Raw genomic sequence first — 72,089 nt, 5'->3', positions numbered from 1 at the left:
ACTATATATAAAATAGATAACCAACATGTACCTATTATATAGCACAGGAAAATCTACTCAATATTCTGTAATGACATATATAGGAATAGAATCTAAAAAGGAGTGGATATATATATATATATATATATGTACAACTGATTCACTTTGCTGTACAGCAGAAACTAACACAACATTGTAAGTCAACTATACTCCAATAAAAGTTAATTAAAAAAAATGTCCCAGTCCACCTGTATCTCACAGGTTGAAAGCAGGCAGAGAGCAGACTGGCCATTATCATACAGTGGAAGGAGTGATATATTGGAAAATACTCCCTCGTGGGGAAGGGATTCCTTCTTGGAGGGACTTGACCTGTATTTTGAATAAACAGAGCAGATATTTGTAAACAGGGCCTTCTTGACAGAGGGACAGTTTATGAAAAGAGGAGTTTTATAGTTTACTAATCAAATTGTGCAATTACTCTCTACATTTTATCATCTAAAGGAGCCTTATGTATTTATCAAAACCCAAACTTTGAGGAACATTAGAGAATGAACACAAGGTGAAATGGAATTATCTGAGATTGGAGGAAGGCTCCAATATTCTATGACTTCAGGTAATTTATTTGTTCTGGTCCTGAAACATCAAGACCAGCCAAAACTGGGTGAACTTCTCCTCCCCTAAAGGCTGATGCCTTTAGACACAGTCATGACCACAGTTTTCAGAACTGTCAAGGCCAAGAAAGGAATGGGACCTCCCTGTCTGAACTGGGGCCACACTGTACCATCAAGACTGTATCCATTGTTTTTAATCTCCAGCTCATTTTTTTTACCTGCTTGTTTATTTAAGTCTTTCCTCTCCTAACTCAGCTATACTGTGGACCCCTGAGCTATTTGAATTCTCTACTCTTGACCCCAAGAGAGATAAAAGACAGGATGGAAAAGAGAGCTCTGGATCCTGAGTAGTCTGAGAGAGCAGAGGATATGGACGTGCCCTCCATGCTTCCAAAGCATCCTGTGTTTACAGTTGGCCTGTTGTGTAGCGCCCTCAGTAGATTGTGAACAGCTTATAGAAAAAGATCATGTTTTGGAGTTGTGTGAGCCTAGTGACTGACTCACGCTGGTGATTCCTATGTGTTAACTGAATCAGCTGATTTAAAAATTGACACAATTAAAATAAGACCTTGGTCCTGAATCCTATGTAGGTTTCCGAAGCCCATGGGTGGGATGTGCCTGTTTTGTTTGTTTGTTTGCTTGTTTGGGGTTTTTTTGTGTGTGTGTGTAAGAATAATTGGAAGGGGAGAATAAAGGGAGAGAAGAAGGAAGAAAAATACTTACTGGAGAATGAAGAGAAGGCAATGAGGAAAGAGGGGAGATATAATCAGTGATAGAAAGAAAAACAGGAAGCTGCAGAAAGTACAATAGAGAGAGGAAAACTTGCATGTTACATTGTTTACATTGATTGTGATCATTGTGATTGGGGATGTTCACAGTGGCCCTTGGAGGAGAGAAATGAGTGCACAATGAAAGGAAAACAGGAAAGTGACAAAGCATTAGAGGAAATAGCAGTCAAGATGGGTCAGTCAATGGGATTTCTCTGGTGGTCCAGGGGTTAGAACTCTGCTTTTTCACTGCCAAGGGCATGGGTTTGATCCCTGGTTGGGGAGCTAAGATCCCGCAAGCCACAAGCCATTCGGCCAAAAAAGAAAGGATGCATCAGTCAAGACATTTGCTGACTCATCCACTCACATGCTTTGGGATAAAGAGGAGAAATATTAAATAATAAGCTGTTCTAATTTAAAGGTGATCATTGTATCTTAGAGGAAAAATCAAGATGGGATGACCCTTAAAAAAGAGTTGTCAACTGAAAATGGTTGTGTTTAAGTAATAGCTATAATTAGCATTAAATGAGCCATTACTATGTGCCAAGTGTAAAGAGAGTCCTTAAACTGATTTTGTCTTTAGGTAAAACTCTGTAATAAAGTTTCTTATTGTTTTTTAGACTACAGAAAACTTCATAACAGACTGGCATTTTTTCTCAGACGTGAGTTTGTAACCACTGAAGTAGGGGGAAATATCTAATATTGGTGTGGAATTCCATAAAGCTCTTGAATACAATGATATTATTGACTCTTCACAATAGTTCTCTGCTAATTCATTCCTATTCTCTAGATAAAGTCAAGAAGGCTGAAAGAAGTACAATCAGTGAAGTCTCTTTCGATTTGCAAGGAGTGGAGCCATTTCTGGAACACAAAATTTGATGCTATATCTTCAGCTCTTTCCATTCTACCACAAGTACCGTTGCTTCTCACCACGGCTTACATTGGAATCACCTGGGAAGCTGTAAAAATATGTGTTGGTCACACTCTCAGATTTTGTTTTGATCGATCCAGACTGAGGCTAGGGAGATGCATATTTAACAAATTCCCCTGTGCTTGATATGCAATTTAAATTGTGAAAACTCATTTGCCCTGTGGGTGACCACCTGCTTGCACAAACTAATGCTTACAGAGCTGTTACCCTGTGTGGACACTCTGCTCTGCCACCTTGATTGCCCATGTAGAACTGAAGGACTTAATACCCCAATGTCTGCAAAGATGGGCAGCTGATAGCCCTTTGTGGACAGCTCTCCTGGGGAATTGCCTCCTTCTGAGGGCAGCCCCAAACATTAACTGATCAATGCATGGGGTGCAAATGGCCACTCCCATGCCCCATCTTGGGTAATTTGGAAGGGTCTACCCAACTTCAGAAATATCCATGGGTCCTTGTTGCAAATGCTCCAAAGCCCAAACTCTCCTTCTGTTCAGTTCTGTGCCCCTTCCTCTGCCAGTGTTGATTCCGGGAGCACTCCTGATAAACTCTGCAGGTAAGTCCCAGCCTCAGAGACTGCTCCCTGCGGCCTCCACGTACAGTTTTCATTCCCTTTGTACAAGCTCCTCTCCAACAACCACAGGGTCTTGAGTTTCAACGTTAAGAGTCATTTCTTTGATTCAAACAGACTCCTCTTGAGTTCCCTATGAATCTGCATCTCTGTAGTGCAACTGACAGGAGAAGGTAAACCACACCTTGAGGCCGTTCATACACCCCGGACACATCTGAAATATAGAACTTGCTTAGAGAGGGCCTGGTTCTACTGTTGTCATCTCTGAGCCAGAGGTCTTTATCAAGCATCTCCTGTGCATGAATTCCAAAAACCAATAGATGGATTCACAACCAATTAGAACTTTAAGGCATCTTACAGCATCTCAGACAATGCTTTCCTTCTGCAGTTGAGGAAACTGACACCCATAGCAGGAAAGGAAATTAATTGCATAAGGTCAAGGCCAGAGCCAAGTTCAGAACCAGAGTTCCTAACTCTCAGTCCTGTATCGTCTTTCCCCCCTTGTGGAACTCACCCGGGCTCCTGTTAGGGCCTTTCCTTGTACAATTCAATTAGCCTTCGTTTTTCTCCTGCCTCCAATTTTCTGTCCATCCAGCTTCAAGGTGTCTAAGAAAATTTCATCCAGTTTCATATGGATTCAGTGAGAAATATCTGTATAACCTTTATCCTGTCTTGGAATCCCAACAATTGTTGTGTTACAGCAAAGAAAGGTAAGCCCATTGGACTCAGGAGCCCAAGATTCTTTCCCAATAGGCTGCCTAGGGATGTGGGAAAGCAGTGTGCACGCAGATGGTCCCAGTCTGGCTTGCTTCACTCCAGACCTCCTTAAGAAACAACAACAATGAAAACACACCCAAGAACGTGGAAGTCATGTTGGAACAGGATCCGGGATAGATCACCCAGACCTGCCATTTACCCAGGAAGCCAAGCTCTACTGGGAGCTGAAAATGTATAGGCGGAAGGGTAACCTTGGCCCTCAGCCATACCGTGCTGATGCTAAGAGTCCTGGGAACAGCCTGTAATCTAATTTTGAGAGCAGCGTGTCTCTTCTGGATGCCCCCTCCACCTCCCCAAGTCCAGAAGGAGACTTGGAGAGTACCCAGGCTGTGATCTCCTTGCTTTCAATTGCTGGATTCCTGTCTAGGGCTCAGCATTAGGGCATTTCTCCAAAGCCTTATGTGCTTACAAGTCTTTCTTCCCCCTCTTAATTTGCCTGGAGCCAGGCTTTCATCTCGACTTTTAGCCAAGAGGCACCTGCTGAAATATTCATCAGCAGAAATTGTGCCATGGGTGCTTTTATCTATTGGTCCATTTGTATGTCATTAGAACAAGGGTGAGGTGAGTGGAAATGGAGTTTGACACCAGAGACTGGAATTCACTCAGAACTCCAGGTAAGAGGCAAGTAACCCTTTGAAGCATAGGAAGCTAAGTACTCAAAACAGACCTTTGCCGACATTATCTACTCATCCACGGATCAGTTATTCCTGGCATCTGTTTATTCTTTCAAGACGCTTTATCGAGCATCTCCTGTGCATGAATTCCAATGCTGGACGCTGGCTGTACCCAGATGAATATGATTTAGTCCCTGCTCACCAAGTCTCACAGTCTAATGAGGGAAAGCAGACAAGGATACAGATAAAAGGGCAAGTGTCGTTATGAAGTTAGGTACAAAGGAGCATAGAGCAGAACTCAGATTTAGAAAAGATGAGTACCCGTTCCTGGAAGCAAAGAGCTCCAAGCTGATTCTTGAAAGCTAACGTGAGTTCTTCAGTTGATGAGAAAGTGGGTGGCAGGGTGGAAGTTTGGAGGATGCCAAGAGGAAAAAATGGACCTCCAGATAGAATCAACCACAGACGCAAAGCAAGATGCAATGAGACATGACATTACGGATGCAGCTATGAGCAGTCAAGGGATGATGAAGAATAAGGTGGGGGGGGGTGCAGAGAGAGATCTGGCAAAAGAAGTGGTCAGTGGCAGGTCAGGGGCCTTGTCTGCATGCTCAGGAGCTTGAACTCTGTTCTTTATTTGTTGATGGGAGAAGAGGTCAGAGTTGAAGAGTTCTAAACAGAGAAATAGGATGGTGAGATTTATGCTTTGGAAATGTTATTCAGACTTCAATGGGAGCATAAATTGGCAACAGAAGATAAGTGGGGAGACCATTAAAATAAGCAGGAGATAACATGGTTGCGAATTATGGTAGAGGTAGTAGGGGTGGAATGCAAGACAGAATTTCGATACCAATAAACAGAGCTTTCTCAATTGAGTGCAATGGCCATTTCCTGAGCATCTATTATTGGCAACAAACTAGTCCATGTACGAATGGGAGAATTCCAAATCAGTGTCAGAGACCATTTTATTTTGCACAATCTAACATGTCAAGTGAATTCAGGGATCTTAACCTAGCTTTGCAGAAGAACCAGATGATTACCACTGGATTTAAAAAAAAAAAAAATTAAGGAACAATATTGACCATTCACCAAAGACAAGAAGGTTAGGGAGCAGAGAATTGATCCTCTTCAGTTTCCTAGAGTGGGCTCCGTGTTTCTGAAAGAGGATTCAGTCTGCACCCAGACCTCTAATCTCATGTCTGCTTTGGCTTGGGCTGGTGAAAATTGCACAGGCTTTTCAAATCTCCAGTGATGAAGGCATGACTGATGAACTCAGACCACAGCAAAGGCTCAGTGGATCCAAGGCAGAGCTGATTGTCTTTTTTCATCTCCATGGCACCATTGAAAAACACCAGCTAACATTTCAGGCAACATTCTAACAAAGCACATCACTGGTTGCTATCAGCTCCACGATGTTGGTATTTATAGAGGAGTCATGATTTTTTTTTTTAACATTTTGTCTCTAACATGGAATGATATAGGGCCCTGTTGCCAGTGTGCCCCATAGGCAGTCTCAATTTTTGTGCTTGTGCCACATAGATATAAAAGCACATCTGAATTTCACTTGGAGTTAAATCACTGTGAATGTTCCTGGCTGGATGCAGTGGGATAGAAATATTGTACTGGGGAAAACCTGGCATGGTAAACAAGAGTTTGGAAGTTACTTCTGCAAAATGGAACTATATGGATATGCCTATGTGTATGTGTATGTACGCATGCATGGGATCCGTACATGCACGTAATGATAACTGAAAAGGGAGACTAAGTCACTTGCATTTTGAGGCAAGTCTTGCTTCTGTTGCTGTTATTAATTCACATTGTTCACATTTCTGTGACCCAGTTTCCTCATCTGTAAAATGAGGATAATTATATTTATGAATAAAACACTAGGAGCTCGTTGGGTGAAACAGAATACATGATTGAGAGGAAGCAATTTTATGACAAGCTACAAACACTGTGCATCCACAGGGCACCCAAGCACATGCTCTTGCTGGAGCCACAAAATCTCATTGGTAGCTGATGGGTGAAAAGTACTGATGTACTTTTTTTTTTTTAACATCTTTATTGGAGTATACTTGCTTTACAATGGTGTGTTAGTTTCTGCTGTATAACAAAGTGAATCAGCTCTATGTATACATATATCCCCATATTCCCCACCGTCTTGCATCTCCCACCCACCCTCCCTATCTAGGTGGTTACTCAGCCATAAAAAGAAATGAAATTGAGTTATTTGTAGTGAGGTGGATGGACCTAGGGTCTGTCATACAGAGTGAAGTAAGTCAGAAAGAGAAAAACAAATACTGTATGCTAACACATATATATGGAATCTAAAAAAAATATATAGTTCTGATGAACCTAGGGGCAGGACAGGATTGATGTACACTTTAAAGGGCTATGGACATGCAAGTTGAAGTTGCCATTTGTGTGAAAAGATAGATATGAAGGTACATTGACATGGCTGGTTGCTTGTGGAATTCTTCCCATCCCAAACCTAATCAAAAATCTCATTATATGACACAGATGATTGAAAAATTGTTGTTGAACTGTGCCACTCACGTTGCATCCTATAATCTCTGACTGTCTGTTGTGTTCAGTAGGGTATGAACTATATTGGTGTCCTACCAACCACTTCTCCCCCAGGTAGAGGTGACACATTTTCCTTTTTTTTTTTTTTTCAGCTGTGATGAAGTTTATTTTATCAATGTTTTTTTTCTTTTTTAACGTCTTTATTGGAGTATAATTGCTTTACAACGGTGTGTTAGTTTCTGCTTTATAACAAAGTGAATCAGTTATACATATACATATATCCCCATATCTCTTCCCTCTTGCGTCTCCCTGCCTCCCACCCTCCCTATCCCAGCCCTCTAGGTGGTCACAAAGCACCGAGCTGATATCCCTGTGCTATGCGACTGCTTCCCACTATCTATTTGACATTTGGTAGTGTATATATGTCCATGCCACTCTCTCACTTTGTCCCAGCTTACCCTTCCCCCTCCCCATATCCTCAAGTCCATTCTCTAGTAGGTCTATGTCGTTATTCCTGTCTTGCCCCTAGGTTCTTCATGACCATTTTTGTTTTTGTTTTTAGATTCCATATATATGTGTTAGCATACAGTATTTGTTTTTATCTTTCTGATTTACTTCACGCTGTATGACAGACTCTAGATACATCCACCTCACTACAAATGACTCAATTTCATTTCTTTTTATGGCTGAGTAATATTCCATTGTATATATGTGCCACACCTTCTTTATCCATTCATCTGTTGATGGGCACTTAGGTTGCTTCCATGTCCTGGCTATTGTAAATAGAGCTGCAATGCACACTGTGGTACATGACTCTTTTTGAATTATGGTTTTCTCAGGGTATGCCAAGTAGTGGGATTGCTCGGTTGTATGGTAGCTCTAGTTTTAGTTTTTTAAGGAACCTCCATACTGTTCTCCATAATGGCTGAATCAATTTACATTTCCACCAACAGTGCAAGAGGGTTCCCTTTTCTCCACACCCTCTCCAGCATTTATTGTTTGTAGATTTTTGGATGATGGCCATTCTGACTGGTGTGAGATGATATCTGATTGTAGTTTTGATTTGCATTTCTCTAATGATTAATGATGTTGAGCATTCTTTCATGTGTTTGTTGGCAATCTGTATTTCTTCTTTGGAGAAATGTCTATTTAGGTCTTCTGCTCATTTTTGCATTGGGTTGTTTGTTTTTTTGATATTGAGCTGCATGAGTTGCTTGTATGTTTTGGAGATTAATCCTTTGTCAGTTGCTTCATTTGCAAATATTTTCTCCCATCCTAAGGGTTATCATTTCACCTTGTTTATGGTTTCCTTTGCTGTGCAAAAGCTTTTAAATTTCATTAGCTCCCATTTGTTTATTCTTATTTTTATTTACATTTTCTAGGAGGTGGGTCAAAAATGATATTGCTGTGATTTATGTCGTAGAGTGTTCTGCCTATGTTATCCTCTAAGAGTTTGATGGTGTCTGGCCTTACATTTAGGTCTTTAATCCAGTTTGAGTTTATTTTTGTGTATGGCGTTAGGGAGTGTTCTAATTTCATTCTTTTCCTTGTAGATGTCCAATTTTCCTAGCACCACTTATTGAAGAGGCTGTCTTTTCTCCACTGTATATTCTTGACTCCTTTATCAAAGATAAGGTGATCATATGTGCATGGGTTTATCTATGGGCTTTCTATCCTGTTCCATTGATCTATATTTCTGTTTTTGTGCCAGTACCATACTGTCTTGTTTACTGTAGTTTTGTAGTATGGTCTGAAATCAGGGAGCCCCATTCCTCCAGCTCTGTTTTTCTTTCTCAAGATTGCTTTGGCTATTCGGGGTCTTTTGTGTTTCTATACAAATTGTGAAATTTTTTGTTCTAGTTCTGTGAAAAATGCCATTGGTAGTTTGATAGGAATTCCATTGAATCTGTAGATTGCTTTGTGTAGTATAGTCATTTTCACAATGTTGATTCTTCCAATCCAAGAACATGATATGTCTCTCTGCCTGTTTGTATCATCTTTAATTTCTTTCATCAGTGTCTTAAAATTTTCTGCATATGGGTCTTTTGTCTCCTTAGGTAGGTTTATTCCTAAATATTTTATTCTTTATGTTGCAATGGTAAATGCGAGTGTTTTCTTAATTTCACTTTCAGACTTTTCATCACTAGTGTATAGGAATGCAAGAGATTTCTGTGCATTAATTTTGTTTCCTGCTACTTTACCAAATTCATTGATTAGCTCTAGTCATTTTCTGGTAGCATCTTTAGGATTCCCTATGTAGAGTATCATATCATCTGCAAACAGTGACATCTTTACCTCTTCTTTTAAGATTTGGATTCCTTTTCTTTCTTTTTCTTCTCTGATTGCTGTGGCTAAAAATTCCACAACTATGTTGAATAATAGTGGTGAGAGTGGGCAAACTTTTCTTTTTTTTTTTTTTTCCAGGAGGCAGCCAGATGATTGAGGTTTATTTATTATTATTAACATCTTTATTGGAGTATAATTGCTTTACACTGGTTGTTAGTTTCTGCTTTATAACAAAGTGAATCAGTTATACATATACATATGCCCCCAAATCTCTTCCCTCTTGCATCTCCCTCCCTCCCACCATCCCTATCCCACCCTTCTAGGTGGTCACAAAGCACCAAGCTGATCTCCCTGCACTATGCAGCTGCCTCACACTAGCTATCTATTTTACATTTGGTAGTGTGTATATGTCCATGCCACTGGCAACCTTGTCTTGTTCCTGATCTTAGTGGAAATGGTTTCAGTTTTTCACCATTGAGAACGATGTTGGCTGTGGGTTTGTCATATATGGCCTTTATTATGTTGAGGTAAGTTCCCTCTACGCTTACTTTCTGGAAGGTTTTTATCATAAATGGGTGTTGAATTTTGTCAAAAGCTTTCTCTGCATCTATTGAGATGATCATATGGTTTTTCTCCTGCAATTTGTTAATATGGTGTATCACATTGATTGATTTGCATATATTGAAGAATCCTTGCATTCCTGGGTTAAACCCCACTTGATCATGGTGTATGATCCTTTTAATGTGCTGTTGGATTCTGTTTGCTAGTATTTTTTTGAGGATTTTTGCATCTATGTTCATCAGTGATATTGGCCTGTAGTTTTCTTTCTTTGTGACATCTTTTTCTGGTTTTGGTATCAGGGTGATGGTGGTCTCGTAGAATGAGTTTTGGAGTGTTCCTCTCCCTGCTATGTTTTGGAAGAGCTTGAGAAGGATAGGTGTTAGCTCTTCTCTAAATGTTTGATAGAATTCGCCTGTGAAGCCATCTGGTCTTGGGCTTTTGTTTGTTGGAAGATTTTTAATCACACTTTCAATTTCAGTGCTTGTGATTGGTCTGTTCATATATTCTATTTCTTCCTGGTTCAGTCTTGGAAAGTTGTGCATTTCTAAGCATTTGTCCATTTCTTCTTGGTTGTCCAGTTTATTGGCATATAGTTGCTTGTAGTAATCTCTCATGATCCTTTGTATTTCTGCAGTGTCAGTTGTTATTTCTCCTTTTTCATTTCTAATTCTATTTATTTGAGTTCTCCCTTTTTTTCTTGATGAGTCTGGCTAATGGTTTATCAATTTTGTTTATCTTCTCAAAGAACCACCTTTTAGTTTTATTGATCTTTTCTATTGCTTCCTTCATTTCTTTTTCATTTATTTCTGATCTGATCTTATGATTTCTTTCCTTCTGCTAACCTTGGGTTTTTTTTTGTTCTTCCTTCTCTAATTGCTTTAGGTGTAAGTTTAGGTTGTTTATTTGAGATGTTTCTTGTTTCTTAAGGTAGGATTGTATTGCTATAAACTTCCCTCTTAGAACTGCTTTTGCTGCATCCCATAGATTTTGGGTTGTCGTGTTTTCACTGTCATTTGTTTCTAGGTATTTTTTGATTTCCTCTTTGATTTCTTCAGTCATCTCTTGGTTATTAAGTAGTGTATTGTTTAGCCTCCATGTGTTGTATTTTTTACAGGTTTTTTCCTGTAATTGATATCTAGTCTCATAGCATGGTGACACATTTTCCATAAAAAGGTTTCATGACCAGGGCTCTGGATTTCAGAAATCTCTGAAGTCTCTCCTCTGTATCTTCAGTATTTTTCCCCCTTGTTGTGTTGTTGCATAGCCAATTATCACAAATTTATTGGCTTAAAAGAACTCAAATATACAATCTCACAGTTTCTGTGGGTGAGGATTTTGGACACAGCTTTGCTGGGTCCACTGCTCAGACAATCAGCAGGTGGAAATGAAGATGTAATCCAGCAGTAGAATCTATCTCTTTTGTCATATAATGTCACCTAATCAAGGGGCCATCAATCATCTGCACTGGCCCCACCCACACTCACAGGGAGGGGATTTCAGCCGGCAGGATACTTGGGGGCCATATGGGAATTTTTCCCACCACCTTTGTTTTTCCCAGTGTCTACTCTGGGCACATTCGGAGACAACAGTCGTCATCTGTCAGGTCAGGGGTCTGAACACATTTTAGAGCAGAGATTATTTTAACTCCAGTTTTGAAGGATGAACAGAAGTTAGATTTAATACAGAAAGCCCATCCTAGACACAGTGAGGGATAGGAAATAATTTAGGTTTAATAATCCTAACTCCTGCTGTTCTGTTATTGGATCCACTACTTCTGCTGTGGACACATAAAGTGGTTATGATATTATTTACTTTTTCATATTCATGTATATGGGGCTAATTGCTCTAAAATACCTGAATTTTACAATGTAGATAGGAAGAGTTAATTGAAAGAAAAAGTAAATCACCTTCTTCCACTACTCTGACACAATAAGAATAAACACATATTTAGAGCTGCATTTCCTGTGCTTTAATATATATGAAAATTACCTAATATTATTGGGAAAAAAAAAGAGGATTCCTGTGTCCTATCTCCAGAAATTCTTATTTAGTGGAACAGATGTGATGTCCTGGAATCTGAATTTTAACAACCTACAGGGAAATTTTCAAAGCAGGTGGTCCAAGGGCAATGCTTTGAGAAATTTGTTTAGTGCTTTACCAAGATCTTTCACAGACAGTTTCACTTTCCCCCCTCAATGGTATACTCAGTGCAACATGATGTTCATTTTATGAGTCAACCTAAGCTTAGAAAGTCATTTGCCAAAATCATTACACCAGTATATAAGAAGAACTGGGGACAAATTCAGATGTTCCTTTTCAAAGCTCCAGATCATTTTTGCCTCATAGTCTCGTAAGGCATAGTTTATAGGTGAGGGTGTTAATTGGATCTATGTCCAACTGGTGTTTGGGATTTTTCTTTTTTGTTACTCCATCTCCATAATATCTATGCATCTTGGACCAAAAGGTCTGCCTTTGCTTCAATTCCTATAAGAAGCCCTGCGGAATTCACATTAGCACTTCCATAAAAGTCATCAATGCTCGGCAAACTACTCAGAATTTAAATATGGAAGTTGAAACCCTAATCACAATTTAATATAACTAAATATGTACATACTTTATGGTCAATCATCCAGACCATTTACAGGGTCTCTTGGCTTTGAAATTACTAAAACTCAATCGGTGCCGTAGAAGAGACTTGCTTGACATGACATATATTGAAACAGACTGTAGAGCAATCACGTAGGGATGAAAACCTCACTTCAGCCTTAGTGAACCAAAGCTAAGAGGCAAATTATTCAATTACAGTAAATTTACAGTAGCTTAATATTTGATAAAAGTGGTTCTTCCATCATCAGAGCATCTTACTGAAAACACTTGAGTGGCAAAATAGTGCCGGAAACTTAAGATGTTTTAACCACTTATTAAGAATATTCATCTAGCTTGATCTTCTATGAGGAGCTAGTTTGAATATCTGTTTTTTGGGGTTTTTTTCTGGTAATTGCCAGGCACTTTGTGCATGCGCCAGTGACCTCAAAATTAACCTGCTAATTGTCCTACTGCAAGCAGTAGTAGGGTTGTTAGGGGCACACAGAGACATCCACTGGAGAAAAGCTGCTTGGGGTTGAGAGCCTGGCCTTGCGAGAGGGATACTGTGTCTGTCCTTGGGATTTTGAGGTGCAGATAGATTCCCAAGTGCTAGCCCTACAGAGGTGTGAGATGTGCCTGGCAAGGGGTCAGACTGCTCTCTGAGAAGATTAGTTGTGAGTCATATGACAAGTTCAAGGAGAAGCCGGTTGTCTGCCCAAGAAAGTTCTAAAGCAGGGCTTCTCAAATTTTAATAGAGATGAATCATGAGGGATCAAGTTAAAATGCAGCTTCTAATTCAGCCTGAGATTCTGCATTTTTAACAAGCTCTGGAGTGATGGCTGCCCCTGCCCCTAGCCTATGGACCACTCTGCGAGTCCAGGAGATGGAGGATACTCCTGGCCCCGCCTGGATCAGGCATATTTATAATGCCGCAGTCTCTGGTGTGACGTCTGAGTTGCAAGACCACAGATGATAGTGGACACAGCCCTGTTGGGGTTTGAATCTACACTCTAACAACTTCTAGCTGTGGGGTTTGGGATAAGCTGTTTATCCCATTTGAGAAAATTCCATGGCACTGGATTTGAGGCAGGATAAGGAGGGGTGCTACCTTTGGCATGCTAGACTGAGGGACACTTGGGGAAATTCAACTTGGCTTTTAGCTTCCTCCAGTGGGTGCCCTTACATGCAAATGTCTGTGCTGTAGCTAGCTTTGGAGTTACTGCCATAGAAATAAATATTCGTTCTGCCTAAACCCCTTCCTTGTCAAGCAGCACCTGCTGGGAATGTTGATTTTTCTAACTTCCAGAACCAGAGTACGACTTCTTAATCTGGGTTTAGTTAAACTTCCCCTACTGCTCAGGCACTGTCGTCAAATATAAAAGAGGTGAAGAGAGGGGGTGGAAATGCTAATTAGACCCTGTCACAATTCCAGCTACTGTTGTGAGAATTCACAGTATGCAAATCAGATTAAACCTACCCTCAGCTTCTCAGGGATGTGAGGGCATGGGTGGGGGATTGGATTGACAATCCCAGGGTGAAAAGGTAAGAACTGATTCCCATTTGTTCATCTCTCTGTGGTGTCTCCAAAGCACCCAAGCTGAGAGACACCCATGGGGAGAAGTAGAGTCAGATGACTCTACTTCTGTGTGTGTGTGTTTAAATAAAACATTTTCTGCGCCCCAATATTGCAGCTGTATTCAGAGTAAAAGTGAGCTAAATGGCTTTAAACACACACACACACACACACACACACACACACACACAGCCACCATTCAGCTCAGTATAAATGTCACAGCGTCAAATACTAAATACAGAGAATTATTAACGTAAGTGGCCTCCTATAATAAAGCTCATTATTAATAGGCCTATTAGCTCAGCATTCATTTGAACTGACAGCAACTTCTTTCTATGGCAGCTGTTTGCTCCCTTTTTACTTCCAAGACCCCTTCTGACATCTCAATGTATATTAAGAGGCAGAGAATGGGGTGGAGGGTGGCAGGGAGGCTGTGATGGAAGTAATGCAGATTCTTCTAAAACGGGAAAGAGAGACTGGGAGTTACTATTTATTGAGCACACGGTATAAAATAACAGTGAACATTATTGAGCCTATATCACACGCAAGCATATTACACATATTATTTTATCTACTTGGCAGAAAACTTAGGACACCAGTTAAGTATGAATTTCAGATAAATAACACATATTTTTAGTAGTAGTATGCTCTGAATATCGCATGGGACATAGTTTTATTAAAAATGATTTGTTGTGTATCTCAGATTCAGATTTAACTGGGAGTCCTGTGTCTTTATTTGGTAAATGTAGAGCAAGTTCTGTTATTATCCACATTTTACAAGTCAGGGCACTGAAGCTTAAAGGGGTAAAGTCTGAGGGCAAACCCCAAATTGGGTTAGAATCTCTGACTTTGAAATCGATTTATTCTAGAGCTCTTTCTCCTATCACTATTCACAGGAGGCTTTCTACCAGCGCATCAGTCATGACACACACAGTCCCGCCCACAGCTTCTCTGGTTCATTTCCCCAGAGTTTCCTGAAGTTGCTTTTATTGTACCCATTTTGCAGATGAAACTCCGAGCTGTTCAGTTACAGCCGAGCATTATTTTGATACTTTCTTGAGCACTTCTTAAGCATCTACTCTCTGTTAGATATTCTGCTGAACACAGGGGGTAAAATTCAGACCCGTGTTCAGTCTCCAAACCCTAAGCGTATAGTAAATGGAATAAGGCATGCACACATATCAGCTAAGTGAAATGCACGATGGGACCGGTGTTATAATTACTCCCCCAAACAGTTAAACCGGCATGTCCGTTTCCCTTTTGAAAAAAGTTTCACCCAGTGAAGACCTTTTAGGGGGCCTCTATTGCAGCCTGATTATTAAATACAATCTTAAAGGAAACCCTGGATTGCCATATGAGAAAACAATGTCATATTTTCAGCTTAAAAATATTGTAAAAGTCCTGAGGGAATGAATCATAAGTGAAAAATATGAGAAATTTAATAAATGGGAATTTGCAGAAACCAGTTTAATATCACACAGAAAATGACATGAAAGGATGGTTGCTCCTTCCTTCTTCAATTGCAGCTCAGGATCAAGTGATGGAGATCAAATTATGTGACATTTGTTTAATCAGTATTTATAAACACCTACTATGTGCCAAGCACTATAGAGAAAAATCATATATCTGCTCTCAGGGAGGTCACAGTGGTTACACACTCTCTCTGATTCTCATTTTTCTCACCTGCGAAATGGGAATAATATTTGTATCATAGGCTGTTGTGAATATTAAATAAGTTAATAAACCTAAGCTCCTAAAACTGGCACATACTAGATACTCATTAAATATTAGCTCTCACGGTTATTTGCTGAGAACCAAGAAAATTGTAGGGGGGCATAATTACTTTGTAGTGTGATAAGGAAGAATTGGGGCAGAGGCATGGGAATGTGATGCCACAGAAATCACCCCCGCAAAAGACCTTAGAGACTTAAAGAAGGCTTCACATTCAGCAAAATGAGCCTTTCCCCAAAAGGCAGGAGGAAAGGGTATTCCACCTTAAAATGAGTTAACATTTATTGAGGTAGGTACTGTTTCCACACACAAAGAAACAGACTGCAGATGGCAGGTCTGGGCTATGGACCAGATAGTATGGTCTTTACTCCTGATCAGTTTCTTGTGACTAGAATGGCAGGTGGTCTGGGGCAGCTGGTGTCCAGTGAGAGCGGAAGAGAGATGGAGGTTGGGTGGACCAAGGGGCCAGCCCAGGAATTGCCTCAAAACTCACATCAGCTGATGACTGTCCTACAGGGGCTGAGGGACCACTAAAGGGTAGATAAAAGAACGAGAATGTTCCGATCAGAGTTAAGTTGTAAAAAGGTGACTCTAGTAAAAATGGTAAAAAAAAAATGGTGTGGAGAGGGACAGATTGAGATGGAGATTGAGAAAGAGACACAGAGAGAGATGGAGAGAGATGGAGAGAGATGGAGAGAGAGAGAGAGAGAGAGAGAGAGAGAGAGAGAGGTGTATTTTTCAAGTAAAGTCCTTTTGTGCAGTGTTGGTCTCCAATATTTTGCCAAATATCTCTGAATTTTGTTAATAGAATATTTGTGGGCTTATGGTTCAAAGGGAGACAGATTTCCAAACAATTTCTCTATCTTCTAAAAGTGGTTGAAGTTCTGTAAGCCCTCTCTTTTTGGTTAATTGCTGAGTTATCTGCTTTCTACCACTAAATTAAATATGTAGTAGCTTTGCTTTTTCACCAACGAGATACTCTGTGGAGATGAAGAGTCCAGGAGTGATAAGCTGAAAATCCTAAGCTCATGCATTTATTAATCATTTATTTTATTATTTATCCATTAAACCAACATCTCAGCCATTGAACTTTCCATCTTTCTGTCTGTCCAATCATTCACTTTTATGTCTATGCACGTTTCCATTTATCCATCCGTCCATCCATTCATTTCCTTTCCTTTCATTTCATTTACCAAATGCTCACTGAGCATCAGTTATATGCAAGCACATTAATAAGATTAACTAAGCACAGTTCGTTTGCTATAGGGATCCCGCAGCTCATTAAAGGAAATATGCAAGTAGACAGCCATATCACAGTATCTTTTTTTAAAAAGAAATATTTTATTTTTTAATATTTTATTTTATTTATTTTTTAAAGTTTTTTGGCTGTGCCAGGTCTTTGTTGTTGTGCACGGGCTTTCCGAGCAGGGGCTACTGTTTGTTGCTGTGTGCAGGCTTCTCATTGTGGTGGCTTCTATGTGCACGAGCTTTAGTAGTTGTAATACGTGGGCTCAGTAGTTGTGGCTCACGGACTTAGTTGCTCTGTGGCATGTGGGATCTTCCCGGACCAGGGATCGAACTCGTGTCTCCTGCATTGACAGGAGGATTCTTAACCACTGCACCACCAGGGAAGTCCCATGTTACAGTTTCTTAAAAGGATTCATCCACAAAGATATTTCCAAAGTCCAGAGATAGAACAAGGCAAGGGGTGATAAACTAGAAGACTTTAGCCTGCTTTAGGAAGTGACTTGGTTGCCTGACAAGTTCTAGAACTCTATCAGCAAATGAAAAATGGCTGAAGGTATGTTTGTTTTACTTGAGATCTATCTCTACTTTTCAGATTTCAGGTGTTTTCAGAGGGCAAATGTCTTTACTCCACAAAACTACTACAAAGAGTTACCAATAACAGCATGTTCTTATTAAAAAGAAGTCATTTCCCCCACTCTTCTTGCTTTACCAGTTTAGAAAATAACTTATTCCCCCAGGGCTCTATTCACCACCACTCTGCCTATTCAGCAGTGATGTGTTAAAGAAACAGTTGACTTGAGACTTTTCTTTAGACTTGGAAGAGAAGAGAGTTGCAGAAAGGACCTAGAGAACTGGGCTTTTCCTAGCCCAGTTTCTGTGCCTTCATAGATGATTTATTGTTCAGTCAGCACATTCTAACTGGCAGTAAGGGGGCCATTTCATTTAGCTTTTTGGTGAAAAATGCAGCTAGGACTGCAAACTTTGAAACTTTGAGCTGGAGCCAAAATAACTAGAAATTATTGCTGGTGAGAATTTAAAAAAAACTTAAAATTATCAATAATAAAAATTAACCCTATTTGTATCTGGCTATTTTTCTTTTAATAAGTTTAATAAATTAACACTCCAGGCAAATGGCAGAACCCAGGTAGTTTGTCTTTTGGAGACAGCAAAAGTCCCAGATCCCTGGATCCTTCTCGTGCTTAAAAAGACATCAAGACTCCCTCTCTACTTGTTTTCTCCTGTAGACTTGGAGAACGTCTCAGATTTCCTGGACAGTGAGAGAAACATTCCTGCGACTTGAGGGCATCTCCATAATATATGTGTACAGTGATTTGTACACTGTGTTGGTTTCCACTGATTAAAGAGCTAGTTTTTTAAGTGGGAGGTGGGCATGGTGCACTTGCTAATAAATGTGGATGCTTTGGATTTATTTGGGAGCCTGGAGGATATCCACCCCAGACTCTAGGGTGGATATATGCAGAGCACTTCAAATCAAGTCTGAAGATGAAGTCAAAGGACAAGAGAAGGAGAGGATGAGGAAAGAAGCAAGAAGGGAAACAACAGAAACTTTAGAAACCCTCCTTAAGTGGCCCTCCCTCTGGCATGATACCCAAACTGTTGCCAGGCTACACTGCTGCCCCTGTGCCCTGATCCATATCCCCCAATCTCCTTCCGTCCATTTGACCATGAACTCCTTGAGGATAATGATAGTATTTTAACTGTATTTGAAATCCTGGCACCTAACAGTGCCTGGCACGGAGTAGGCAGTCCATAAACATTTGTTACGTAAAATAAATGAGAAGATTCTAAGTGACTGATAATCAAAGATTGTCATAAAGATCAAAATTATATAAACAGAAAAGAAAAAAGAAGTGAAGGTGAGAATATGTGATTCAGTAAAGTTTAAGAGTTATCATAAAAGGAATCAGTAAACCCATGTATCACCTACTCAAAGTGGGCTCGGGACCAGCGAGAGTAGCATCTGGATCCTGAGAACCTGTTGGAAATGTAAATTCTCAATGCCCATACTAGGTCTACAGAGCAAGAATCTGTGGAAATGGGGCTCAGAAGTCTTTGTTCTAACAACCCCTCCAGCAGGTTTTTATGAACTCTCAAGTTTGAGAAGCAAGTGAGTAAAATATATTGCCTTTCACCAGTGAAGTATTGAGTTAAGTGAAACACATGGAAAATACCTTTCCTTCTCGTCTTCCAGAATTGGCGCTGTCCCGTTTCTCTGATAAACATTTGGCAGTTTTCACAAAGAAAAGAAGGAAGGGGAGGAAGGGAAAGCCTAGAAGGAGGGGTCTTATTATGTGAATCAACTATGCCATTTGCTGTGATGGTCACTTTTCATATGTGAGAGTTGAAATGTCCATGGAAGCATCTCTGTTCTGGATCCTACAGACAAGGGCTTCTCTGAACCAGGGGAGCCTGGAGGATTTTGCCTTAGATCACGTAGATGAATGTATTCAAGGTGGGGTTTGCTTTGATGGCCTAGCTGAGGCACAGAATAGATGGCCTCTCACGGTGGTGCAATCTGATTACCTTAATGGCCTTATATATAGTGCCTGAGCCCTCTGCATCCTAGCTATGAGACATGGGTAACTTAATATTTCTCAAGTTCGGTCTCCTCACCTTTAAAAATGGAATAAGACCCATTTGATAAAGTTGTTGTTAGGATCAAATGAGTCAAGGATTATGAAAGCCCCTAGAATTATGCCCAACATTTAATAGAAACTTAATGATGACTGAATATGAACAAATTGTGGACTGAATCTATAATATCTAGCACATTCACCAGGGTAATTAATGTCAGTTGCCACAACAGACCAGCCCTGAAATCTCAGTGGCTTAACACCAAGGTTTTTATTCCCATTCACACTACAAGTTCAACAGCAATTGAGGGAGATTGGGGATGGAGGAGATTGTTGCACAGTCATTCAGTTGTCCAGGCTGGTGAATTCATCATCACACGGTTGATCCATCTGAAACATGTGGCTGGGTGGGCACCATGGTAAAGGGAGAGAAGAGGTGGTGAAAGCAGGCCATGCCACTTCTCTCATGGTCATTTGGGCAGAACGTGGCACATCGTTCCCCGTATTGGTGTCTTCCCCCTCTCTCTCCTTGGCATTCATCTCTACTCTCTCAGTGCAGCTTGCTGTACCAACCTCTGCTCTGCCATGAAAGCAAACCTTTGAGAACAGCCCCAGCCACTGATAGAAATAGAAGTGGTAGATAAATACCCCAGCTTCCTCACTCCTCTGTCTGGGACATTCTGAGGCTCCTTCTACACTGATTTCCAGAGTTCTTCAGTAGCATTAAGCTCCAGGTGACCACCATGGAAGCTGGCTCAATACCACACTCTATGTTGTCTTCACTTCCTTCCACTTATCTGAAGATAGTCTATTAATCCTTGTCTTGGTGTCTACTTCTGGGGGAATCCACATCACAAAACCCTCCAACTACAAAGGAGACAGGAAATACAGAGGGGCACATGGGATATTTGAGATCCACTGTCTCTGTAACAACCTGCCTGTGCAACAAAGTGTTCCTACTCGAAAGCATAGGAAGAGTACTCCTTCCTCAGCGATTTTTTGGAACAGTTTCAGAAAGATTGGTGTTAATTCTTCTGAAATGTTTGATAGAATTCACCTGTGAACATCGCTAATTATTAGAGAAGTGCAAATCAAAACTACAATGAGATATCACCTCATACTAGTCAGACTGACCATCAACAAAAAATCTACAACAATAAATGATAGAGAGGGTATGGAGAAAAGGGAACCCTCCTACACTGTTTGTGGGAATGTAAATTGGTACAGCTACTATGGAGAACAGTATGGAAGTTCCTTAAAAAACTAAAAATAGAGCTTCCATATGATCTAGCAATGCCACTCCTGGGCATATATCCAGAGAGAAACATGGTTCAAAAGGATATATCCACCCCAATGTTCATTGCAGCACTATTTACAATAGCCAAGACACGGAAGCCACCTAAATGACCAATGACAGATGAATGGATAAACAAGATGTGGTATATTTACACAATGGAATATTACTCAGCCATAAAAAAGAATGAAATAATGCCACTTGCAGCAACATGGATGGACCTAGAGATTATCATACTCAGTGAAGTAAGTCAGACAAAGAAAGACAAATACCATATGATATTGCTTACATGAGGTATCTAAAAAAATGATACAAATGAACTCTTTGCAAAACAGGAACAGACTCACAGACTTAGAGAACAAACATGGTTACCAGGGGGGAAGGCAGGGGGATAGATTGAGAGTTTGGGATTGACATGTATACTCTGCTATATTTAAAATAGACAACCAACAAGGACCTACTATATAGCACAGGGAACTCTGCTCAGTATTCTGTAATAAGCTGAATGGGAAAATAATTTGAAAAAGAATAGATACATGTATGTGTATATACATATATACATATATATATATGTAAAACAATCACTTTTCTGTACACCTGAATTTAACACAACATTGTTAATCAACTATACTCCAATATAAAATAAAAATTATTTTTAAAGCATAGGAAGAGATGCCTGCCTATTATTTGTAATCTATTTCTAAGTTTCCAGAGTTTAAAAGCCTGTGGTTTTCAATGAATTGCTTCTTAGCATTGCGTGTCTGAACCGACCACATAATGAGGCTTTGTGATCACACCCATCCTCTTTACACTAATGCTGAGCTTTGATTAATGAAGTGCTACCCATTGTACGGATAGGAAAAATGATTCAGGGCTAGTCACTTCCCCTAAATTAAATACAGTTAGTGTGATACTTGATATAACATTCCAACCATTTCCTGTTCAGAGTCCAGTCCCCCACTTTTTTTTTTCTTGTCTCTTCACATTACACCTATGTCCAAAGTTATTCATCCTAGTTTTAGGCTCTTAATTCCTGTGTCCGCATAAAAGAGAAGGAAGAGTTACACTGCTCAAGGATTTAAGCTGTTACTTAACCTTGAATCTTCTTGGCTCTTGATTTAAAGCCTTTCAAACCTTTTTTAAGAGAGAGAGACGTTTCTCATTCTAATATTAATATCCTCACATTCCATTCCCACCTGAAGGAAGTAACATGAGGCTCAGAGAATGTGTATGGGTCAGAATCTCCAAGAAAGAACTCAGCTCCCTTCATCCATCTATTTATTTATTTATCTCCCATTCATTGAGCACCTACCATGTGCTAGAGACTGATGCTGATGGTGATTCTCTTATCCATGAGAATTGTGCAGCCTAAGAAAGGTGATACCAAATGCATACATGTAGCTCATGATAAATACGAGTGCTAAGTTACCCCAAAAACGTACACTTATGAGAGCTCAGAGGAAGAAAAGACCCCAGCTCATTGGTTATGCAAGTGCATACATAATCCACTGGGTATTTATTTATTCATTCATTCATTCATTTAAAACAATGTTGGTCATTTACCATGTGTTAGGAAATGTGCTAGCTCTATGGATAGAATGCGTGAATAAAAACGACCCAGCCCCTGCTTCCTGTGGTGTCCAGAGTTTAGTGGGTCAGAAGCATGGGTTATCTCTGGATATGATGAAATGGGTCAGATGGCTGGGATCTGGGGAGATGAGTGTTTTCCAGGCAGAGGGATCACTGTGAACACAAGACACAAAGTGGCTACAGGCAGAATACTGAAAAGAAGGCAGTCCATTCGGTGGAGAAGAAAGCTCTGGGATCATGCAGGAAAGGATGTCAGACTGAATCTGGGCTTTTGGTCAGGCTTTGGAGGAACTTGACTGCCTCTCCCAAAGTCCTGGCAAATGTGTGATAGACACATAGGAGACTCTGAAGTTGTTCCAGAAAAAAAGGCATGAGATGACAGATTTGACCTAGCAGGAAAAAGAGAGATGGAGACTGGAGGTGTGAATGCAGAGAGAATGCAGTTCAAAAAACAGAAGTGAAACACACACAGATCTGAACCTGGGTAGTGGCAACATAGTGAGTGGTATGGGAAGGTGCTGGGAGGTACTACGGTGATAGAAACTATGGGAGTCCTGATCCCTAGATATAGATGTTGAAATCAAGAGAGACAAGGGAGCAGAAACTGTGGGTGCTCACAGATAGTGATTCTCCTTCTATCTGGACACAAAGATAATACCCTTTTCTAGCATCCCTGAGAGATCAGCGTGGCCGCGTGACTGAGTTTTGGCCAATAGAATATGAGTGGAAGCCCTGTACAGGACCTCTATGCCTAACCTGTTAAAAAAAATCTCCTACAAGTGACCTCCACTCTCTCTTACCACCTGCCTGCAAAATGGAGAGACTTCCAGAACTCAGAGAAGGGAGACACAAGACAGAAGGAGATGGCATCCCTGAATACCTGCCTAGAACAAGGGTCAGCTGGTTTTCAGACACCATACCAATGAATGGGCATGGCTGCGTTCCAATAAAACTTTATTTCTGAAAAGATGTGTCAGGCTGACTGTAGTTTACCAACCCCTGGCCCAGAGTAAAGCACTCCCGCCCACAGACCTCACTGGACAAGAGATGCAAGATGTTAATTTTTACTTGTTAAACTTCTGAGACCTGGGATTTGTTTGTTATGCTAGTTAATTTTGGCATATGGGAGAGGAAGGAAAAAAGCCTGTAAAATCTCCCCATGTTCCTCTGAAAATGTGAGAATCTATGGGATGTAAGATATGAAATCCCACCACAGGTTTTAAACAATTCCTTAAAAATGAGTGTGACTGGGGAAAAAAGCCCCCAAATTGCTAGAAACTTCTGGGGAGACGCAACCTATGAATATCCCAAGGATTCAGTATTTCACTGCTTAGAAATGGAGTGAAATGACGGCTAAGGGCCCCTTCTCCTGACACGGCATGATAATTGGGGTTTAGACACATTCGTTTACTGATGGAAAATTCTGCTGTCTGCATTCCAGAATTCAAAAGAAAGAAGGGAGAAAAGAAGCCTTGGATTTGCGCCAGGTGGAGGAGAAACTGAAGAAGTCTGTCAGCAAGCCCTCAGGTAACAATATCATAATTTAATTTTTTTTCTAACAATGGGGGAGTAATTAATGATACAGTGTTCCCTTTTCCTGTTTCCATTTCAGCCTAGCAGAATTCACAGAGTGTAGGTGTGGTGTGGGGTGTGTGTGGTAAGTACGGTGTGTGTGTGTATATGTGTAGTATGTATGTAATGTGATGTTTGCATGTGTGTGGTGTGATGTGGTGTGTGTGTGTGTGTGCGTGCGTGCACCCACTCAGAGCAATCAGAGACAGGAACAGCAGGAGCTTGTCTCTGTAGGGTTAACCGTGGATTTATTTACTTGGGAGCCCCATCAAACAAGGGCCACATTTTTGCCTCTGTAGCAACTTGCAGGTTCCTCAAGGTGTTTTAATTGGCCTGTTAGCTGTGAGACAGGTTGATAGACCACCCCGAACCATTCAGTGCGGCATTCTTAAAAGGCAGATGTGAAGGCCTTCCTGATTTATTTGCATTTGAAAGGAGAGAGGACAAAATATCATTCTGGCTGGCTACCCCATTGCCTTCTCTTAGAGAGACTTCTTGTGCCTAAGTGACAGAGGAATTTCAAGTCACCCCAAATGACCAGTGGTGAACATTCCAGGGCAAGGTCACCTGAAATGGCTTACTTTCTCTCTAAGGCACTCTAAGTTTCTCTCCGAGGCACTTGAAGATCTGTAATTTATGCACTGGGTCATTTATGCTGTGGATTTAAAATGATTTCAAAATTGGAAATTATTTTCCAAATTATAGAAAATATGCCTAAGAAATGTGAGAGCAAGGGGTCCATTTTCAGGTTACTTGGGCCAAAGTTCAGATCTACAACTAAACAGCTGTGACCACTGACAAATCACCTCCCTTCCCTGGGATTTGGTTTTCTTCAGCAGTTATAGGTATTGAAGATTGAGTCAAATCCATGCTTTCCAAAATGTGTTCTAAAAGATATCAATAGTAAGTTATGTGCAAAATTGTTCCAATGATTAATTTAACAAGAAGTTGTGTTCCAGTGCCATTAAAAAAAGACATGTACACGCTGCTATATTTAAAATGAATGACCAACAAGGACCTATGTATAACACAGGGAAACTGCTCGATACTATGTAACAACCTAAATGGGAAAGTAATTTATAAGGAATAGATACATGTATATGTATAATTGAATCACTTTGTTGTATACCTGAAACTAACACAACATTGTTATCACTTTGTTGTATACCTGAAACTAACACAACATTGTTAATCAACTATACTCCAATATAAAATAAAAAGTTACAATGAAAACGAGATGGACATTTATTTTTCTTGCAAGTGAAATAAGTCCAGAGGTAAGCAGTCCTGGCAGATCCTTGTATCTTCCTTCTCCACAGTCCTCAGCAATGACTTCCATCTTCAGTCACCATGTAGTTCAAGATGGTTGCCAGAGCTCGCCATTGCATCTGCATTCCAAGTAACAGAAATGAAGAAGTATAAAGCATGGCAGACAGAATGGTCTTCTCCTAGCTAAATCAATTTCCTCTAAATAGATTTTCCTGAAGTCCCTTGTGACACTCTGTTTTTACCTCATGGGCCAGAATATGTAGTCACATGACCATACCCCGTTGCAAGAGATACTGTGAAATGTAGTATTTTAAGTCCAGGGTATTGCCAATGTGAATAAAATCAGAGTTCCATTACCAAGGAAATTGAAGAGAATGGACATTCAATGGAAATAAACTGTCTCTGCCATAATGGCTAAGTAAGTGTGCAATATACTGGATTACAGCTGAGTAGATTTCTTTTCTGTACATTTCAGAGATTTTTGTATGCAAATGTACATTGTGACACTTCCTGTATGAGATGTGTCCCATAATTATTTGATTATAGATTCCTTTCATTTCAGAACATCACATGCAAATTAGTTTTTAAGAAATAACTTTGAGGAAAACTGCATGTGATGATCTCAAGTGTCCTTGGTTATTGATGAGGTGTCAGATGATCTAGATCACGGGTTCCCCTCTCCCTCACCAGATCTCTGGCAGTCAACCCTGATTCTCATTAACTTTTTCCTCCTGCCGACCTTCTGGGCTCTCCTGACAAGCTCGGGATGACTCTGGAGCCCTCTGTGGGCACTGAAGGGGACACCTGACAATCTCTTTTTCTTCTTGGTCAGATTTAGTCACCCATTGATGGGTTTTTACTGAAGTAGCATCATGGGGGTGTTGGGCACCAAAGTCAAGTGAGGGTGTAATTGGAACCAATCAGAATGAAGTGTTGCGCTTTAGGAAATGCTTTTTACACAGCAAAACTTAGAAACAGCACAGTTATAATTTAAAGGGCCAGTTGTGAATTTAAAAAAACAGACAAAAGTAAAGAAAATAAGAAAATGGCTCTGCCATGTGTACCCTTCATGCAAGGCTCTGTATTTGTTCCATGATACATGATGATGCCAACATACAATTCTAAGTCAAAGTTTTCAAGGGCATAATTGTCCCTTTAATAGAGAAAAAATGATTTCCTACTGTGTGTGAAGCCCTCTGTCTTTGTCCTTCAGAAGCTCAGAGTCAAGCAGAGAGAAAAATGTTAAACAAAAGTCAGAGGAGTTCCGGAGGCCTTCATAGAGTAGCGGATGGCTGATAGAGAAAAATATCTGCTGGAAGAACAGCTGAGCTCTCGAATACGAAGTGCATGTAACTGAGCCTTGGCTACCTCACTTTTTAGACTTTGGGAAAGTTATTTAACTCCTCTGTGCCTCAATTTCCTAATCTGTAAGATAGAATAGAGAAGATTTCCATTCTTGAAAGTAATTTTGGCTATTAAATGAAATAGCACACTTATTACTTTCCCTGTCATGTATGCATTCAACAATGGCTTTACTGCTGTTATTGCTATTATTATGAATATTAATATATTTACTCTTCTTCATATTTTCATGGCAATATACCAATGGGGATACACAAAGGATAAAAAGATAGTTCTATCTTGGGGAAAGGGGTGGGGTGAAGAATAATTTTATATGATAGCAACTTTGGACTGAGTTACAGAAGAAAGAATGTTCTAGGAGATGAAGGTGTCTCAATGGTCATCTAGACCAGCCTGTCAATCAAGACATATGACCTCATTTGTGGTCCATGTTGATTTTCAAATGAGCTTCATGCAGCCAGTTCCAACCAGCAGACCTGTTGTTTTAGCCAGAATGGTCTATATATTTGAATTTGAATGATTCTCTCCTATTTTATGACTGTCCAGTCCTTATAGGATTTTTACCTGGCATATTAATGTGTTTATGTAGGGGTCCTCTTCTAGGGGAAGATGTTGCTAAAAAGAGGGACAGTGGCCAAACCCTATAGAAGGAGTGAGGTCTGGGCTGTAATAAGACTCGCAGTGAGGTCAGAAGTCAGGAAAGTAGAGAATAGAATAGAATGTGGATAAGGTGGTCAGACCAGGCAAGACATGTGGAGCGAGGGTGTGCGAGCTCACAGGACCATTCAGAGCTGATCACAACTGTTCTTAACCATGGGATGACCTGGGGAAAGTGACCCCCCACCTCCAGCAGCCTCCAATTTCCTCATTTTTAAAACAGTGTGGGTTAATGGAGTCAAGATGATCACATCCAGATTTCTGATTCCAATTACACAGTTCTCTAGAGGCAGAGTGGAAGGACTTCATCAGAAGGGTATTTCTTCATCCATATGCTATCCAGAAGTTTCTGGGTTTTTTTGAAATTTCTTGTAAGAAGTCCCACTATCTAAAGAATAATTCCCAACACCACAGTTTCTTTTAATAAGCAGTTACATCATCCTTCTAGACACTACCAACTACAGCCTCGAAACAAATGGGTCGTTGGTTAAAATGGAGTCTTTGGATGTCAAGGTCACCCAGAGTAATAAGGTATATTTACATTAGGTTGGAGCCTTCTGTCTCTCAGTCCCCTTCCTTCTGCTCATGGGGCAGAGCAGCAGGGCAAGATGTGCTTTCAGTTTCTACAGGAGATGTTCCATACCTCTCATCTTCAGCCCTGTGTTCACTGAAGTGTACTTAGCCATGTTTCACAACATTCCTGTTCATACAGCATATAAAAGCAAAGCTAACATAGAGCTTTTGTGATGAACATATTTTGTTTTTAACTTTTAAGGCTTCTTGAGGATACGGAACCTTTTTCCTTATGTCTTATGCCTTCTTTCTTCCCACGTATACAATAGGAGTATTAGATGGTAACATATTTCCGTGAGGCTTGGCAACCATCGAAAGAGGAGGCATCCAGAATGTACATAAGCTATCAAGTTCCCCTCTTACCAGTGGCACACAAGACATAAAGTTACACATTGAAGAGCGTCCTTCTCAAAGCAGCCTATTCAAAGGTCTTGAAAGCAAATGTCATCTGTGTTTTGTCTTCATGTGTGGAAGCCACCACTGTGGCTGGGAAGGGTTTCTCTGCATTGGCTAGACTCCTAGCACCACCCTCAGTAGCCACACAACTTTGCCAGTCTGGACTGAAGTCTCAAATCTGTAACTTGAGTATTATCATGTTTTTTATAGGATTGCTATGTGGATTAAATGAAACAGCAGTTGCCTGTCATATAGTAAAGATCAAAAAACTGTTGATGTCTTCCTTCTCTCCTATTTGCAGAATGGTTTCATTTATTCAAGGCTTTTTCCAAAATGTACTTAGTTCATTTATTTGGGGCCTGAAAAACTTAATACCAGTGATAAACTGAATTTTTTAATTAACAAATCATTATCGAACATCTATTAAGTTTATAAAATTGTGCTATGTACCATGGGAAATATAGAGTCAGTCCCTTATTTTAAAGGAGCTGAGTTGGAATGAAATTGCAGAAACGCTTTCATAATTGAATGGCTGTGAAAGTCTGAAATGCAATATTAGGAGGGTTGCTCTATGGTTGTTTGGGATTCAGGAATCAGTAGGAGAATCATTGGCATGTCTGTGAGCTCCTCACGGTAGGCCCCCTGCACATGCCTGTAGTCTATGGCACACAGTGGACATCAGTGAACGTGACTTAGGTGATGGATGAAGAAGTGGATGAATGAATAAATGGTGCGCTATTTTTAATTGCTATGACCAGCATTAGGCTTACAGATTTTGGAGATCAGCTGTATGAACTAGGCAAAGTGAGTACAGTAAGTCCCCTACATACGAATGGGTTCTGATCCGAGAGCGCGTTCGTAAGTCCAATTTGTTCATACGTCCAACAAAGTTAGCCTAGGTACCCAACTAACACAATTGGCTATATAGTACTGTATTATAATAGTTTTATAATACTTTTCACACAAATAATACATAAAAAACAAACACAAAAATTAAAGAAAACATTTTTAATCTTACAGTACAGTACAGTAGTCCAGTACAACAGCTGGCATACAAGGGCTGGCATCTAGTGAACAAGCAAGAAGAGTTACTGACTGGTGGAGGGAGAGGAGGTGGGAGATGGTAGAGCTGAAGGGTCATCAGCAATAGGAGACAGAGGGCAAACTGCAATTTCACTCACGCCTGACGTTGATGGAATACACGTTCACATCTTTGAAAGTTCACAACTTGAAGGTTTGTATGTAGGGGACTTACTGTAGTTGTCTCTGCTCCAGCATGTCTGAGACCTCAGCTGGAATACTTCAGTGAGGAGTGACTCAGTGGTTAGAAGCTACTGAAGGCTCATTCATTCATGTGCCTTGCACTTGGTATTGACTATAGGCTGTCAGTGATGGGAACACCTACATGCTGCCTCTTCACGTGGCCTGGGCTTCTTAAAAACATGGAGGTTTTAAGGGTGACACCTCAAGAAAGAGATCCAGGCGAGGACAGTACCCCCTTTACTCACCATCATCAGACGTCATTCACTGTCACCTCCACTCTCCATTACTCAAGGCAGCAGCTGCAGATGCCACCCAGGTTCAAGGAGAGGGGACAAAGGCTCCACCTCTTGTTGAGGAGGGAAAAGGTTTTGGAAGAGCAATCAGAACTAGAAATACTGTAACCATTTTTAGAAAATCCTCCACAGATATAACAAATATGAATAAATGAATGAATGAAAGAATGCTCCTGAGATCAGACTCACTCAAGTTTGTGCAGAGGCGGGGATATTGAAACACAGTTGTTTTTGGAGAGTTGGGGCAGGGAGACCTAGGGAATAGAATTTGATTGGTATGTTGAAGACTTAGTAGAATTTTATAAGTCAGGGGTGAAGGGTCTCTTGGAAACTTACGGTCTAAAGGAATGATTCAGGGCAGCACAAGTGCAAACAAGTTAAGCTGATTTGACAGGAGAGCTGAAATCATGTGTAAAAAAATATGGGAGGGAGAAAATCCTGAAAAACTCTCACTGCTGATGATTGTGGCCTTGGAAACTCCATGCAAAGCTCACCTTACCATCAACATGCCTTGGAGATGGTGGAGGGACACATGGGCCATATTTCAGGTCAACCATCAGTGAATCAGAAAAATGCACTTGAGAGAAGACAGGAGAAAAGGAACAGGCATAGAGGGCTGGTTCTTATGACTCTGGGGGATGTAAGAGAATCTACAAAACAGACAATTACTCAACTGCTTTCATTTAAAACAACACTTAAACCTTTTCTTTCCTGAAGGAAACTGAAAAGGAAAAGAATGAACTATCCATTTTCTGTAACATCGGAGGCCAACACAGAGATGGAGAGTGCTCTCTGAGGAGAGCAATGTAAGGTCACTGCATTTACACAACTTTGTCCCCGAGCTTGGAAAGCAGGCTGACATGTGAGGAACTTTTATTTTTCCCTCCGATGCTAATTGAATGTGCAGATAGAGGGGTACCAAAGTGACTATATTAAAATGAAATATGTCTCCCGAGTACCTGTTTCCATCCATCCTCTTGCCAACTGACCTCCACCCCAGCAGGATGATAACTTTTTCCGGCCAATAAAGCCCATTTTCAGTTATTATTTCTTTTTGTCTCTTTTCATATCTCCATGGAAACATTCCAGTAGCTGCTGGCTAGAAAATTAGCCATCTGAACTCTGTTTCTCCCTCTCTCTCATTTTCTTTCTTTCCATGCCTCTCTCTTCTCATCAGATTAGTGAGAAAATTCAGCATTGAATCTCTTTCAAGCTCTTGGCTCTGCACAGCCTGGTTAACACATGGAAGGGGCTAAGATTAAACCTTAATTTAACTCTGTCTCTCACCCAAACGTCACCAGACTCCTGGCCCAGTTTAACTTTCAATCATTTTCTAAAAAGTCTGGAGGAGTGCGGTTCCTCACTGCCCGTGTCTCCAATGTGACCATCTTCGCCTGGTCAAATGCCTTGTGGTGAAATCCAAGATGGCATTAGGGAGGAGAAGGAGAGTGAGAAGAAATGAATATTTATTGAGTTCCTGGCATATGTCAGGCACTTTAAATGCATTATATCTTTCAATAGAACAGCCCTAAAGAATAAGTATGTGTTTCTCTAATTCTTTTCAGAGAGAGAAACTGAGGCTTATGGGGGGTGGGTAATTTTCATGTCTCAGTTCACATTGATTTTAATGATTTCCTTGCACTGACTGTTGACATATCAATTGTCCCTGAGGCTGGATTAGCCACCAGATTGCCTAGTGACCAGCACAAACCCAGTGATCAGAAGTGCTCATGGCAACTCTTTCAATAGCTGTTGGCATCCTTCATTTGCAGGCAGGTAATTAAAGCTCAAACAGGTTCAATAACTTTATTGGAATTGTTGAGACTGGAACTCATTTCTGCTGTAGATCAAAACTCATGCTTGTGTGAACTAGATTTGTAATTTTGAACATCTGCTCCATGGTCAATCCACCTACAAATCATACTTTCTCCATTTCGTTCTACATCTCTTGGAGGACTTGATATTGCCCATTCAAAATCAAAACAAAGAAAATATGAGGAGTACAATGTCTTCAAAAGGCATCCTGCTAGAATGGAAAGGGTTAGTTGTGGGGTTTATTTGTTTCTGTTTTTGACAAATTGAGACTAGTAATATTAACTCTAATAAGTCAGGCAAGCAGAGATGGGACAGGAGCCCAGACCAGACCTGCCTCTAGAGTGAGAGACCCAATCTTTGGGAAGAAGAGCATGGTACCCAAAGAGGTAAAGAACTAAGTAGTAGGCCAAACAAGATGCTGCTATTCAGCAATGATGAACTTCAGAAAGACCAAAGGAGTGAAACACAGGGATGGAGCAAATGAGATTCAGAAACCCAGAAGAGAGATAAAAATTCAACATTAGACAAGTCCCTCAGAAAGTCCAGGTTATATGCATGAAGATCCGTTTATCACATTATTGTTCATTCATATTGGAAAAATTTGTATAAATACATTTTCATATAAGAATCACTGAATACATACATATACCCCTCCCACAAAGAACTATTACTCAGCCATTATAAATTGTTAAAAATATTTATGACAAAGAAAAATAATTTTAAGCCCCATTACCCTCCTCCCCAACAAATGATAAGATACAAAACTGTTCTCTCTCTGAATAAACTCACTTGTGTAAAAATATGTAAAATGAACCTAGAAGAAATCATGCCAAAATATGCATGATGCATGACCCCAGACATAAAATTTGAGGGTAAATCTTTTCTCTTTTTTTACTTTTTCTGTAATTAATATCTATTTTTAAAAATTAGAATATATTACAAGAGGAGAGATGTGGGCCAGGACCCTGGGACAGGGCAGGCTATCTGTTGGGGTCAGCCATGTACCGTTGGTAGATGGGGCACAGAGGAGTTGGCCAGCATGGAAGAGAGTCAAGAGGCAGGAAAAAGAGACACTAGTAGGTATCAATGTCTACTCTGTCCCAGACCTATGACATACGTTATCTCACCCAGTCTTCTCATGGCCTAGCTAAATACCTATGATTATTCCCATTTTACAGATGTGAATTTGGAAGTTATCAACATTAAATAATGTGTCCAGAGTCAGTCAGCTCAAATGGTACCAATAGGTAAAATACTACTGAACACTCATGTGCCACAACAAACGCTGAGAACCATCCACACATGGGTCAGGTTAGTCCTTGCTACAGACCTACGCAGTAGGTACCATAAGTTCCTGGATCCTACAGATGGGGAGCATGAAATACACTTGACCCCCAGTCCCATTCCAATGCAGGTTGACTCAGAGTTGGGCAGTTGACGCCAGTGTGCCTTAAACTACTTCAGGTCACACCCAGAAAGGTCTGCAGTGGTCAAGATGAGGATAAAACACAGAGTTGTCTGTCTTAAGAGACAGTACACTCTTTCAAATACATTTCAGAATCTATGACTAAATAAATGCAAAAACTGTAACAGCCAGGCAATCATTGAACAAGACTGTCATGTCATTCCAGCTCCATCACTAATGTATTGTGTGATCCTGTTAGTTCTGTCTGGAATTCTATTTCATTTCCTGCATAAAGAAGAAGGGGTGTGTTTTGAAAATCTTTGAAGTTCCTTCCAAGTCTAACCTCGTTAGGAAACACATCTCTGCACTGAAGTCTGTGCTGCCCCCCCCCCCTTACCTTCATGGCTTAGTATCCTTTTTACAATGCATGTACTTTAAAAAATTTTTTAAAGACTTTTACTTTGAAATAATATTAAAATCACAAGAAATTGCAAAAATAGCACAGAGAGTTCCTGTGTACCTGCCACTGAGCTTCCCCCGTCGATTACCAGGAAATTGGCATTGGTACTATTAACTAAACTACAGAGTTTTTTCAGATTTTACTCATTTACATGCATTCATCTGCTTAGCGTCCTTTGGACATCAGGATGTGGAGACCAACAACCATTCGTCCTTCTTCGCATCAACGACTTCTTCCTCGCATTTTACCCTCCAGCAACCTTGATCTTCTATGGGTCCTAAGTATAGCATATTATTTGTGTGGATGTGCCCTGGATCCCAAAGTGTCTTTCTCACGTCATTATGACCCACCAGTGTCTCAGGTTAAAAGACATGCCTGCTCTGCCGTTTCTCATAACCTCTTTGTGATTGCATGCTCCAAGGCCAGCTCCCTTTGGGAATCTGTCCTCCTTGGGCAGTGGTCCATCCTTACTTCCTGGTGAATTCTGTGTCTAACACCATGCCTGAGGCTGTCTGGACTCATAACACATACTTGTGGGAGGAATGAACAATGCAACCTGAGATCTTAACATCTATTTTCTTGTATCTTGAAATGTGTCTTTAAAGAGCACCTCTTTCACCTTACAAAGCTTTTCACAGAAGGATCATTAATTTGGAAATGAAAAGTACAATATATATAGGATGCAGTGCAAAAAAATAAGGAAGGAAATGCATACACCAACTATCACCACACTGAAGGCTCTACAGTACCATTTTACCATTTAAGAGAGAGGCAAAACTGCTGTGCATATAATTGAATTTTAATGGTGAAAATAATATTCATTCTCACTATGTGTTAGAGATACTATTTTAAAATTATTTCTAATATAAACACTTTCTCTTCAGTCCTCATTTTCCCCCTTTCTCTCCTGCTCTCAGGCACAAATTACTGTTAAGTTGGGCTAAATAATGAATGAAACAGTCAGTGTCATTAATGACAAAGTGTAATATTGAGTTGATGAGACTTCTTGTTTGCAAAGCTTTTCTCTCTCTCTCTGTCTTTTTTTTTTTTTTTTTGCGGTACGTGGGCCTCTCACTGTTGTGGCCTCTCCCGTTGCGGAGCACAGGCTCCGGACATGCAGGCTCAGCGGCCATGGCTCACGGGCCCAGCCGCTCTGCGGCATGTGGGATCTTCCTGGACCAGGACATGAACCCGTGTCCCCTGCATCAGCAGGCAGACTCTCAACCACTGCGCCACCAGGGAAGGCCTCTCTCTCTCTTTTTTTCCCAAACATTCCTCTGCAAGGATCACTGGCAAAATAATTCACATTCAAGTGAGTATCTAATTGAAAGATTATGGACCCATAGAAATGTAGACTAGTGGTCTGATATCCTAAGGAAAAATAAATGAACAAAACAACCTTCCCTTGGGATAATCACACTTACTGGTGTATAACAGTCTTGTATTCAGAAGAAGAGCTCCCATTTTAGAGCTTATGCAAGTCTCACAAAAATAAGCTCTCAACTTATGAGTGTCCATCACTGCATTGGGGAAGGGTTTACTTGGGCAGAAGTTAATTGTGTGCTATTACAGTTGCTGAAGTGCAGCATGCCCTGACATCAATTTCCTGTCAGACACGTTTTTTGAGATGTGAAGTTCATATATATGAACATCGCCTTGGAGAGGACCATCCTTTTCCCCAGATCAAGATGATCTTGAATCAGTAGGTAGGGTGGGATGGGGCCAGAGTCTGAAAAACTAAGTGAGGGCTGGAATGCTCCAGAAGCTCTAGGCTTGATTCTCATCTGTAATGTTTTCTAGTTTTACTTCACTACCTGGCAAGGCAGGTATCCTTACTTCCCCCAACCTTGGACTTTTATAGATAATAAAATTAAGACTCATAATGGTTATACAGTCTCTAAATAGCCCCTGGAACAGTGAACTCAGAAGATATGTATAGAGGGAATGAATGAATATTCATTCTGGAGGTGGGATGACTTCTACCACGGGTTTGTAAGACTAAAGACCATGTGAAGAACTTTAAGTATCTGCCATAACAATGACAATCAAAATTCTAACTAGGTAATGTCTATTGAATTTATTCTAAATCATGCCCTGAGTTAAGCCCTTTAGATATAACTACTCCATTTAATACATCACAACTACTCAATAAAGAAGATACAACACATCTTCCCAATTTTTGGATAAGGAAATGGAGGCTCAGAGACATTAAGTATCTCACCCAGGTTCAGAGTGGTATCTAGAAACTGGCAGAGTTGGGACTGGCACTCAGTCCAGTGTGACTCACATCCATTGTTTTGGAGAACACACACCAATGTCCCTTTTTATGAGTCACGGCATAATCAAGTATTTCCAAGAAACATTTCTCTGACCTAATAAACGTGTATTTACTCCCACTACATAATAGGGTTTGTGGTCATTGTTGAAATAATAAATGCATCTCAACATCTTTCTCTTTTTGCCTTTGCTGCTGCAGAGCTGCAGGCTAAATTCATCGCTCAATCACAATAATTTTATTAGCCCTCAAAATAAATGTGTTCTCCTATTCTTCTAAATAGATTTTAAATGTCTGGTTCTGTTTTCACTGCCTTAAAGCACATTTTATTGTAAGCCCTTCTGAATCATTTTTGAGGAGATCTGGAAAATTAGGAAGAACTTTCAAATCAATTAACCTTATCTTGCTGTAAGGTAAGATCACTTTGCAGATCATGAGACAAAGGAAGTTAAGGGACTTGACCAAAATAAATAGCTGGCAAATTCTGGAACAAAGACACTTTCCAATTTTCCCTATTGTGTGTACAATGATTATTCCATCTTATTATGTCACATTTTGGATATGGGGAATATATATTATTTTAAAAAATTAAATGTTTGGAAAGATGATCTCAGTTAAAAGCAGAAACTTACTGAGTATGCTGTGTGCTTTGCCCTTCACTCCAAGTTTTATTTAGACTATTTTAATGTTGTCCCTTCAACATCAATTAATTTGTCCTAGTTTTCTATTTCTGTGTGTGATAGTCTATATGTCAACTTGACTAAGCTCTAGTACACAGTTATTTAATCAAACACTCATCTAGGTGTTGCTGTGAAGGTGTTTATAGACTTGGTTAACATCTAGAATCAGTTGACTTGAAGTTAAAGAGATTATTCTCAATAATGTGGGTGGGCCTCATCTAAGCAGTTGAAAAGTCTTAAAAGTTAAAACTAAGGTTTCCTGGGGGAAAAGAAATTCAACCTCAAGGCAGCTTTAACTCCTGTCTGAGTTTCCATTCTGGCCTGCTCTATGGATTTCGGACTTGCTAGGTCAAAAGAATCACATGAGACCATTCCTTTAAATAAATAGATAGATAGGTATATCAAGATAGCTATAGATATGTATCTATATCTATATATCTTATTTTAAATAAATTAATTAATAATTGGTTCTGTTTCTGTGGAGAACCCTGATTCATAAACTGTGTAACAAGTTGTCACACACTGAGGGTCTTAAACAATACACATTTATTACCTTAATGTTTCTGTGGGCCAGGAGTCCAGCACATTTCGGCTAGGTCCTCCACTCAGGGAGGCCATCAGCATTACCTGGGAACCTGCTGGAAATGCAAATCTTCAGGCTCTACCTCTACCTATTGAATCAGAAATTCTTAGGGGTGGGGCCCAACAACCTGTATTTTAAGAAGCCCTCCTGCACACTAATTATGAGAATGACATCTGTAAAGAAGTTAACTTTCTCCCCATCTCAGGTAGCTCTGCACATGGTCCTGTCTTTAAATTGTCATCTCTGTTAGCTTCACCATTTCTGAAACTTAACTTCAGTCTTTCAACACACTCTGACTATAGCCTCCAAGCTTCCAGATCAATCCAGTCTTCCCAATCCAGAAATTCTGCAGCATAATTGAGACCCGTAGTCCATCGATCCTACTGCTTTTTTGTATTATCTGGCATCCCTGGTAGTTATTAAAGCTATTTCACAAATTTCTGATTATTCTCCTTTCCAGAACGTGGTAGAACTGCTCCTTGACCACCTTTTGAAGTTAGATGAAGCTTTGTGATTTGCTTTCACAAATGAAATCTGAGAAGAAGTGACATATGAATTTTAATTGCCAGTGAGATTCCCTGACCTTCTTTTCTTCCCATTGCAACAATTGTGGAAGCCAATGTTGAGATGGAGCCTTCATCAACACACCCTGAGCGACCACAATGAACAAAGGCTGGATCCATCCTGCTTGAGAAATAAATGTTTGCTGTGATAGGCCATTGAGATTTGGGGCTTATTTCTTATTCCAGGGTAACCTAGACTTTTCTGATGGCTATAACCTCTCACGATGTACATTTTTCCCCCCTACTATGACCATAGCCATCCCTTGCAAACAGCCTTCATTCCCTTGCCCATTCTCTGCTCATCAGACTACCCTAGTAACCCCACTTCCCACCCTGAAACCTGTTGGATTAGTCAGCATTCTCCAGAGAAACAGAACCAATAGGATGTGTGTACAGAGAGAATCATTTTAGGGAATTGACTCATGTGATTTTGGAAGCTGTCAAGTTCAAAAATCTTCAGGGTAGACCAGAAGGCTGAAGACCTAGGGACGAGTGGCATTTTGAGTCCAAAGACAGTCTTCTGGCAAAATTCCATCTTCTTCCAGGGAAGTCACTCTTTTTTCTCTAAAGGTCTTCAGCTGATTGCATGAGGTCCACCCACATTATGGAGGGAAATCTGCTTTACTCAAAGTCTTCTGATTTAAATGTTAATCTTATCTAAAAATACTTTCACAGAAACATCAAGGATAATGTTTGATCCAATATCTGGGTACTGTGGTATAGCCAAGTTGACACATAAAATTATTCATCACACCTAGCTATACTGACTGTCTTCTCTCTCTGCATGTGTTGCCGAGGAGCTGATTGTGGCTGAAGAATGTTGCAAAATGGGCTGAATGGATGCATTTCAGTAAGTGACCACACATCTGAAATAGATGTTCAATCCAACTAGACAGTACTACGGTTTCCAGGTAGATCTACCTTTCCAGCTCTGGAGATGCTGGTTTCACAGCCATCCTTCCTCTACTATCACCCCCACTGCCACCACATTCTACTGGTGACCTCACCTTACATCTCAAAGAAGAAGGATACAATTAGACATAAATTTTCCATCTTTATTTCTCCAGGGAGACTGGTTGCCTGTGTCTGTATTCGCAATCTCTGGCTTCCCCCCATGTGATGGAATTAGCACCCATCTCATCCCTAAGACAACTCCTTTGCTTATGCTCCCTGTCCCATGCCCCCTTGCTTTCTCAAGGGCTGTGTTACTCCAGGTTTTTTTTTGTTCTGTTCAGCATCATCAATTTCTCCCTCTCTACTACATCATTCTCATAAGCCTCCAAATCTGCCATCAGATAGCCATCCAAAATAAAATCTCCCATGCCTCCAAATGCCCTGGCCTTTTTGTATAAGTGTTCACAGCAACGCCTCCCCCTAAGAGTTTTCTCTAGTGTGACGGCCATTATATCCCTCTTCCTTCATTCACTCCTTACCGCCTCATCAGGGCCCTCAGAGACCTTCCCAATACTTCCTATTGTTATAGTAGTTTCCTCTACATAGGACTTATTTTTATTACGTATTCCTGTATCTGTTTACTTACTCATGTGCGTGTTTATTACCTGTCTCAGCCCATTAGAATATAAGCGAATTGAAAGCAGGTCCTCAGGCCTAGGTATGCGGCTCCAGTCTGCCTACCACTATCTGAATACTGCATGGCTGAATGCCCTCCGCCCCACTTTCTAGGCAAAATGCAACCAGCTTGAAACCTTACCTAGTAAAGAAACTGGGCTATATATAAAGGAGCATACATGTCTGCAGAAATGCTGTTCTGGGTAAAAACAGCACTTCACGATTTACAGAAAGAGGTAGGGCACTTAACTTTTGAGTCTAACACACCTGCATTCTCAGATTTGCCTGGGGATACTGGGAAGAGTATTTGCTTAATATTCTTCCCCATGTAAGGGGATTGCTTCCAAGCAATAGAGCAGCCTCCACCAAAGGCCAGCCCCAGGCTCCAGGTCTCTGGGAGAGAAAACTACCCGTGGCTTTGAAAAGAGATAACTGTTTTTTGCTTTGTCTCTGTATTGCTGTTGTGGTTGGTTGGTTTTTTGTTGCTTTTTTTCGTTTTGTTTTCAGCTTTCCCTACCCATCAAGATTACCAAAAAAAAAAAAAAATCTTGCATCCCAGTTCCAAGCATGGAACCCTAAAGCTAAAATACTCCACACATTTATGTTGTTTCCTTGCTATAATTTTTCCGATGTAGGTCTGTGGGGTCTAAGGGTATGCACAGTTTTAAAGGTTTTGAAAAGGAATGCCAAATTGCCCTCCAGAGAAACAGAAACACTTTATCCTCTCCCAAGCCAGGGATGAGAGGGTTAACCCCCCATGGCCTGGTCTGCATTACACATTATTCTTTCCTGACTTTGCAATTTGAACACCAGGGTGCTCTTTCCTCTGCAGGGGAGGGGCAGAGTTGCCTGGTGCTGGCTCCCGCATTTCCACAGGTGCTAAAACCCTTCTTAACACCCTGATCACCTCACCCACATGCATTTGGTAGAAGGCAACCCAAATCCCGTCTTACCCTGCCTCACCAGGCCTTTGAGTACTTTGTAAAAACCAACTCAGGCTCTCCTTGTGCAACAAACAAGGTCAGGAAGCAGGCTTCGCACCCCAGGGTCCATGATCCACCACCCTCTACGCTTCTAATACTGTCTCCTCCCAGCAGCCCTCACAATAATGGACACATTTTCAGCTTTCTCGGGTCGGGCAACTTATCAAAGAGAACTCAGGGGTCTCACGCAGAGCTGCAAGTGAATCTTAGCGGCTTACTGCAAAGTACATCATGCAAGGACTTGTGTTCCATTTTCATGGATTATGGCCTCCGCCAGACCCTGGGAAATGAAGTTACCATCCAATACGTGCAGGGCTCTGCTGAGCTGCAGAAACTTTCTAAGGCAAACAGATTTTCTCCTTTTATTTATTTCCCAGTGTCCTTATTATTTTGAGGAAGATGGCGGCATGCGCAATGCATTGCAGTCAGAATTTACAGGGCTAAGTAAATCTGTAACATTGCCATTAGCTGTAGGATGAAGGAGGTGATGGAACCACATGCATCTCATTGCATCTCATCTCATTGATGTTACCTTGTTCCCTTCAGGTGGTTAATGTCTGCACTGGTTCCGTGAGCAAGTTATTTATAATAGTTGCAACCACATCCACCGATGGAACACGCTGCACACCAGACTCGGCTGAGGCTCCTATAAGCATTGTTTGGTATAATCCTCACTGCAGTGTTAAATATGAGCATCTACATTTTGCAGATGAAGAAATTGAGATTCAAAGTCAAGTCCAAGGATCACCATCCTGAGCACAGGTACAAGTGTGTGAGAAATGCAGAGCCTCAGGCACCCTCCCCTCTAGACCTAGAGAAACAGAACCTGAATTTTAACAGGATCCCTGGGTGATTCATGAGCACATCATAGTTTGCAAAACAATGTTCCAGGTCACACAGCTAGTCAGGAGAGCACCTGAGATTTGAACCCTGGTCTCAAGAATTCTTTCTAGTATGCAGAGCTGTTTCTTTTATATTAGAAAAATGAGAAGGAAATTCTCTAGCTTCCAGCAGGGAGCTATTATTGTATGACTATACCACCATTATCTTGCTGGTCTCTCTGTGTGTGTGTGTGTGTGTGTGTGTGTGTGTGTGTGTGTGTGCGAATTGTTTATTCTATCAGTGTAGGAATATAGCTACCAAAGTAGCAATATCTCTGCTGTAATGGGGTACAAATATAAAGGTGTTTTCATAAGTAGAGAATGCCTGCTAGTTGCATGTTCATCGGTGACACTAAAGGATTATTTACCTATCATTAAGATATGAATGCTTTATCTGGTACTATTTTGCCTGTAGCAGACATCGTATTAAACATGCAAACTATTATGCTGTCCATCCATTGAGCTGCATTCCAATCCTATGTAATATAATATAAATGATGAAAAATAAATCCAAGGCAATTTGTCAGGAAAACTCTCCATCCTCACTCCCCTGTCCTAACTCGATTTTGATGGAAGACACTAAATCCAGGAAGCCGTGTACCACTTTGATCTTCTTCAATGTTTGTGCCCAGCTCATGTGGATTCTGTAGCACTAAGTTAGAGAGAGTACTTGGAAAATCTTTACTGTTTATAAAACTAGTTTCTCTGTAATGGCACACTTGCACAGATGCCCTGGGAGTGCACAGATGTCCTGCACACTCTGAGTCATCTTGCATTTCCCAGTGTAATTGATTCCCCAACTCCCAAACAGTTCCCTGTTCCTTACTTCCCTCATGGCCACCCTCCAGTTGTGCAAAGTTTAATAGAGCTATGTCTACTATGAATTCTGCCTTGCCTTTTTGTCTGCCTGTTTTATTTATTTCAACATTTAATGCATTAGCGTTCGCTTACAGAAACACCAGAAAACAATCTCTCTTCTTTAATAATGAATGCATTCAGCAAGGCAATGTGGGTGCCTTTTTCTCCATAGACTCTAATAACTAAAAAGGAAGGAGGAAATAGATTCGCTTTTATCAAACACTTACCAGGTGCCTTAGTACTATGCACACATCACACACACAGACACACATATAGACACACATGACACACACAGAATGCACACACATACCCATATATGCACACATATGCAAACACACATAGGAAACACATCACACACACAAACACACACACGTAATGTTACTGAGCCCACAAACAGAACTCTGATAATGGTATAAAACTTAGTCTGCAGTTAAGAAAACTGATGCCCACATTTTGCAAATAAAACACAAGTTAAAATCCTCTGGTATAATTTTTTGTTTGCATTTATATCAGCACCTCTGAGGACACTTTTCTTCCTCTCCCCATGTCTAGAGGGAATGTTCTTTATTGAAAGCAATCCATGTGTGCATTTATTTATTTAGGCCAATCTCACTCCTTTGGCTGTTGATTCTTTTCATCTCACACCAAGATGTAACTAAATCATGGATTTCTGGGAATTTTTGTTCATTATGAATACAAATGGTCTCTTCCAATGTTTTGAGATGTGCTTGGCCGAACGGAAAAAAAACGGGGTGGGGGGGTTACACCCAGAGCATATAATTTTGAGTTTGACTTATTGTCATTGTCTTCTTGCCAGTACAATTTCTTACTGATTACAAAATTATCAAGTGTTGTTGGGCTACTAGAGAATTTTGAGCTTGTAGTGATGACAAGAAGCGCTTGAACAGAGAAACTCTACCAGCAAGCAGGTGGAGACAAGTGTTTACATTATGAACTCTTGGGATGTGAAGCCACAGGGGTTTTATCAGGAGAAAAGTCAATGGGAGGTTAGTAACAGGAGGACAGGCTGTTGCTGTATGCATGGCTACCCCCTGGAAGCAGGGAAATATCATATGTGGACCAGAATGTCTAAGAATCCTAGCTGCTGTGACATTGGGGACAGTCATGTGCTAGGAAACCTTGAACAACAGAGGCTCCTGGAGGAAAAAAACATAGTCTTGATCTGCAGCCTTTGCTGATTTCTGTAGTGTAAACATTTCTACCATGGTCAGTTTCAAGCTGTCAGTGGGGTGTCACTGAACACAGATTTGGTAAGAGTTGCACTCAACTGTTGCCATTTGAGGTGTGTGTTGCTTCCAGCCCACCACTGGTTTGGTGCTTCTTTCTTGCACTTTCCTGGGAGCACTGTGTGTTAGTCCGAGAGTCCTCCAGGAAGTGCACAAAATGGAATCTAAACTGTGAGAGACAAATCAGGAGAAATGCCCGTGAATGATGAAGGTGAGAAGAAGCCAGAGCTAGAGTGGGAGGGGGGAGCTTTCCGGCCGAGATGCAGGTCAGACTTCTGCAAAAGGAGAGAGGGCAGGAAGGAGGGTGGGCTGAGAAAACTCCTCAGAATGCAGTACAGCACTAAGAAAGTCTTGCCCAGGCTGATGCGGGGCCCTGAGCAAAGATTCCTCATTAGTGGTGATCTGTTAGAAGCTGAAATGCCCCAGTTCTAAAGTCCTCAGTGGAACTTCTGGTCTTTGGCTGAAAGAGACTGAGAGAGATTGCTTTGGCGCGAGCACCACACAGGATCCTAGACCCAGAAGCTGTGGCAACTGGAGTATGTCAGCTCATTACAACCCTTGTGGGAGGTTCTATCTTGAAAGGAGATTTGAGAAACTCCTTCCATGGCGACCACACATCTGAAAGCAGAGGAATGTAAGGAGAGGCAACCTGGTGAAGGAGGCCCACAGAGCTTCTGTATCAGAGTTCCTGAGTTATGTATTTTAAAATACAGATTCCTAGGACTTTGGGGCTGTGGAATCAGAATCTTTGGTGCATTCTACATTTTTAACAACCTTCCCAAGAATTTTTTTTTTTTTTTCAGATCAAAGAAGAGTAAAACAACTCCTGGTTTGGGAGCCAGATCCTACCATATCAACTTGGGGAAAAAAAGAAGTTACTTTAATTTCTTAACTGCAATTTTTTCATCTATAAACTAGATATAATAATAAAGTGATGAACTGGATTTTCATTTTTATTCTTATCTTTTTCTTTCTGATGATAACTAGATTATGGATATAGTTGTCTGCTAGTCAATCACTGTCTGTGATGACAAAACCATGTCATAATCTTCCATATCTCTCTGAATGCATGCAGTCCTACCAGATTGTAAAAGTCATTAAGATACAGATTCCTTACCCATGTGTTTCTTCTGGAGGCTATTGGCCTGAGAAGCCCAGAGTTGCACCAGGAATAAAACAGATATAAAATTTTAGAAGGATTGTCTAGTAAGTCAACACAGAGATGGTGGAAAGGGCAGGTTCTTTGGAGCTGGATAGAGCCAACGACTTAAACTTTCTGAGGCTTAGTTTGTCCATTTGTTAAATGGTTATACCCCCTACTAATTGTGTGGTTCCTTGTGAGGAATGAGAAGGAATAGTGATATATGAAGACAGGTGCATCTTTGGGTGCACTAATCCCGTTGCTCAGATGCAATGCTGAGGAAATAGTGCAGAATGCTGACACCTTAACACCAAGATGTTCATTACAGGATTATTTATGATTTAAAAAAATTGGGAAAATTCAATTGTCAAGTAAAGAAAAAACAATTTATTCATGGTTTCTTAGTACCGGTTGCACATCAGTCTCAAAAGAACTAAAAATTACTGAGAATTGTATTCCATCCAAGAGACTCTGAATAAACTGGTTGGGCTGGGGGGGGGGTGTACGCAGGCACTTGAGTTTTGCCAATGTCCCTTCCCCTCATCTCAATATGCAGCAGCCCAAATATGATAGAATGTTTTAAAACCATAAATATAATGTTACTGAGCCACTAATATAACACATACAAGGCTTATACTAAGCCCAAATAACAAGAAACACCAACAATGTCCAAATATATGTATAAATAAGAGATCAGAAAGAACTACAAGATGATCTATTGTTTCTGAGTGGTAAGGGTGTTTTTGTTTTTCTTCTCACTTTTCTGAACTTTGAAAACTTGCTTTCATAAGCTTGTATGACCCTAATAATAATTATAAGTAGAAAGTGTGCATAGAACTTCTGACAAGCTGATTATCCCCCTCCAAACTAAAAATATCAAGTCAGGGAGCCCTTCTGTCTGTTCTTCTGCCATCCTGGTCACTCCTTGTTCTCCCACATTCTACAGCTCCTCCAGAATGGGGACCATGCCTTTTACATCATTATATATCCACCCCCTAGTACAAAGCTTGGCATATAAGTGGCACTTAATAATTATTTGTCAAATGAATAAATAAATGTCTACCTGACATTTACATAGTATTTAAATTGACTTGACATACCATGACTCCATAAATGAGAGAGAGAGCGCAAACACTCCAGATCTTAGTTTCCAGGGATATGTGTTCATAGCTGCGGGATCGTGATACAGTGAGGCTGCTTATTCATTCTATTGGTTTGAGCATGACTTTTAATGTGTCTATAAAGAGAGGTTTTCAAGTTTAATTGCAGCATCACCTTCTTCACGCTCACCCTTATCTCTGACCGCACTTTACTCCTGGTGGCTCAGCCTGGATTTTACGACACTTCCACACATAATAAACCATCCAAACAACTTTTTCACGTCATCTTCAATGAATTCAGGGAATGCAACAGTTTGCACCCTTCTCTCTGCACAGTTTATGGCTCCTGCTTTCATTCTACAAGGCTGCAGTGTATCAGTTAATAAATATCTGTCCTACGACGCTGAGTGTGACAAACTGTTTCCTTCCAAGATCCACTCATCCTTCATAACTTATGAAGCCAAAGAAAAAGCATTCAAAGGTGTCTTGGGTTTTTTTTTTTTCTCCTTAATTCTACCAAATTTCTCAACATTGAGATTTCTGCCTATCACCCCACCTCAACTCCTATGTGATTAAATTCAAATTAGAACACACACACACACCTCTTACTGTAGAGTGATTGTTGAATATGGCCATATATCCATATATTGTGATTGATATTTGTTTGAAGGAAGGCAAGTTAATTAAAACTGAATATAGAATTAATGCAAAAGGAAAGGCATCCTTAAAGAAGACAGGAGACCTGGTTTCTAAAGCTAACAGTGCCACTTAAAATGGGGCGTGTGGCAATTAGCAAATCCCAGAGCATCTCCAAACAGTTTTCTTAACTCCAGAATAAGCATAGAGACACTTACAGATGTTTTCACCTTTAGTTTTTAAGTCATTCTTAAAACCATGAAGACCACCTGGTGATCCACTTTATCCCTTCATTTATTTAGCCAAAGTTTATTGGGTGCCTCTCAGGCAGGGACCATAGTAGACACCAGGATAGGGTCACCCCCAGATAGTGTCAGGCCCCAGCTTTGGACCCTGTGCTTTAGAGGGTCCTCCTGAGCCCTCCTCCAGCCTTAACCATTCCCTCAAGGTGAGGATTTCCTGGGGTCAATGGGATCAGCCCATCCAGAGTCCATCTACCTAATTCCCAGAATTCCTTGCCTAAAACCCCAAGCCTGCTTCTCGTCTGTGCAGGTCTCTTCCATGGCTTCATGTTACTGGGAGGATGGTGCCTCCAGTGGGTAAGGATCAGCTGTCTCCTATGGGTTGTGTGGTCTACAGACATGCTATCTAGTGATAAATATTAAGACTTAATATGGATAAAATAAAGTAGTTGGAAGGATTGTACCATCCCTAAATTTTCCTTTATACACATATACACATATGTACATACATGCACAGGCACACACACAAAGACATGCACACGTAATGTGCACAGACATGAGCACAATGCATACATACATGCATGCATATACACATATTCACACATACACACAGAGAGGCACAAAGACATGCACACATAATACACACATACACACACGTACACCTGCACACAAACTTACACACTTCTCGTCTTAAGGCATTTGTTCCTGGGGAGAGAAAAGCATGTTCATTGGAACAAAATGACCTGTAAAAAATAAACTTAAAATGAGACATAATCCCATGACTCAGATACATCCACTGTTGGTATCTAATGCTGATTATGCTGCCTTCTCAGTTTTACCATTTACAAAGTCTTTTAACGTACATGCTACATTGGATACAACGTCCCTGTTAGACAGGATTGTTTAGATTCATTCTTCAGATAAGCTGACTGAGGCTAAGGGAGAGTTCCTATGTTGCCTGAGGTCAGTCAGCTGGCCCGTGGCAGAGCTGGCACTCAAACCAGCATCTTCTGAGTCCAGTTCACGGGGCTCATGATTTTATCCACCAGGCTCATTTTCAGGATTTACCTAATTGTCACATTATATAGATAGACACGGGTAGACGTACAGGTATATGTAGGAATATGGTTCAGATATAGATACAAGTGGTTTCTCAAAACACCAAGAAATTAGAGGAAAATATTAAAAAAAACAGATCATATGATATTTCTTCAAATCCAGATTTATCCAGAACGTGTTGTGTTATAGTCGTATCCAGATGGATGTAAATCCAGGTAAATCCATAGATGCTGATATAGACAGGGAAAAACAGCTTCCTACACCCGTCCTTTCCTCCTGGGAGTGGGCTTCCTACGGACGGGGAGGGGTCTTTAATTCACACTCAAGAGCATTAGGACAGCATGGGGTAGGAAAGAGTTGTTCAGACAGAGACCTTGTCATCATTATGCGTGCAGAGCTCTTGAGGCTGGATGGGCCTCCCAGGCCTGCCTCCGCTCCGGACGTCTCCTCTGGTGGACTTTATCTCCGTCCTTTGCTGACATTCATAATTTAGAATTATGTTTCTCATGCTTTCCTAAAGGGGCTATGATCGAAACTCATAGAAGAATATCTTATTCTTTGTATCGAAAGGAGGAAAGAGTTTAATACAACTTGCAAACAAGAAGAATGTAGAGTGTAAAAAGGCAGGAGCTGCAAAGCAGGAGAAGGCAAGGTTGTGTGTTCCCTGCTGTGTTGTTATTGGGATGGACAGGAACACAATGCTTCAGTTGTGTTGGGGGAAGGAGGAAAGCTTTTCCAAGTATGAACACGAAGGGGATCATTTCTACCAGGGCTTTGCCTTCCCAGCTCTGGCAGCCTCCTTACAAGTAACCGGCCTGTTAACCTGCTATGTTATTAACATGCTCCATTAGACCTCATCCACAATCTAGCATTCATCCCACGGATTACTTCCCCGAGAGAGAATAGCACCTTTCCACGTGCCTTCAGCATTTCAATGGAATAAAATGAAGTCACTAAGTACTAGCTGCATTTATAATTCTGAACACTCAATAGCCACCTGCCTGGAAGGTGGCTCAAAGGGGGAAAGACAACTGAATAAAATATTGATCAATGTGTATTTATATCTCTACTTATATAACACTTTAGTAGATCAGAAATCAACTGGAGTTTTTCAAAAAGCACTCAAATTAAAGTTTTATTTTGCATATACTCTTAAAGATGGGAGGAAAAAAAACCAGCTCTCTGCAACCCTCCTTTCCTCATGGGGGTGGGCTCCCTGTGGATGGAGACGGGTCTTTAATTCACATTCTGGAGTTCAAGAACAAGGCAGGTGCTCCTTTTAAAACTATGTAGCCATATGGGAAAAGGAAATAGTATCCTATTTCAAGAAGCCAAGTTTCTCCTCTGTCCCCTGATGCTTGATTTTGGAAAACATGTAACCACACACAGGTGGATCAGACCGCTGAGGTCTGGAGCTCTCTCTCTTGACCAAATTTACAGTCCACACTAGTTCTTTTACTCTTCCATGGGCTTGGTTAGCATGATTTTGCTATTCCAGCAGAGTCTTCTCCAGGAAAATGGCTTGATTCTTTGATTGTTCACTGCAGTGGCTTCTTGGAAGAGCCACCAACTCTTCTTCAAGATAAAACAGCAGCAGATAATTTACCTTCAAACATCATTTTAATCTCTTGCTTCAAAAATCCTTACTTTGCTTTTTCCATCTAGTCTGGACAGTTGTATCAGATCCTTACCAAATACCATTCAAGCCTCTGCATAGGAAGACCTGCTTAACCAGGATTTATAACCCTAAATCAATTCCAACCTTGCCTTCCCACCTTACCAGCACTGCCTAAACTCTTTCCAGGTTCTCCATTACTTCAGTAAGCAGTAGACTTAGAATTTTCTTGTAAAGGTTGTGTAACAGGTTGTGGAGCCAAAATGCAACAGGATAAATGTCCCCAACTGTAGGACTGATGTGAGCATTGCATGTGACAGTGGATACACAGACTTTTCCATCCTTAAGCACAGAAAAACCTTGTCATTCTTCTGGAACATAGTCTACAGAGGGGTAATGGGGGGTGGAGGGGTAGTCCTCTTTTTGTAGTTTCTTTATGTAAATATTGGTCTAAAATATATACATTTTAATATGGATATAAAATATCAATAAATTACACTAATGGTTCACATTTTTCTTACTTTAATTAATTTACTTCGTTGCAAAATCAAAATGAATGTGACTTCATTCCCAAGAAATATTTCAATTTAGTAAATTTGCTTCATCGAGCCCTAGGTCCTTGAACCATTGTCTGTAATAAATTCTTAATTTTAGAATTTGATTTTACAAATTACATGTGCTATAGAACTTTATGCTTTACAGTTTAACATGAATTTTTTGAAAAATAAGGAAGTCATGAAGTAAACCACAGGAGATTTAAACTCTTTAGTGGCAACCATCATTTATAAATAGAAAAACTGTAGAATCATAGCTTTAAAAAGTAATCATTTATTTACTCATGTTCATTCAAATACTATTTTTCAGCATCTACTGTGTGTTAAGTACTTTTCTCAGAGACTCGGAACATGGTTTTAAACTAGATATAAATCCTGCTCTCAAATAGTGGGTAAGAAATGTGAACAAAAGTGGACACAAGGCTTCCCTGGTGGTGCAGTGGTTGAGAGTCTGCCTGCCGATGCAGGGGACATGGGTTCGTGCCCCGGTCCGGGAAGATCCCACATGCCGTGGGGCGGCTGGGCCCGTGAGCCATGGCCGCTGAGTCTGCGCGTCCGGAGCCTCTGCTCCGCAACGGGAGAGGCCACAAGAGTGAGAGGCCCGCGTACCGCAAAAAAAAAAAAAAAAAAAGTGGACACAAGCAGGCATGGACAAGGCAACAGATGAGAAGTTTCCTGAGAGTCACAGAGTTTATAAAACAAGAAAATTCAAAGCTGAAGGAGGTCATTTCTAATTTCTTTTGGGGGGAAGAAGGTGAGGAGACATGAGGGAGGCATTAGATTCGGAAGTCTTCCCAGAGAAGACTTGAAGTCTGGGTCAGATTTAACCATGCAGGCATGGATATAGGAGGAAGTCCCAGGGGCCTGAGACCCTAAATGAGCAAAGACAAAGAAGAGAGAAGCAAGACCTCGCTAGATCCATGTGACCAGAGCATCAGTGGGAGAAGGATACAGCTGCAGAGATGGGAGGTGGTGTCCTTGAAGAACTCTGACAATCTAACGGATTCATACCACCAAATGGAAGATCAATGTATACAAAGACTTGAAAGTCAAGTCAATGGGATATAGTCGCTCAACCTTCTAGGCATTCATTTCAATAATATGTTTTCAGTGCCTCCTGTGTGCCAGTCCTGTTCTAAGTGTCGGGGTTGAAGTGGTGAAAGAAGTAAACATAATCCTTACTCCTAAGGAGCTACCAGTCTATCTGGGGGGAACCATGATTAAACAAATAAGCGTACAAATAATTGGTTAGGTTTTTTAAAGGGAATGGACAGAGGGAAAGGGAATAACAGAGGTTCAAGGGGGACAGAGGATCTTGAGAACTGATGCCCAGTGGAATATTCTGATATTCTGCAAAGATAGACATGTGTTGTCTGTACCTTGTGATACAATAACCAATAGCCATGTGTGGCCATTGAGCACTTAAAATGTGACCAGTGAGACTGAACATCTGTATTTTTAATCTTATTTCATTTTAACTAATTTGAATTTAAGTAGCCACAGGTGGCTAGTGACTATTATATTTTGCTTCTAATTACACATGCATAGAATAAATTTCAAGCCCGTTGACAGCAGAAATCTTTTCTGTCTGGCAATGTTTCTTTAGCCAGGCCCCCACTATATACTAGCCATGCAGAATTGAATGCCTCAAGAAAACGTCCTTGTAAGGTTGTGTGACAAGTCTATGAGAAGGTCGAAAGGCAAACCACCGTCCTGTTTGGGGAATCGAGAGACTGCCAGTGAGGAGACAGTGAACAAGAAATGTTTGGCAAATGACTGAGCAGAGGGCAAGAGTCACTGGAGACAAGCCTTGCTGGATCCATAGGGTTTCAATGGGTGGAGCCTGCTGGTTGGGCTTTCAGTTGGGGGGCATTGTGGGTGACCGAGGATGCTGAGGTGTGAGAGTGGTGAGGGTGTGTGGAGAGCTGCCCACAGGCTTACATGCTGCGGCTGCTTGCCCCTCCTGGAATCTTGCAGCAGAAAATCCCTTCAGCAGACACCCACCCTACCTTCCCAGGATCTGCACATTTAGCCTGGGCAATCCAGGAAATGGACAAGAGGATGTGTCTTGATTTTTGAGTGTCATATCAAGGCTGTGTGGTCATTTCCCTGCCATCCCCAGTGTAAATTGTCCTAGTTCCAGAAGGAGAGCAGGGCCACTCTCATAAACAAATCCCCATGTCCTGGGATCAACCAAGTGCTTCTCAAGCTTTGTCACAGTCAGCCTCCCACTAACACCAAGAGGCAGGGGCGAATATCCTCTTTATACAGATTAGGAAAGTCTCACACAGTTTATGAGACTTCCCTGAGGGTTCCCAACTGCTGAATTGGAACCTGAAACTCACATGCAACAGTGTCTGACCCCAGACCCTCTTGCACACACCTAAGACATGCTCACATCTGTTTTGATGCTTGTTATGTCCCAGGGGTATGCCGACTGTGGGAACGTGAGTCATCACCGCTTTTACTGAAATATTTGAAGGATCACCATGGATAGATGAGGAAACTGAGGCTTTAGGAGGGACCTGGCCCAGAGCTAAGTGACAGAGCTGATTCCAATTCGGATTTGCATGATCCCAGAGCTTACAGTATCTTGGATGTTTTTCTCCTACCTCATACAGCTGCAGATATGGACGTACGTCTTGTTTTAAGCCCCTTTATTCACAGAAGCTGGGATTGCTTGGGATTGGTGCTCACATATTCTGGAGTTGGAGAAACACGAATGGGAAAGCCAGCTCTAAGACAAACTGAGTACATGGCAATCATAGTATTAATAAGGACGATAACAATAATAATATAATACAATGACATATACTATAGATCACATATATCATTATATAGATTATATTAACTATATAATTATTCAGTACTATATTATAATACATCATTATCACATATATCATGTACAATGTAGGTATTCATATTTAAAATACATAATGTATATGATATAGTATAGCTATATTATATGAATATATTTATAATTTACCATAACACAACAAAATATATATGTGTATTATATTCCTTTGAGATATTATGGTATAAGATGATATAGTTGTATTTATTATATAAAAGTATTATATATTATTATATTAACAGATAAGATGTGTACATACGGCACACATGTGATATATGTTGCATCACATTGTACTAATGATATACTATATTTCTATATTAACATGATAGCATGTAATGTGATATAATAAATAATGTAAAATAATACAATATAATATACAAATTACCAACATTGGTAAATGAGCCCCCTGAAGGCCAGGTACATCGTCTAGCATCACAGAGCTCACGAGGGTCAGAGTTTGTACCAGAACCAGACTCTTGGCCCTCAGTTCGAGCCCCTCCACCTGGCTCTGGCGCTGTGAGTGCCGCCCTCTCTCATCCACTGGGCTCCCATGTAATTACGTGAGGATCTCTGTCCAATTCACAAGGTTGCCTGTGCCCCACATGTTTTCGGCACTCACCAGTGTTCCCAGGAGCTGTCACCCCTGAGTGTTCTGGCTGTGGGTGGTCCCTCAGGCTCAAGCTCTATATGAAGACAAGGGGCTTTTACCTGCGAGGAGACCTCCCATTCCCCTTCCAAGGCTGGGCAGGCCTGGAAGTCACCTGTAAAACTGATGGGATTTCAAAAAATAAAAATAGATTCAATCACAGTGAAGCGACCTGAGGGTTTGGATCAGGTTTCTGCACAAAGGGTGATTAACCAAATGCCTTTGCTGGAATGTGGGTGGGCTTGGCAGGAGGTGAGAGGGACATGAATGAATCTGTCTGCATACTTGGGAAGTGTTTTTAACTCTCATTTTTGCTTAAAAAATATTTCTTTTTTTTTTTGCGGCATGCGGGCCTCTCACTGCTGTGACCTCTCCCATTGCGGAGCACAGGCTCCAGACGCGCAGGCTCAGCAGCCATGGCTCACGGGCCCATGCTCCGCAGCATGTGGGATCTTCCCGGACCAGGGCACGAACCCGTGTCCCATGCATCGGCAGGCAGACTCTCAACCACTGCGTCACCAGGGAAGCCCTAAAAAATATTTCTAATCAATTCCACTTACCTGTTTCTCCTCTCTCTGTTCTTCCTGGTTGACAGGGAAATATGGTGAAAGGAAAGAGGGCTTGGAGTAAGACCATCCCTTAACGCTCTGTGTGCTTAGGTGACTTACTTTCACTACCTGAGGTTTGGTTTCTGATTCAGTAGGTCTGGGTGGGGCATGAGAGTCTGCATGTCTAACAGATTCCAAGATGAGGGTGCTGCTGTTGATCTGGGACTGAGCTCTGGTCGCCACTGGACTGGGAGAGAGAAATGATTTCCTCAAATATTCACAGAAGGTTAAGACCAAGGGCAGAGATCAAACCCAGGAGAAGTCAAGAAAACGATTACCTGCAATTCTTCATGATCTTCCTGTATTTAAATTATATATTCATGCCTTTGATCATGTGACTTTTCAAAACCACCTACCAAAGAGGTATTTCCCTGCCCCACTGAAATCCCACTCAACCATGTGACTTGCTTGGGCCAATGGAATATGGCAGGAGGAGAGTGAGCCTGTTCCAAACCAAGACCTCAAGAGACAGTGACTGTTTTTGTTGACACTCTGGGATTCCTACCATTCGCCATGAGCAGAGCATGCCTCAAACAGCTCCAGTCCAAAGAGAAGAAGGAAACACATGGTGCAGATTTGACTCTGATGGTCAGTCTGGGTGCAAGTCCAGCTGACCAGCATCTGGAATCAGAGCTGCTCAGCTGAGGCCAGCCTAGTTCAGCCAAACTGCAGATGACCTGTGGACCCATAAGTGAGAGAGTGTAGTTGTAAGCCACTGGATTTGGGGGTAGTTTGTTATACAGCATGAATGCAACAATTGCTGACTAATACACACTGTGTCTTAGCATTACATGAAGATCATCTTTCAGTTCAGAAAGGCAAAGAAATGTATCACGTATTAAACAGCTACCGTGAGCCAGGACTGTGCTTGTAAAACTATATCTAGGAATTTCTTGTTTCAATTATTTCACTAGGTGTCTCTCTAAGCTCAGTACCTTAAAAAAGTGGTTCCAATAGTTGCAGATTTTATTTGTTTAAGCTCCACTCTTTATCAATATCCCTCAAACTTCATCTTGACCTGTCTTGGATGGCTCCCTCAAGCCTGCCTGGTATGTGTCTGTGCTGTTTATTTTTAATTATTCTGGCATCAGAGGTCACCCAACTCTGCTTATAGTCTCTCTGACTACTTGGTATCCACCATGGCATGGCTTCATCCCAACACACACTTGAAAAAAAAAAGAAAACAAAAATAAAACATGAAGTCTCAACTTTAAGATGTGGGAGATAGGCCAATTGTTTTGTTGCTGCTCATTTTAAGGGGGAGGAAAGATGAGTGTCTTTTCTTCTTAAGAATAGGCAGGATTGACATTAAAAAAAAGAAGTACTTCAAGAGCTGAACTCTTCCCACTGGACACAAATGCAGAGAAATTCTGTATATCTTTAAATATATTATATGTCACCGTCATATATAATTTATTATGTTGTGAAACTGAGTCCTTCTTTGAATGAAAATTTTACTATCAGAGCCTGGGGTACTTTAGTTTGATGATTTAAAACTCTCAATGCACTCGTAGCAAATAGCACGTTTTTATGACAGTGTGTTTGTCCAAGAGGTCAGCTTTCAGCACAGTCGGAAATTTCCCCCAGTAAAATTATTTCAAAGAGAAATATGTCTCCCAGCCCAATTCTTCTTGTAGAAAATGCAGGTGCAATTCCAGATAGCATTGGGTGTCCATCTTTCAAGAAGACACTAGGCAGCAAGGCTGCTCATTCATCTTGTGGTTTTGAACTGATGCTACAGAGAGATGCACTTTGAATCTTGTCTTTGCCCTCATTTGGCTGAACCTCTCAGTTTTCAGCCATAACATGATGTTAATGATATCAACTTTCAGGAATTTATTTGTGAGGATTAAATGAGATGGTAGTCTGTCAAAATGTCTGGTCCATAATTATTATTACACCACATTATTCTGCAGACTCTGCTTTGAAATGAAATCAGCTCCCCAGTGGGATGTGACAAAGCACAGTATAAAGAAAGAGTCCAGTCAACTCGTAGGCAAAGATTTAGGAAAATCCATCCAGTACTGCAGAGATTCAGCAGCCAGTGGAATGAACAGTGAGGGAACGAGTAAGGGAATTTTAGATACAAAGGTTTGGTGAAAAGAGTGGTGTGCATTGAGAAACTACATTCTGGTGTCTCAACCTCAACCTTTACCTTGTCCTCTGCACTGCAGGGAGCTCCTGATTAGGAAAGGTAATAAACTGTCATCTATGTAGCCCATCAGAGAGCCAGCCACTCAGTCACCCATCCTTCCATCCATGCATGCATCCATCCATTGATCCGCCCATCTGTCCATCTAGCTGTTTATCTATCCATTTCCTCTTTCTGTCCATCAATCTACTCTGCTAGCAGTGAAGAGATCCCAGACAGATACTGAGATAAGCTCTGCAAACACCAAGATGTAAGTCCAAGCCGACGGTCTCCAGGTGTTTAGAAATTAGTTGTGGGGAAAATCAGGTAAAGTCATATTTTCAAGGCTGTGTGCTCAGCGTTACAAGAGAAAGGGCATGGGATGTTAAGTAAGCATAGAACAGGGACAGCCTTTCCAATCTAGGAAAATCCAGGAGGACCTGCCAGATACTTGGGCTGAGGACCATTTAATCATCAAGTGGGTGATATGAGAAAGGCATTCCAGAGAGAGAGAACAGACACCGGGCTCAAAGCACAGGATCTTTCAGAGAATAGTGTATTAGTCAGCTGGAGCTATTGTAATAAAGTACCATAATCTGAGTACCTTAAACAACAAACATTTATTTCCTCACGTTTTTGAAGCTGGAAGTTCACAACCAAGATGTCCGCAGGGTTGGTTTCTGGTGAGAACTCGCTTCCTGGCTTGCAGACGGCCCTCTTTCTCCCTGTGTCTTCACAAGTCTCTTCCTCTGTGTTTGCAGAGAGAGAGAGAGAGCTCTGGTGTCTCTTCCTCTTCTTATAAAGACACGGGTCCCATCAGTTCAGGCATCCACCATTAAGACAACATCTCACCTAAATTTTTTTTAAGGTCTTATCACCAAATACAGTCATATTGGAGGTTAGAGCTTCAATCTATGAATTAAAAGGAAAGTAATTCGGCCCGTAACATATGGTGGGTGACTAGGTTCCCATAGCTGACACTCAGGAGGCATGCGGGCAAAAGAGGGTCGGTCAAAGGCTGGAGAGGTAAGCAGAGATGCACTCAGCTCAGGGTGGGCCCTGAGTCCACATAAACGTGAACAGCACACAGGTCAGAGAAGGGGCCCACCTCTGGCAGAAAGAAATCAGTGAGGAGGCTTGAGCTGCTTTAGCGTTTGTGCTCCATTCAGACACCCCCGGCCCCCAGAAAGCACGATGGCAGGTCACAAAGCCACACTTATTAAGGTTTCAAAGCTCGGCCTCCCACTGATTTCTCCCTGAGCTAGAGGCTTCCAACTTCAGAAACCTGAAGATTTGATTGGAGAATGACTCTCTTGAAATCCAGGTGTACGTTGATGGGGTTTGATTTAAGATTTCATTCCCTTCGAGATGATCCGAAGTGGAAACTCTCTCCAGAGGATGCTAAGTTTATTTTGGAGATCTATGGAAACAGATTAAAACCATGTGCCTGCATCCCATGAAATTTGCAAGAGCGGGGTGCGGGGAGGACAGAGGCTTGTAGCTCAATAGTGAGTCGCATCCTCCAGGCTCTGTGATCTGTGTCCCCTGCCTCCCGAGGAAGCGGGAGTGGCTGCCCTTTCGCCATCAGAGCAGTCCCCCATCCCCTGCTCTTATCCTCTGCTGAACTTATTAAGTTGGTATCAAGTCAACGTGTCCCTTCTTGATAGTACACAAATTCTCTGAGGGCTGCAGAATTCCGCATCTGTCCTCTTACCTGTCACTTCAGCCGCCTTTTAGTGATGTTAAAAGAAATCTTTACTGTCACTCACGTCACCCACTCACTTTGTTCTCTGGCAGTGACACTCTTGTTGTGTTTCTCCCACTGCCACAACCAACTCCCATGAATTAGCATTCGCCAAATTTATACGTGCTCATTAGTTTGAATAAATTTAAAAGCTGCTGCTCCTGAGTTTTAAAAATGTAACCAGGCTTTTCCTTGGATGTAATTGAGGCATCTTTAGAGAAGTAAATTACAGCCTGACTCCCAAGTAGGCACTTTATGAGTTTAGAGTCAAGGGGTCTCTTTGGGGCATCATATGAGCTATAAATACCTGGGGCGTGGGGAGGAATAAAATAATAAAATCCCCCCCAGTCAATTCTGCCTTCCCTGTTCACTCTGCCCCTTCCCTCCTCTCTCTAACACACATAGAAAACCACAAATGGCTACCTGCATTGAATGGAGACCCCAGTTGTACTCTTTTCTGCTGTTTTAACAGATGGGCAGTGGGGTGGAGCCTGCGTTTCTCAAAGCCACATCTCTGGGCCAAATGCGTTGGAACCACTGAGGGATGCTTGTGAAAGATACGACTTCTGTGCCTCTCCTCAGACCTCTGGCATCAGAACCCCCCATCCCCGCAGCTGGGTCCTGGGAGTCTCTGCTCATTACAAGGATCACATCAGGATCTGATGTTGCATAAATTTGAAACTTGCTCTAGCAGGGGGCTAAACACAGACTTTGGAGCCATTTTGGTTTAAGAGATAACCCAGACTCCACTGTGTTCTCACATGACGATGCTAGGCAAAGTGTTCACTCCCTCTGAAGGGACTGGTACTCAGCGAATAGTGCTTTTATAGTGATGAAAAGAGATATTCAAGTATATGTCCTTGTAGGTAATTGTCAGGCTGTCGAGGGCAGCTGCCGGAGGAATAACTCAGGTCAATATTCTATCAATCGGAGTCAGGTTGTTAATTATGGAAATCACCTGCATGTTTGGCCTCCTGGGTGAGAGGCTTCAGTCGAGGAATATTATTTTAGTACCTACTAGGTGATAGCTGCAGTTGTAGGTGCTGGCAACGTGGTGTTGAATGCCCTCTTATACATAAATAAGATAATAAACTAAGTAAGCCATCAGCAATAAACTACAAAAGTATAATGCATCACATTTTAGATGGTGATAGTCCCTTGGAGAAAAATAAAGCGTGTTATCGGTAGGAAGTGCCAGATATGGGATGGGGTGAGGTGGGGGCTGCGGGGATGCTTCATTGAGAGGTTACATTTGTGCAAAGACCAGAGGACGAAAGGACACCAGCCAGAACTATCTGGAAAGAGGTCATAGCTGTCCCTATGGCAGAGGGGCTAGAAGGCCAGGAGGGTGGGTCAGAGAGCTGCTTCTCCAGCAGGAAGACCCAAGTGGGCAGAGTCCAGGGAACATGTGCCCATATGTCCAGGCCCCCATTGTCCAAAATAAGCTCAATAGGCATCAAGAAAGCCGGAGAACTTTCTGGAATTGCAGCACAAGATGGAGATGCACACCAGGCTTCACAGAAGTGACCCATTTATCAGGAGAAGGATGGACCAGCACCAAAGAATGCTTTAAAGCCCTAAGGGTGTTAGAAGCTCCAAGAAGAGAGAAAGTCCATTTGAGAGAAAGAGAATAATTAAATCCTCATCAGGTAGACGTTTTGCATAGGAATAATAACAACCATTATTTATCAAACACCTACTATACTCTGGGGAAGACACCAGGAATTTCACATATGCTAATCCTTGTAAAGTAGGCACATTGTAAAGGAGGAGGCCACGTCAGAGATGCAGGGAGGAGCCCAAGTTTGCAAGCAAGAAATGTACTGCCATCTTCCAGTCTCCACCTGCTGACTCCAGAAACAACCCCACTTCCAGCCCCAGCATGTTACCTTGCACCCCTGAGCCCAGGCAATACGTACAAAAAGAGTGCTACTAAACACCAGAGGACAGCGTAATATTAACACACAATGGCTGAGAAAAAGCTAACAAACAACCAAAATGAATTTTGCTTCTGACACAGAGACAAACACAGACATTTAACTCAGACACTTTTGTGTGTTCAGGGCACCCCCAGGCCCAGATCCCTTTATTTGTACATCCACGCATCCACAAAGGCATCTCTGAACAGTAGGGCCTAGTGGTTAAGAGCCTTGCAGCTTAAGACTTAATGCCTGGAACTGAATCTGGCTGGGTCACTGTGATTCCGTGTGCCTCAGTTTCCTCATCTCTAAAATGGGGATAATAATAGTATCAACTTCATAAGGATGTTCTGAGAGGCATCAATGAGATTATCTATGGATCAGGCTCAGCACAGGCCCGGCAAGGCTGTAACAAGTCATGAACCCTTGCTATTTCCTAACTCATTCACTAGTCCATTTATTGTTCACTTAAACATTTTAAGAATTCTAACAAGTTTAAGAAAACTCAGACTTGTGAATCCCACTTAACCATATAGAAGCCATTTAAATTATTTTAGGTTTTCAGCATCCTCTCTCCCATGCCCAACATGCACGTGTACACACACACACACACACACACACACACACACACACACACACACATACACACACCTCTCATTCTTATTTCTCTATTCTACTGCCCACATGGATAGACCAGGGCATAATCTTTCTCCATTCCATGTCTTACCTGCTCTTCCCTATGGCAAGAGCAGCTCTTCCTATGGTGCAGAGGGCATATGGCATATGGCAGAGGGCATATGGCATATGGCAGAGGGCATGCGGCACCTCCTCCCTGTAGACTCCCTTCAACACCCAGGCTCACTTAAGTGTGCTTCACCCTTCTCTACTAAGTCCTACCCCTCTCTCAGGGCACTGGGTCCCTTCCTAAACTCTGGCATAATTCCATACTACTCTTGAGTCTTTACTCCCAGACTCTGAATTCCTGGAGACAATAGTTTATTAAAATTTGCTCTTCGAGTCTTAGGATAATACCTAGCATTTTGCTGGCACTTGGTAAGTACTTATTGGGTAAAATCATCAATTCAAAAGCTGGACATAATTCAAGATAGGTTTGTCTCAGTTGAACCAGAAACCTAATAAAACCCTGTCATCACAAACAATAGACTTTTAGAATTCATCTTTGGCACTTTCATGTCACAACCATAGTCACCTCAATCATCTTTACATTACTACCGCCATCATCTTCATCATTTTACATCATCAGCGCCACCATAGTCTCCAACATCTTCATTCCATCACCACCACCACCATTATCTTTACATCACTGTCACCATCATTCGTTAAGTTCCTTGTGACTTCTAGCACTTGGCAAATATTTGAGGAGCTTTTCAAAGTTCCTTTTTGACCAGGCCTTCCAAAGCAGTTTAAGCTTTATTTATTCAGGGGGGATCATTAATTTTATCCAGTCCGCTAGGAGGCAGGGCTTCAGTTCTGTGGGTGAATTGAATTATCTCTCCACTGTTTCAAATTAGTAGAATAAAAGAAGCTGGATGTTGTCTTTGAGTTTTATGTGTTTAGGTATTTCCCCTGAGCAGAACTTCAAGGGAGCTCTAACTCCCATGTCTGTAGCTGCCTGATTTCCTTGCAGAATCTACCACCTATCCTGTGACTCCTCGTCATATTAGGTTTGACGGTGCATTAAATTCTGAGCTGTCATGTGCTCCCTACCTGGAGATTAAGCCTGTACTTGTGTTTCAGTTTTGGGAGATGAGTACCTGTAGTCTTTATCTGGGGTCCTTTGGGAAGTGTTTCTCCATAAAAGACCTTGAAGTTCCCTGGGTTGTAATGCGGTCCTCTCAATAAATACCAACACCCCTCCCTCATTGTAAAGTAACTCTGAACCTGAATAATTTGTGGGACATGTGGCTGAGACAGGGATAAGTCAGTCTTGAGGATGACGTTTACAGAAGTCATTGATCTCGTCTTGAAGAACACACTTGGCTAACACATCAAGGGAAACTCTTGGGGCTTCCCTGGTGGTGCAGTGGTTGAGAGTCTGCCTGCCAATGCAGGGGACACGGGTTTGAGCCCTGGTCTGGGAGGATCCCACATGAGCCTGCGCGTCTGGAGCCTGTGCTCCCCAACAAGAGAGGCCGCAACAGTGAGAGGCCCGCGCACTGCGTTGAAGGGTGGCCCCCACTCACCACGACTAGAGAAAGCCCTCACACAGAAAAGAAGACCTAACACAGCCAAAAATAAATAAATAAATTAGAAATCTCTTTACTGACAATTCACTTTAATGAAACTCATGGACCTTGGAAATATGTACTTATGTATGTATTTTATATGAAGATTTTTAAAAATGTCTAAAAGCATTCCCTATTTGAAAACTTCTTTGTTAAAATATATCATTTCTAATTATAAAAGCCCAAACCTATTCTAAATTAACCAGGTTAGTTAAAGCCAGAGGAATCTTGGGGTGTATTAGTTTCTTCTGGCTGCTGTAACAAACTGTTACAAATCGGGAGGCTTAAAACAATAGAAATTAATTTTCTCACAGTTCTGGAGGCCAGAAGTCTGAAATCAAGGTGTTGGTAGGGCAGCGCTCCCTCCAAAGGCTCCAAGGGAGCATCTATTCCCAGCCTCCTCCAGCTTCTGGTGGCTCCTGGCATTCCCTGGCTTGTGGCTACATCACTCCAGTCTCTGCCTCTGAGGTCACATAGTCTCCCTTTTTGGTCTTGAAACGCCCTCCGCCTTTCTCTTCTAAGGATATATGTGATGGCACTTAGGGTTCACCTGATAATCCAGGATAAACTTCTTCTCTCTATAGCCTAACTTTTTCATATGTTTTGCATTATAAGGTAATACATATGGGTTCTGGGTATTAGGTCATCGATATAATTTTATGGGGGCCACCCCTCAGTGGGTACCCCACCTACTTACATGGTGTAAGTAGGTACTTGGTGCCAAGATACAACAGGGTTCAAATCAGAATAGCAATTACTAGCTTTGTGGCACAGACATGTTACTCTGGTTTCCTGAGCCTCAGTTTTATTTTCTGTTAAGTGGGGTTAGTAACTTCTAATGCATAAATTATTTCAGAGTAATTCAATGAGATGATGAGTTTAAGAGCTACTTCTATGTGTAAATATAGAGCTCAATGTAAGGGGAGATGTTTAATGTGTGTTAGCATTGATAGTGAATTCACATCCAGAGTGTTTTTACTTCCTTTTCTCCTGTATGTCAATCTCAGACTCAGTTTCAGCTATGCATGGACCACGCCCTGTTACCTCCTCCAACATCCATCCACGCAAACCTTGGTTTCATATCATCTCCTAAGTGGTCATGAAGAGCAGGTGGGTAGGCTCTGGGCTATGGAGCCTATCTACACATATAAACTGGTTTCCCAAGAGTTTCCCTGTACTGCTAAATTGGATTCGACTGAAATCAAAAGCCTGTGAAGAAAGCAGAGCAGACAGGAGAGTGGAAGTTTCAAGAATACTCCCTCTCAGAGAGTAACCACACACACTAACTGCCCTGTGGAAATGCCAGCTCTGAATCCAGGATCTGCCCAGCACTTTGCCATGGGTGAAGTTCTTCATGACTCTAGAGTAGACTCCCTGGGTTCTAATCCCACCTCTGTCCTTGTTTGTGACCTTGGTCACATCTTGTAGTCTCTCAAAGTCTCCTTCCTCATTTGTAATGTGGGGATATACTAGTACTTACCTTGCAGAGATGTGGGGATTGCACGTGTTATGGTGTGTAAAATGCTCAGTTAGCATCCTGTTAAACACAATACCTAGACATCCACTCATCTATCCATCCACCCACCCTTCCACCCATCCAGCCACCCATCCATCCATCCATCCTTCCAATACATATTTGTTGGACTAGGCAATGTTTGAAAGGATGCAGGCAATTTAGAAAGCAAACAGATAAAAACCAGATCATTTCAGGAAATGACAAGTGCTAAGATTAAACACAAATAAATACAGACACAGGATAATGTGCAAATGAGCCTTGAGGCCATGAAAAAAAGAGATCAAGAGAATTGTATGCAGGAGCCATAGGTGACTTTTGCTTATGAATAAGGAGTAAGGACATTTGCTGCTTTATCATGTTTGTGTTAAATATGAAGAAAGTCACCCCAAACTCATTCCCTGTACCCTTAGAGGAAACTCTATGCCTTACTGGTCTCTGTTTTCTCAGGTGTAGAATGTAAGAGCTGTTCTCGATTGCCTACAAAGCATGATGCCAGAATCACCCTTCACCCCGTCACCTCTCTCTGCAGTGGATTCCAGTCCAGTTCTGTCTGGAGACTTGACTCCTCATGAATCTCTGGGATCATTTGGTTCTTACAGAGTAGAGTCAATAGAGAAATGACCCCCAAAATGTTTATGTCCTAACCATCTTGAACTGTAGATATGTTACCTTATATGGTATAAAGAACTTTGCAGATGTGATGAAATTAAGGATGTTGGGATAGGGAGATTATCCTGCGTTAGCCAGATGAGTTCAATGTCATCACAAGTACCTTATAAGAGGAAGGCCAGGAGGGTCAGAATCAGAGGAGATGTGAAGATAAAAGCAGAACCAGAGATTTGAAGATGTTATGATGCTGGCTTTGGAGAAGGAGGAAGGGGCCATGAGCCAAAGAATGTGGGCAGCCTCTAGAAACTGGAAAGACAAGGAAATAGATTGTCCCCTAGAGTCTCCAAAATGAACACAGCCCTGCTGACATCTACGTTTTGGTCGGTAAGACACATACTGAAATTTTGACCTCCACAATTTTAAGATAATAAGTTTGTGTTGTTTTTAAGCCAATAAGTGTGAGGCAATTTTTTATAGAAGCCATAGGAAAGTAATGTAGAGAAAGTTTCAGAAGAAGTAGTATATGTTCATAGAATCAGAACCTACTGCCCTCAAGATCCATCCATATTGTTGCTAATGACAGGATTGGCCTCCTTCTCATAGTTGAATAATCCTCCATTGCATATGCATGTATATACCACTTCTTCTGTATCCATTCAACCGTGGAAGGACAGCCAGGTTGTTTTTCTATCTTGGCTATTGTAAATAATGATGCAATGAACATGGGAATGCAGATATCCTTTTGCGATACTGATTTAATTTCCTCTGGATATATACCCAGGAGTGGAATTGCTGGTTCACATGGTAGTTCTATTTATAGTTTTCTGAGGCACTTCCATACAGTTTTCTACAGTGTCTGCACCAATTTATACCTGCTCCAACAGCGCACAAGGCTTTCCTTTCTTCACATTCTCACCAGCACTTATCTCTTGTCTTTTTGAATACAACCATTCTAACAAGTGTGAGGGGATATACATTATGTTTTTGATTTGCATTTCCCTGATGATAAGTGATGTTGAGCACCTTTCATGTACTTGTTGCCCATCTGTATGCCTTCTTTGCAAAAATGTCTATTCAGCTTTCTGCCCAGTTTTAACCAGATTGTTTGTTTTTCTGCTATTGAGTTGTATGAGTTATTTATATATTTTGAATATTAACTCTGTATGAGGTACATCATTTGCAAATACTTCCCCCATTCCACAGGTTGCCTTTTCATTGAACTGATTGCTTCTTTTTCTGTGCAGAAGCTTTTTCATTATGCTAAGTGAAATAAGTCAGACAGAAAAAGACAAATACTGTATAATATCACTTATATGTAGAATCTAAAACTGTTAAAACTCATAGAAAAAGAGTAGAATGGTGGTTACCAGGGGGTAAGGGAAATGAAGAGATGGTCAAAGAGTACAGACTTCCAGTTATAAGACAAAGAAGGTCTGGAGAGAGACATAATGTACAGCATGGTGATTATAGTTAATAACACCGCATTATGTACTTGAAAGCTGCTAAGAGAGTGGATCTTAAATGTCCTCACCACACACAAAAAAGAGTAATTATGTGATGTGATAGAGGTGTTAGCTAATGTTATGGTGGCAGTCATTTTTCAATATGTAAGTGTATCAAATCAACACATTGTGCATCTTAAATTTACACAATTTGTATGTCAATTATGTCAATAAAGCTGGAAAAATAAAATTAAATAATAAAAAAGAACCTACCATATGACAAGCACTATGCTGGGCATTTTTTAGTATTATGTTATTTATTTTTCAAAACACCTCCATGAAGTCATTTCCATTTTAGAGATGAGATACTGATGCTCAGAGAGGTTAAGTGCTTAGCAAAGGTCACACAGCAGATGCATGAAGAGAAATGTTGGAGTTCTGGAGTGATTCAGTCTTAACCCACTGATCTCTGGTGCACCACCCTTTGTTTCCTGTCTACCCAATTGTCTATCCAATTTAGGGTCATGACTGCCCAGCTGTCAGTACTCATCTGCCATGCCAGCCACCTCCTTCCCAGCGCTCAAGCACCCAGATCCCTGTTTTACTCACCACAGTTTTGAGCCTACATCTCAGGAAATAGAATTCTGAGTCTGGTGCCAGTTTACCTTACTGTGTAGCCTCCACGCTCTCCATGCCCCCCACACACACACCTACTGGCCACATTCAATAGTCTCTGAACCAAAATGGTGCCTGTTACCGAGTCCTGGTCCTTCAGCATCAACTGTCCCCTTATCCCTCTCCTTCTCCTTTGCCACCTGCCAGCCTGGACTTCCTCCCATCTGAGGCAGCCTCTACTGGCCTGCTTCTTCCCAGGGGCCTCTTGAGAGCCAGGGTGGCTGGTCTCATGTGAACCAGTGTGGTCCCCAGTGTGGCTTATATCCACCAAGAGGCAGAACTAACCCAACTAGAAACTGGGGTTCCAGAGATAGAGAAACCACGATCTGATGCTTTGTTCTGCCCCTAACAGCCTAGTAATTCTAAGCAGTTTATTTAATCTCTCTAAGCCTCAGTTTCTTTATTTGCAAAATAGTAGCTGTACCTATCTCACCAAGTTTTGGGGGGGATTAAATGAGTTAATGCACTGAAAAGCACATAGCCTAGTCCCCGGCAGATAAATAAGCTTTCATTATTTTTGAAATACAACTTTCTATTCTGTTATAAGGTTTCTGAGTGTCCTAAAGTGCTACGATCCTTGGATATATGGAAGTCACATTTTGAGGGTCCCGGTATATCATTGAAATAGTCAAAACAGAATGAGGATGATAAAAACTTTATGACTGGGCTTCCAGTGTTTGTAATCTACTGTGACTATGTCAACTTGTTAATTAGTTGGGAAACTTAAGCACAAAACAATTAACCCTTGAATACTCTTGTCAAAATTACCTATGTGTTCTTGAGAAAGTGACTTGATACCTCTGGTTCTGAGGTGCCTCCAATGTAAAAGGAAAGTGTTGAACCACCTAATCGTGTATGTATCCTTGCAGCTCGAGGTTTCAGCTTCCCAAGGAATAGCTGACCTTCTTCAGACTGAATTATCCAATGTTCCTTCTGAATTTAGAGAGTTTCAACATTTAGGTATGAGAAAGACAAGAACTCCTAAAAGGCCAATCAATTTTAATTAAAAAAATACAAGACTTTACTTCACCTGTTGGGATAAAAACATTATGTGTAGTACAGTATTTTACAGAGAAGAGGTGTTAATTGATTTAACTGGGACAAATCTTGAAGAGAAATAGAAAGCTCTTCCAAGGGCAAGGGACCATTTTTTTTTTTTTTTTTTGCGGTATGCGGGCCTCTCACTGCTGTGGCCTCCCCCATTGCGGAGCACAGACTCCGGACGGACGCGCAGGCTCAGCGGCCATGGCTCACAGGCCCAGCCGCTCCACGGCATGTGGGATCTTCCCGGACCGGGGCACAAACCCGCGTCCCCTGCATCAGCAGGCAGACTCTCAACCACTGCGCCACCAGGGAAGCCCTAAGGGACCTGTTATAATGGTAGATAGGCAGCTTTCTAGGGAGGCAAATTAAGAAACCCTTGTTATAATATTTGACATTGAAGATGAGGCAAAACTCTATGTATTATGAGGCCACTCAGTTCAGTACCTAGACCCTCTCAGCAGTACTTGGAGCCCCAGGAAAAAGTAGAATGACTGTTAGGAAATATTAAATTTCAAGGAGAACGGGCAACAGATGATTTCTCTAAATGGAATAAAAGTGTAGAGAAGGAGTACCAAGAAGAAAGGGACTTCCTTCCTTCCTCTTTCTTTCTCTTTCTCTTTTTCTCTCTCTCTTTCTCCTTCCTCCCTTTCCCCTTCCTTCCTTCCTTCCTTTTTCCTGGAGAGTTGAGAAAGAAGCAATGACTAGTATTCCTTTCAATAATGGAGGAGGCAAAAAGGAGAGAGAAGTTCTGGGTCAGTGAGGCGGCCCTTCCTGCCTCTCCCACTTACTGGTTGTGATGGTTAATTTTATTTATTATTATATTTATTTATTTATTTATTTATTTATCTATTTATTTTGCGGTACGCGAGCCTCTCACTGTTGTGGCCTCTCCCGTTGTAGAGCACAGGCTCCGGATGCGCAGGCTCAGCGGCCATGGCTCACGGGCCCAGCAGCATGTGGGATCTTCCAGGACCGGGGCATGAACCCGTGTCCCCTGTATCGGCAGGCGGACGCTCAACCACTGCGCCACCAGGGAAGCCCTGTGATGGTTAATTTTATGTGTCAACTCAGTGGGAACATGGGGTGCTCCAATTAAACATCATTTCTGGGTCTGTTTGTGAGGGTGCTTCCAGAACAGATCAGCATTTGAATTGGTAGACCGAGTGAAGCAGATTGTCTTCACGATGTGGGTGGGCAATGTAGGTGGGCATGATCTCCATCATCCGAGGGCTGGTGTAGAATGTGGAGGAAGGGGAGATTTGGTTTCCCAGCCTGACAGTTTGAGTGGGATGCCGGTCTTCTTCTGCCCTCAACTGGGACTTAATACCTCTGGCCCCTTGTTCTCAGAACTCTACCATCAGCTTTTCTGGGTGTCCAGCTCATAGGGACTTAGCTTCCAATCACATATGAGTCAATTCTATGTAATAAATTGGTCCTATTTCTCTGGAGGGCCCTGACTAATGCACCAACCAGTCTTGTGGTACTGGCAAGGCACAGAGCATCAGTGCTTCTGCTTTCTGAATTCTACAATGTATAGAACCCAATGGATCCAGAAGATTGTTTGGAGTGAAGAGCAAACTGGAGAAAAATGTTTTGTAAGGTTTCTAATGTTAACAAGATTGCACTTGCTGTCATTAAGTTTTCGTTGTTGTCACCTAGTATACTAGAAGAGGATTCATCCTCCAATAAGAAAGCTAAAATAGTATGTGATGTGGATATTTGATCTGCTAGAATTTTGCATGTGTTCTGAAAACAAGATCTGACCAACTTAAGTCCTTTCTATAAAGCAACCAGTTATCTACTATGTTCAATTTTCATTTCTTTAATGATTTTGTTCATTTTTGAAATGGTTGCAATAAAAAATAATATAGAATATACAATTAAATATACATGCAGCTAGAATGTTATGACTAGAGGGGGAAATATGAATAGTAATTCCAACCGAGAATGACTAAGTTGACTTTCCAATTTGTTCCAGAGCTTTCTGGTGTTCCAGGTGAAGTGGAGGTACAATCAGTCATTCAATTTTCATTGTTGGTGAAGAGGGTTAATACCAATCTCTTGGGGTAAATTAATATATTTTATAGCTGTGAAGTCTAAAAGTAATTTTTTAATTAAGTGTTTTATATAATTTTATATTTTGAAATTGAGACATATCACCGCATAGTATTAAATGCGCATAATATTATGCCAGTCTCCTTTCAGTTCCAATCCTCTATAAACTAGGTTTATGACAGTTAAATACCATTCACTTTTACTCTCAGAAATACAGCTTCCTCACCATGTGCAGAGGACTAGAGGCATTTATGGTTAGCATGGTCTCTGGTGCCTTGAAATTCTCAGTATACAATTGTTGTTATTATTGCTATTTTTATTATAATTATTTTGAAGGCCAGGAACACTGAATGATGAAGTAGACAATATCCCCTAAACATAATTCCAGCAAATGGGCTTCTGGTAGTAGAGCAGGTTAGATGATCAGAAGAATGTCTTGGCTGAAATACTACCAGATCTGAGGTTAGCTAGAAGTTAATAACAGAAACATAAATAAACATAATTACAATGTTTTTCTGGACTTGATAGAATATAAGGGACATCTCTAAGAACTAAAAACAGACAAACATACAAAAAAACATGACTGAGCTGAACTTGAACATGGAACTTGAACAATAAGCAAGTCTCCATTGAAGAATCTAAGTCTAGACTCCAGTACAATGGAGGAGCCCAACCTGAGAGCTATACTTTGGACCAGGAAGCTTATAAGGAGCCAAAAATAGTACCAGTCTGTAACATCCTCTGACATTAAGAAAAAGCAAATGAAAATCGTCTCTGGAGATCATAAGTAGGTCTCATACACACACATATACAGAGTTATACATATGATGTAAAATAAGTGTCTGTGAAATATTTAAGAAAATAAAATTAGAAAAAGGATAAAAGTCTATCAAACATGCCTATGAAGAATTGATAAAAAATAACCAATAGTACATTTATAAATAAAATTATTGAATTTCAAAACCCCATGAATGGGTTAAATATTGAATAAGACACAAATGAACTGACAATTTGGGAACTACAATGGTAAATCAGAAGAAATACCCAGAATGTTTGAAAGAGAGGCAAGAAAATAAAAAGAATATTGAAAGCAGTTATAGAATACAGAAATTAAGAATATAGAAAGTAAAGTGCAGTGTATATCAAGCAAGATTAAACAAAAGAACTTCACACTTAGATACACTGTAAAACTGCAGAAAAACAAATAAGATTCTAAAAGCAGAGAGAAAACTATAAACCTCCTGACAACAGACTTCTCAATGGAAATAATGGAAACAAGGAGACAGTGCAGTAACATCTTTCAAGAGATTGTAACTTTCAACCAAGAATTGTGTAGCCACAAAAACTATCATTAAAATTAAAAGTAAAATAATGTTATTTTATGATAGCTCAAAATTACGGCCATCATACTGCTATAAGGTAATTTTAAAAGATATTCTTCAGGCATATAGAAACACATTTTAGAAGGAAAAATATCTGGGATCCTTATATTTCTTTTTTTAAGAAATTTAAGATACTTATTATCTTTAAACCTTGTTAAGTATAGATGACAAAAATTTCAGGTGTAGCTATTGAAAATAAAGAAGTTACATATATAAATTTCAAAGCAATGGAGAAAAAAATCCAAACAATTAAACTAACAACAAAATTCCACAATTAATTCCCGTACACTATCCTACCCAGAAAATAAAATTCTAGAAAACTGAGTAAAGAGTCATAGATACAGCATTATTATTAAAGGCATCAAATAAAGGTTATAAAGTAGGATGCTAGGAAAAAGCCCAATGCTATGAATAATCTCAGTAAATATAAATGGATTGAATTCCATTAGTAAAAATTATTAAATATAAGACTTGTCAAAAAATTAAGTATATGTTGTTTACAAAAGTATACCTACCTAACACGACAACATAGAAAGGTAGCAAAATATATGACAGGCAAATACTAACCATATAGAAATTAGAAAAATATAATTTAAGACAAAAATGATTATTATATAGACTGACAGTCTCTATACAATGATAATAGGTGGCAATTCATCAAGATACATCTACTATGACTTGATTTCAACATTTAAGATATTTTCAAAATATATAAAGCAAAACTGATAGAATTACTGGGAAGAACTGACAAGTACACCTTTGTAGTGAGATATTTCAAAATTATTATGGCATTCAGTTACATACACAATCTCTTGGTAAATATTTATTGAACATCCAGATCGTAAATGCTTATGCTCATTTCTTTGTAGCATTAGACATAAAATTTAAACCTTGCCAAAGTTAAGAAGCTCTGGGAAGGACTAGGATATGTAGGTCAGCAATGTAGTCTTCCAAGAACTAAGCCTGCTGTAAGGGGCATGTCAGAGGTAGCAGGGTTATGAACACACAGCACATTCCTTAAAGGAACCTCCAAAAGTCCCAGGCTTTTGACAGGAACATAGAAGCATGACTATCTGATGGTACCTTCTCTGAATACCTAGAAAGTGTCCAGATTCTGAATTAAGGTGAGAGTGTTCAGTTATAAAAGCCTGTTGAGCATCCATGGGGCTGCATTTTGCTGGCGTATTTGAGGGTCCTAAGCAGAACACTTGTGGATGGAAGGTCCTCATGCCCTCCCTAGAGGGGGTGTGGGTCTCAGCAATCCAGGGGCCCCTTTAAATCATAGACTATGCATGTACCACAGTGTTCATTGCAGCACTATTTACAATAGCCAGGACATGGAAGCAACCTAAGTGTCCATAGACAGATGAATGGATAGAGAAGATGTGGCACATATATACAATGGAATATAACTCAGCCATAAAAAGAAACAAAATTGAGTTATTTGCAGTGAGATGGATGGACCTAGAGTCTGCCATACAGAGTGAAGTAAGTCAGAAAGAGAAAAACAAATACCATATGCTAAAACATATATATGAAATCTTAAAAAAAAATGATTCTGAAGAACTTAGGGACAGGACAGGAATAAAGATGCAGACGTAGGAAATGAACTTGAGGACATGGGGAAGGGGAAGGGTAATCTGGGACGAAGTGAGAGAGTGGCATGGACATATATATGCTACCAAATGTAAAATAGTACAAAGCAGCTGCATAGCACAGGGAGATCAGCTCAGTGCTTTGTGACCACCTAGAGGGGTGGGATAGGGAGGGTGGGAGGGAGATGCAAGAGGGAGGGGATATGGGGATATATGTATACGTATAGCTGATTCACTTTGTTATACAGCAGAAACTAACACTATATTGTAAAGCAATTATACTGCAATGAAGATGTTCAAAAAAAAAAGATTAAAAAGAATCATAGACTATGTTTAACC

The sequence above is a fragment of the Pseudorca crassidens genome, chromosome 1 (assembly GCF_039906515.1).
Source record: "Pseudorca crassidens isolate mPseCra1 chromosome 1, mPseCra1.hap1, whole genome shotgun sequence".
Classification (NCBI taxonomy): Eukaryota; Metazoa; Chordata; class Mammalia; order Artiodactyla; family Delphinidae; genus Pseudorca; species Pseudorca crassidens.
Note: the sequence above shows the minus strand (reverse complement) of the source record.